This window comes from Bombyx mandarina, chromosome 16, assembly GCF_030267445.1.
Source record: "Bombyx mandarina strain Sakado chromosome 16, ASM3026744v2".
NCBI classification, from domain to species: domain Eukaryota; kingdom Metazoa; phylum Arthropoda; class Insecta; order Lepidoptera; family Bombycidae; genus Bombyx; species Bombyx mandarina.
In genome coordinates, this window is record NC_143222.1 from 7,767,021 (window position 1) to 7,839,109 (window position 72,089).

Consider the following 72,089-nt stretch of genomic DNA (forward strand, 5'->3'; position numbering starts at 1 on the left):
TGGCATCTATTTTCAATGCCGCTATGGCGAACTGTATCTTTCCCGCGGTGTGGAAAGAAGCGGACGTTATCGGCATACATAAACCCGGTAAACCAAAAAATCATCCGACGAGCTACCGCCCGATTAGCCTCCTCATGTCTCTAGGCAAACTGTATGAGCGTCTGCTCTACAAACGCCTCAGAGACTTCGTCTCATCCAAGGGCATTCTCATCGATGAACAATTCGGATTCCGTACAAATCACTCATGCGTTCAACAGGTGCACCGCCTCACGGAGCACATTTTTGTGGGGCTTAATCGACCAAAACCGTTATACACGGGAGCTCTCTTCTTCGACGTCGCAAAAGCGTTCGACAAAGTCTGGCACAACGGTTTGATTTTCAAACTATTCAACATGGGCGTGCCGGATAGTCTCGTGCTCATCATACGGGACTTCTTGTCGAACCGCTCTTTTCGATATCGAGTCGAGGGAACCCGCTCCTCCCCACGACCTCTCACAGCTGGAGTCCCGCAAGGCTCTGTCCTCTCACCCCTCCTATTTAGCTTATTCGTCAACGATATTCCCCGGTCGCCGCCGACCCATTTAGCTTTATTCGCCAACGACACGACTGTTTACTATTCTAGTAGAAATAAGTCCCTAATCGCGAAGAAGCTTCAGAGCGCAGCCCTAGCCCTAGGACAATGGTTCCGAAAATGGCGCATAGACATCAACCCAGCGAAAAGTACTGCGGTGCTATTTCAGAGGGGAAGCTCCACACGGATTTCCTCCCGGATTAGGAGGAGGAATCTCACACCCCCGATTACTCTCTTTAGACAACCCATACCCTGGCCCAGGAAGGTCAAGTACCTGGGCGTTACCCTGGATGCATCGATGACATTCCGCCCGCATATAAAATCAGTCCGTGACCGTGCCGCGTTTATTCTCGGTAGACTCTACCCCATGATCTGTAAGCGGAGTAAAATGTCCCTTCGGAACAAGGTGACACTTTACAAAACTTGCATAAGGCCCGTCATGACTTACGCGAGTGTAGTGTTCGCTCACGCGGCCCGCACACACATAGACACACTCCAATCCCTACAATCCCGCTTTTGCAGGTTAGCAGTCGGGGCTCCGTGGTTCGTGAGGAACGTTGACCTACACGACGACCTGAGCCTCGAATCAATTCGGAAATACATGAAGTCAGCGTCGGAACGATACTTCGATAAGGCTATGCGTCATGATAATCGCCTTATCGTTGCCGCCGCGTTGTTAGCAAATACCACCCCTCTTGGCTGAGCCTTTGCTCGCCCACCTGTCCTGGTGAAACTGGAAAGGCCACCAGTAAACTTTCAATCATAAAAAAAAAAAGGATAAGACGTCCGGTGCATTCGTGTTGAGCGATGCACCGGTGTTCGAATCTCAGGCGGGTACCAATTTTTCTAATGAAATACGTACTCAACAAATGTTCACGATTGATTTCCACGTTCAAGGAATAACATCGTATAATAAAAATGAAACCCGCAAAATTATAATTTACGTAATTACTGGTGGTAGGACCTCTTGTGAGTCCGCGCGGGTGGGTACCATTATCCTGCCTATTTCTGCCGTGAAGTGGTAATGTGTTTCGGTTTGAAGGGTTGGGCAGCCGTTGTAACTACACGGAGACCTTAGAACTTATATCTCAAGGTGGGTGGCGCGTTTACGTTGTAGATGTCTATGGGCTCCAGTAACCACTTAACACCAGGGGGGCTGTGAGCTCGTCCACCCATCTAAACGAAAAAAAAAATGTTATCCTTATATCTGTACTAGCATCATGACAGTCTGTCCGGAACGAAAACAATTTAGATAAACTTATCGCACAGTACAGTACAGAGTGTACAACACTAGAAAAAAACTACAGGGTGTTTAGCTTTTAAATTAAGATGTTGAAATTAAATTCTCAATCATTTAATTGGAATTATAAATAACCCAAAAACATTGCACGTCCCCCAAAATTTCAACTCATCATACATAAAACTCAAAAATAAACTACAAACATAAACATATTAAATATTCTAAAATCCAACATTATAGTATAGTATGTATAATAACATTATACTAGGTATACTCAGTATGATAATATACTATATATGATGAAGTTAGTACACCTTTTAACCAGTATCGACCAATAATCTATTGATTCTGATTTTGTTGTATTACAATCCTTTAAATCTTTTAAAATTTCTTATATCATCAGAAATAATTGCGGTTCGCGGGATGAAAACTTTTGTATAACTATCTGACTTTTTAATATCTAATTATTTTCGTTTTGTAAAATAAAACTAGATAAATAGCCACCTATATTCTCGAGTCTTTATAGTCTCACCAATAAATAAGCTTAGCCAAATTTAATCTACACTTAATGTCCTAAAACTTCCAGCTATACCAAGAGATTGTTCATCGAAACAGGCCACCCCATCCTTTGGCCTCAGAGCTTCATGAACACCAGCCTCCGCCATCTCAGCAAAGAATTTAACATTATCTTCATTCGTAAAGATGTTGATTAATTTATCTGTAAAAGAAAGAAATAATTGAAGTGAAACTTTTAACGCGACTTCCAACAAGGTTGCGTTAAACGTTTAACGCTACCATGGAATAGAAAGAGACAGAGCGAGAATGAATGCGTGGCACTCGAACGTATGCGCGTAGTATACCTGTTACAGGCCAGCGCGAGCGTTAGCAACGAGTAGCGTCCCATATTTAAAGGAAGTATTTAAAAAATATATATATATTTATTTTTCTATCTAGTTATAATTTAAAATATATATAATATAAATGTTGAAGAGGTCGCATCTCTTATACATAGCATTTAAGGATGAAAAATGAAGAAAACCACAATATATACATCGAAAAAAAGTTTCACTTCATCCACGTGTGCCAAGATGCACGCGCACCGGAGTTTTTTTCACTAAACTAGTACTGTAGCTCGTCGCCCCGTACCGGCTTGCCGTTGAGTATCGGGACACTCTGTATACTAAGAACAAAGATCACATTATCAGACAATAATTTTTTGTTAAAAACTCGTGCGAGATACGCGTCATGATCGTACACTTTTGCTCCTTCAACACAATTTAAGGTCATGTAACAACGAAAAAAATATAGATATAGTTCTTTAAACTCCTTTTCTTTCCCTTATACATAATAATATATAGATGGGTGAACAGGGAATATACACATTATATATATTCCCTCTTCACCTATTTACTATAATCTTACCCAATCGACTGAATTAACAAAATAACTCCCGCCATCAATTCACGCAACTTCCAAATATATTGAGGCAGTTGACTTTCTCGACAGCACAAAATTTCTTAAAAAAATATACTAGTTTTTTTTTTCCTACCTAAGCTGATAGCCTTGAGAGGGTATTTCAGCGTAAGCTTAACTAGTAGGTGAGCTCACGGGGCTCAAACCGGAGTGATGCTAACACTGACCCTAGCAAGAGCAGTGCTTCGCAGAATCTACCACCGGATCGGAAAAGCGACCCACTGAGAAGATCCGGCGAGAAAGCTAGTGGGCTGTATACTAGTTTAATTAATCGTTTTGCCTCTTTAATTTTCATTCTCCGATATTGCGCTCCTCGACTTTGTGTAACACTGGGTTTGTGGGTATAATCATATGGTACGGCATCAGATCTGTTGAACGAACGGTGGGTTACGGTAAAAACAAATCTTACCGCTTAAATCGTCCAATGATTCTTCTTTCCCGCCATACTCAGCTGGTAATAGATCATTCGGTGTTATGTACTTGTAAAGGCTATCTAAAGTAAGGTGCGTGTGGATGCGACTCCCTAGTTTGGCACTAACAACCTGTTTCATGATATTGACAATCACATCAATTGCTTTCGATGAAGTCAAGAAATGTATACCGTTGACTCTCACATCGTATCCTTCCTGAAATGTCTTTTTAATTAGCTTATATTGGCACATGACCAACTGGTGGTGGTAAAGCGAATTATGAGCTGATGCAATATACAATCCTGTCCATGTTTTCTGGCACCAAGCAATCATCCATTCTTATTAGTTAATAGGAATGAATGATTATATCATAATATATAGGTATATCCAATAAGACGTTTTTCTGATTCAAATGGAAAGATCGATCATGTTGTAACAATTTTTAAGAAAATAATCTTCATTCTTCGTATTGAGTCCGCACGGGTAGGTACCACCACCCCGCCTATTTCTGCCGTGAAGCAGTAATGCGTTTCGGTTTGAAGGGTGGGGCAGCCGTTGTAACTATACTGAAACCTTAGAACTCATATCTCAAGGTGGGTGGCGCATTTACGTTTTGGATGTCTATGGGCTCCAGTAACCACTTAACACCAGGTGGGCTGTGAGCTCGTCCACCCATCTAAGCAATAAAAAAAATTTTTTTTTTTTTCATTACTATAATAACTTATAACGACTATTAAAATATGTTATTTGGGAAAATAAATAAAAAAGATGCTACGCTGAGAAGACATATTTCTCCAAATTTATTTATGATTTCCAGTTTGTTCTATGGAACAGCATGTGTGCCATACAATTGAGATAGTGACAGCATGCACTTCGATTTGGTTACCACCTATAATTATTCTTCGCCCCAAAATTCAATCATCATCATCATCATCATTTCAGCCTATCGCCGTCCACTGCTGAACATAGGCCTCTCCAATAGATTTCCAGTGCGACCGGTCCATTGCCACCTGCATCCAACGAGACCCAGCGCTTTTTACTAGGTCGTCGGTCCATCTAGTAGGTGGCCGTCTATGGCGAGCTATGGAGAGGGCTATGCTCGGCATTTCTCTACGTGATCGAATCCGAAATGAGGAGATCCGTAGAAGAACGAAGGTTGCTGACATAGCCCGTAGAATTAGTGAACTGAAGTGGCAATGGGCCGGCCACATAGCACGAAGAGAGGAATACGGTCGATGGGGCAGAAAATTCAATCATTGGATAGTATTGAAAGTACTCAACTCTGCTATGAACACAGCTTAATTTGGTTCAGTAAGGTACGTACCATCGCTATTGTCATAATATTGCGTAGATCCGCTAAATTCAAATTGCTAGCGAACTCCATGACGTTTACATTCCTGAAGTCGATAAACACTATTACACCGTCATTGTAATCGTGAGCTCGTAAATACTCGTTTAGCTGTAAATTACATATAAATGTCAAAAATTGTATAAATAGAAAAAACATGTATAGTTTTCAAGAGAATGTGTCGTGAAAAAAAATGCAAATATATAGATATTAAATATCAATACGCAAACTACAAAAATACGTCTGCATTTAAGGAACGAAACTGTCTTTGATCGAGTTATGTTTTACACCGGCCGAATATATAGCCCAAGAGCCCGTGGGCTCTACCTGTATGTATTTGACCAGACCTGAATTTTCGTACATTGAGACCCCTATACCTACCAGGCATGAGGTGGGGACTCACTAAGCTTAAAGTGGTCGACGCGCCGAGCGATCAGGTAGGAGAGGTACCGATTTTGACGGATTTTAAATCCATTTGACCACGTCTGCCGTTTTGAAATTTTGAAAATATATGATTATTAAATTAAATAAAATTATGATTAATAAAAAAATCACTTCTTTATTGTCTAACTAATGAAGTTTAGTATATAGAATATAAAAAAATATTAATTTCGGTAAATACATCGCTAAAGTAAATCGCAAGTAAATTATATTCCTCTAAAACAGTGAACGGAAAACATAATATACATCTGGCCGGTAGTAGCTAAGATTTTATTATATGTTGATGTGTGTACGCAATGTAGAGGTCTGCCGTGATCAATATAAGTTTTTAAGACTATAATAAACAACATATTATATATCAAAGGCAGATCTGGTCAATTACTTTCAAAATTTTATTTTTTTAGCATTTTCAAAGTGGTCTGCCACAAAGTAAAATAAAATGCGCGATAATGGTCTGCCATTCTTATTTTCCGATAATAATAATCATATATTTTCAAAATTTCAAAACGGCAGACGTGGTCATATGGATTTAAAATCCGTCAAAATCGGTACCTGTCCTACCTGAGCGCTCGGCGCGTCGACCACTTTGAGCTTAGTGAGTCCACACCTCATGCATGGTAGGTATAGGGGTCTCAATGTACGAAAATTCAGGTCTGGTCAAATACATACAGGTAGAGCCCACGGGCTCTTGGGCAATAGTATATTTTTTTGCTTTTTTGCGTAAATATATAAAGATGACGGCTTACCGAGTCGCGACGTATAATTAATTGCACATGGGCGAAATAGGGAAACTCGAAATTGATTCCTCAAACTTGCAAAAACTGGTCTTGCGATTTATAATATTTATGGTGATCGCAAAGGCCAGACGCACGGGATATTGTTACGCCGGTAAGAGTAACGCCATCTATCGCCGAATAGTCGAACGAATATCGAAGGACCCAGAATGCTCGAGATTTACAACGCCATCTATTATAAGATAAGCGGGAACTACGACTAGAGATGTGTGGAATATTCTCGATGATTGTAAGGATGAGGTATGGGCTATAAAAGCGTTGTAGGGATGGCGCGCAGTCAGTCAGTAATCGGAACTACTCGAAGCGAAACAGCGAACGGATCACCTGAAGCGAAGCGGAACAAGCGAATTGGGGGTTTTAAAGTGTTTGTTGAGTGTTTTAAAGTGTATGTGAAGTGTTTTAAGTGTTGAATACAGTTTTTACTTGTGATTCGGTAGATTTTTTTTTTATCCCGAACCCCGGCGCGTTACAATATTGTAAACGCTTAAAATCAAATAACAAAACTGTTGGAATCATCGGCTTGCGCGGGATCAAGACATCCTCTTCTTTGCATTTGCCCTTGATGATCTTGAACTTGATGACGTTACCCATTATCTTTTTCACAGCCAGCCTCGTTCCATTGCAAAGTCAAGGTTGATTAATGTTACGCATTATAATCACAACTGATCCTACTTTTAATTGTAATTTCTGAGGCGGTAATCCAGGCAATACAGGAAATTAAAAAAAATCCGTGGGATAGTTGACTACGCCAGCCTGGCTTAAAACTGTGTCAACGGATTTGTAAGAAAACAACTCTCCTGGTTCTTGTGCGGGTCGCATCGAGATCATCGACATCTTTGTTTTTGGCCGCCAATATTACTCGTTCACTCTGCCAATTTAGCTGGAAATAACCTCTTAAGCTATCACCGAATAGGTAGGGGAAAAAACTGACAATTATGGTTTCTGAACTGTTGTTCTTTGTCCGTGAAACACTAAATAAGCTCTTCTTTTGAGTCGGTAAAGTTACAAAAATCTGTGGGTAGTGTAATTAATCCGGTCGAGATATCAACTGCGACCCTACCATTTCCAATATCTAATGACTGCTTCAATTTTCAATGCGGATCGTCGTACCCCCTTACAGGGCACGGAACGGGCCTCACGGCGAACCCCACTACCCTGGCAGAAGCTCCCTGCCACACCGAGCAGGGGTGGGTATGCTGCTGGGGGGAGATTAAGAGGGGGAGCTGTTCGCAGCGTGTACGTCTGCAAATTACATCGTTATGTACATAAATATAATACGATGAGCTTGTGTGGAGTTGCACGGAGTGATGGCCGTGGACGGTACACCCCGGCGCCTGCTGCTGTCCTCAGCTGTTTTTTTTTTATGACTGCTTCGATACCATAATCGCAGTTCGATCTTATTGCAATAACACGCGCATGTTAGTTATTAATTAGAGTGTCTTTACATGCCGCCACTAATGCCTTGAGTTCGTCAGCAGCAGTTGATCGGGGAATGATTGGTAAAGTCTGACAAAAATCAACTGACAATAGAATCATGGCATCACCAAAAACTATCTTTTAACGTTCTGTTTAGTGCCTCCAGTGACCTTTCCATCGTACATTTATTTTGGCAACGTTGCAAACTGGTGCTTGGTTGATTTGAATGTTTAGTGTTCATTTCAAATCATAATGGGCAGTTCGTCCACCTTCTACCAATGTTGCAGCTATTCCTGATGAAGCCAATGCTAGGGCTACTTCATTTTGCGATTTCATCTTCGCCAACAGTAATGAAATTAGTAACGCGTTTAGTGAAACAGTGAGTGTAACATTTGAAATCATTAAATTTGCCTTAAGACACAAATATTTAACAATTCGTGGTTTTATTTATGGTTAATCGAAGGGTATTAAGTATGATTTTTTTTTGTATAATATTTTTATACCTAATACTAGCGGCTTATCGTTTATTTTCGCCCCCCCATTGATGTCATGTGTGAACACAATGAACTCAGCCGAGTTTCGTAAAGATTATACAGCCTTTTTAAATAGAATATTTCTGGTCTTCTGTTATTCAAATACATTACTTATTTCGTTTTAAATTTATTTATTAGTTAATGAATTAATTTGTTTGATTAGAAACTGATTCGATTAGAGAGTATTGACAACAAATAAATTGATTGATTTGTTTGATTTCGGTCGTCTAGAATGTAGAATGCAGTAAAATATAAGATATATGTGGCTGCAGCATTTAAAGAATCCAAATAAAGATGTATCGTATTATCAAATTAGACACACAAAGTATATGTAAGTTTTGAAGTTATACTTCTTTAGGCGCGTTATGAAAAATTGATGAGAGTGAAATTTTACGATGCGCGCGCACCGTGGCACGAATTTAACAGAATGAAGTTGCCCACTAAATCGCTCATTACAATACGACCGACGTAACTTGGCGAGTCTGAATATAGGCGCAGGTGAACTTTCGCGCATATACACTCGTAAAAAAGTGTTATTAGCATTCATTTTTTAGTAATATACTTATAAATGACAAAATTATTATTTAATATAATTCATACTAAATATTATTAAATTATTAACGTTAAATTTTATTATTAATTATTTAATATAAAAAAAAAGAAATAAATTTAATAAAAATAAAGTATAACTTCTTACGCGCGTACATAAGTACACGCACCCTCTTTTTTTTAGATCGTGCCTAAATCTTGTTTCTCGAGAATACCACTTTTTGATTTGTTAATAAATTATTTCTAATACTATTACGTTTATAAATTTTTAATTAATGTTTCTTAACTAACTATTTGTTAGCCGAAATTATTCGTGAAACACGCGGTAAGGTTAGACCGGTTTGAGATTCCCTTTTAAATAATTGCTCAACAAAAATATTTATGAGAATACTTTTTACAATTGTTGTACGTTAATATTACATACCAGAATGCCAAATTTGTAGACGTTTAGAATACACTTCGTCGTTGCGCCATTACTAACTCTAACTACGTAGACCCTGTGATTTTCCTCTGTCATTCTCGGCAACCAGGCTTGTGAACTTCAAATAATTACATTCATATCGTTAAACAAAACGAAAACCAAATTATATGTTTTTTTATTTTGTCGACTTTGTAAGCACACGAGCGTACGGTCCACCTGATGGTGAGTGGTTACCGTAGCTTATGGACATCAGTAATAACATGGGCAGAGCTAAGTCACTGCCTATCATTGAGTAATCTACACAAGCCCCGTTTGAAGATGGACATGTCATAGCGCTTGGGAAATTCCAAATCGAATAGTACTTAGCAAAAAAGATCTCTGGAAGCGCACTGTGGATGAACGCAGTGGTTCTAGCTAGTGGGATCGTGTAGTAAAAATCAAACCAGCAAAATTATAATTCGCGTAATCAGATCTCTATGGGCACCGGTAACCACTTAACACCGGGTGGGCTGTGAGCTCGTCCACCCATCTAAGCAATAAAAATAAAATAAAAAAAGTAATGAACTCTACTCTCTCTCTACTCTGCACTGAACTTTTTTCGCACTAGATGAATACACCTGATCAATATTGGTTATTCCCAAAGTTTGAAAAACGACAGTGCATGCTCACCACTAGGCCGGACTGGTCTAAAGCGATAGAAAAAGGGTACTTTATGAAACGTAAAAAATATACCCAAAGGCTATCGGAGCTCAGATACAAACATAAAGTCAAACTCTCGAATACTGAGGAAAGAACAACTCAATAATGTTTTCTGAGCGCTATAACATGGCCTTCTTAGACGAGGTTCGATGAGAGTTCTATGTGATATCAGCGCTGATGTCCATGAGCATCTATGACTCACCATCAGATGAGACTCTATTTATAAAGTACATTGTTACAATAGAGACACCATGAAAAATCAATAAGGAACAAGTCCCAAAAAACTATTTGAGTAAAAAATTATACCCCTATTTAATAAATTGAATACACCAATATAAGTTTTTCAGTCAATGGTAGTTAAGTTTACAAATTTTCTTGCTTTAATTAGTTTTAAAGAAAAACATATTTTTATGACAATTACTGTTGGCAATTTGTTTAGCTTTGACTTGTCTCATGGACTCCAATCCCACCGAACAAGAATTGAGTCGAAACCTCATTTTGACCATCAAAAAAGGATTTACAATAATTTTTAATACAATACTTACAGGTATTTTTTCGTTTCCACCAAATCGCTTCGGGACTTGTAGCCATCAAAGAAAGTAGGTAACAATGATTTCAATGCGCAAAGCCTACTAATCTGGGCTTTTGCTCTTTCTATAGATCCTTTGTTGACTATAATCGTGTTCTCCAAGTATGCTCTTGCTGTGAATACAAAGAAAAAATACTATGATTCCACATTTACTGGAAGTCAGCACGGGTAGGTATTAATTGGTATTTATACCGCTAATCAACCGATATATTGACAATTGAGACTTCGTTAGCCCCAAGACTGCATTAATATGTCCACGCAATCTTGAACTATCTAACATTTGGCTGACTCGTTGGTGCAGTAGTTAGCGCTCCCGACTGTTGCACCGAGAGTCGTGGGTTGGATTAACACGTCAAGCAAACATTGTGTGATGAACAGATTTGTTTGCTCTTTGTCTGGGGCTTATTATCTATATAATATATTTATATAAGATTGGTAAGAATGGAACATATGAACATATGGAACGGAGGGTTAAGATGTGAGTGAGAGAAAACGGAAAGAAATGGGAAAGAGAACGACAGACAGAATGACAGAAAAAAGGAAGATGGCGAAGATGGTTCAAAAATGAGCAAGGCGTAATAAAAGTGTTAATTAATTTTTAATTATTGTTATAACAGAAGATTTTGGAACAGTGGAAGTTTTATTTTATGCGCTGCGATCTCTATTCTACATGTATATAGTTAAATATACATGAGTATCTTTATCAGTCTCTGGTACCCATATCGCAGGGAATCCTAAATTGGGGACAAATGACCATGCGTGGTTTATTCCTAGTTATTTATTTATTTATATCAGTTCGCTCCGTCCGTTTTCCAGAGTACCAAAAAAAAATAATGTTATTCTGTAAAATCTTTCAACGTCAAGGTTGTCGCAAATTACTTTTATAATAGAACAGTAGCCGAGACTGTATTAAAACAACACAGCCACGTAAACATGTATTTGCGCAAGTGTTTTGTGCTTAAACATACATATTGTTACAAACAAAATATATTATAATGTATATGTAAATTAATACAGGTTTCGCATTTTATCTAAGCATTCTAAGTTTAAATTAAATTTGTTTTGCCTTTAAATCTTCACCGGAACAACTTCTTTATTATTATTATTATTATTTTTTATTGCTTAGTTGGGTGGACGAGCTCACAGCCCAAAGAGGTCCTACCACCAGTCCTACTACCATTAAGTTTAATTATACATAGGTCATGTCGCAGATAGTTTTTTTTTTTTTGCTTAGATGGGTGGATGAGCTCACAGCCCATCTGGTGTTAAGTGGTTACTGGAGCCCATAGACATCTACGACGTAAATGCGCCACCCACCTTGAGATATAAGTTCTAAGGTCACAAGTAGTTACCCGCGCGGACTCACAAGAGGTCCTACCACCTGTAATTACGCAAATTATAATTTTGCGGGTTTGATTTTTACTACACGATGTTATTCCTTCACCGTGGAAGTCAATCGTGAACATTTGTTGAGTACGTATTTCATTAGAAAAAATTGGTATCCGCCTGGGATTCGTAGACCATTCTGCCTATTGTATGCCTAACGTTCACACTGATCCGAAATAGGACCGAGTAGGACCTCCTGTGAGGACGCACTGGTAGGTAGGTACCACCACCCTGCTTATTTCTGCCGTGAAGCAGTAATGCGTTGCGGTTTGAAGGGTGGGGCAGCCTTTGTAACTATACTTGAAACCTTAGAACTTATATCTCAAGATGGGTGGCGCATTTACGTCGCAGATGTCTATGGGCTCCAGTAACCACTTAATACCAGGTCTACAATCTAAGCAATAAAAAAAAATTAAACTACTTTTAATTAAACAAAAAAAAAACTCACTATAGTCAGTCTTCTTAAAATGATTCTGCTGTTTAATCCAATCCTCGAGTATATCGATAACTTTATTCATGTCCTCGCTTTTTTCTAAATTATGCCTTTTCCTGACCATAACTAAAGTGTCGGGATTGTAACGAAATAAAGGATTATTTGGCAACGTATCCATTTTAATTGAGTGCCAAAAGTATGTCTTTCTCGGTCTGTTGTCGCGTGCAAACTATATTTAAGAATGAATATTAACCAATTATGTATGTTTTAAGTTGACTGAATACAGACTGGTTTTAGTTTAATGTCAGTACAATAATTAACATTGCGTATATTTTATGACCTTGACGTTTGTGGTTGATCTTCAACATGACTATTGCGGTATGAATTAGCATCAACTAGGGCACCGTTCGTCGAGATACAAATTTTCTCCAAACACAATATTATTCGATTCTCAAAACTACTTGACTACTACAATATTCCCTTAAAACAAATCAAATTTCTGAAATGCATTGCTTCAATGATTAGTACTTAGTCATTTAAAATCAAGTTTTGGGGTGAATTTGGACAGCATAGCAAAATAATGTTGCCTTTATATCTATACGACCACACAAAACACTGGTTGATTAAACTATGATAAAGGATCTGTAGCGTATTAATTAAAACTAGTACAAATAGTAGTAGGACACTTAGGCAGTAAGTCGTAAAAATGTTTTACGCTTATTCGAGCCTAGAATAGTGACCGATCTGAGGGTGTCATAAGCGGTGACTAAGAGATTAATCGGAGAATGGGCAGCAGCAATCTAAGCTGCGATTGCCAACATGCATTTCGTAGTGACGGGGCGTATTGTGAACCTGCCGGGATAGTTAATACCATCCTGCTTGTTTCTGTCGCGAAGTCACCATGCATTCCAGTTTGAGCCAGTCATCGTTCTCGTCGAACCCGTCGCTTGCGACGAAGGGCTCGGCGAGTAAATTAACCCACAGACACAGCCCAATGAGTTTCTCGCCAGATCTTCTCAGTGGGTCGCGTTTCCGATCCGTTGGTAGATCCTGCGTAGCACGGCTCTTGCTAGGGTTCGTGTTAGCAACATCATCAGGCTTGAGCCCCGTGAACTCACCTACTAGTTAAGGTTACGCTGATATGGTCTCTCTAGACCATCAGCTTAAGTAAAGCAAACACAAAAAAGCTGCGATAATCGAATACAGTTGAGGTTTCAACCCTTTAACTCAGGGTTAGTGTACATTCGTGTTTTGATTTTTATATTATCCGGTAACCACTTAACACCAAATACGCTGTGAACTCGTCTATCCAACAACAACAAAGAATGCATTGTAATGTCCTTTGTTAAGTGACGAACCTTGTGTATACTCGTAATAAAAGATAAGAAAATTAATATTTATTAATTCAATTCAAATAAAAACTCGGAATTTTTGATAATTTAATAATAAACAGAGATAATTACGTCTCATTTATTATTTAAGCGACTGATAATTAATTAGGTTGAATATCAGCCCGAATGGACGTGAGCGCTGAGTCAAATGAATAGAATTAATTTTGGCTGTTGGCCTTGAATTTTTAAGTTTTCCCATTGCGAGGCTCAATTTATATCACTTCTTGTTTTACTAGTGGTAGGACCTCTTATGAGTCCGCACGGGTAGGTACCATACCACCCTGCCTATTTCTGCCGTGAAGCAGTAATGCGTTTCGGTTTGAAGGGTGTGGTAGCCGTTGTAACTATACTGAGACCTTAGAACTTATATCTCAAGGTGGGTGGCGCATTTACGTTGTAGATGTCTATGGGCTCCAGTAACCACTTAACACCAGGTGGGCTGTGAGCTCGTCCACCCATCTAAGAAATAAAAAATAAAAAAATCTACTTCCTGTCCTTGTCCGTGAGCGTCATGAGCACAATAAAACAATGATTGAAATAAAAAAAAAAAAAATGATAATTGAGTACATAGTCCCAGAACAAAACAATTTATAAAATATAAAACTGCGAATTTAATTACTCTGTGTTCTTTGTAAATTTATAGCTGCCAGTCAACCTTGTGACCAATTAATTTTATTGTTTACTACTAACCTAAGGAACGATTTAAGATGAAACAATTGTATATATTATCTACATCTCTTCCTAGTCGTATACTCTTGACAGAGTGTTCGTGGTCATGCATCAGTCGAATCCTACGAAACCGATGATCTCGCGATGCGACGCCATGTGGCACGATTATCTATATATGTATGTCTTTAAAGGTATATAAGTATGTATAGGTATCAATCTCTGGTTCCCATCCTCCTTTTCCTTGCGTCGATAATCCTCAATGCTGATGCCGTGGCCTCCTTTAATTACTTTTTCCTGGATTATCCTGCGACAACCTTGCCTATCCTCGGCTGCACGCTTGGCATCGTGGACTGAAGTGTTAAGAATAAAGCGTATCTGGTCTGATCAGCGTATAAAAGTCCCTGGCTCCCATAGTATAGGATATCCTGGATTTGGATTTGGTGTGAAGTCCCCGCCTATTATTATTATTGTGTACTGTTGGTAGGGTATGCGACAAACCCGTCTTACCATCTTGCTTATTTCTACGCTGCCGTCTCTGTGGGTTCAATTTAAGACAAAGTGTCTACACTTATCTACGCAATAAAACGTCTTCTTTTTACCATCGCGCCACACGTCGCCATTCTTATTACCTCAAACCACTACCTGCATTTAAAGTTTTCCTTTAGTTGTTCTTAAATAAAAACACAAGAGGTAATTACTTTGTTCTTTTAGCCCAACGAAATATAATATCCTAATGAAAACATGGTTTTCAAATAATGTGAACGACTGGCAAGAGTCGCAGTGGCTAAAGAACAAGACTGCAAGAACGATGAGATTGTGCCGGTATTCGAATCCTGTAAGCAGTTACAAATTTTTTTGGAAAGAAATACATAGTATAAACATATGCTTACGAATCACTACCACGATGAAGGAATCATTTTTATTTTTTTATTGTGCTTTTAATAGCCAAAGCTATGCACATTAATATGGTTTTGCTGAGTGCACATACTATTTAGATTGCAATCCAGATTAGATCTAGGTACTACTTGTACGATTTAGCTAATATGTACTGTAATTATTGTAATTTGTTTTGTGCATCAATAAACCTCCAATATAAAGCAACACCTCCCTATTTATGTAGAATAAAATTTAACTTGAGCTTAGAGGCTACGAATTTTAATAAACTACTTAATATTTTATGATTATATAAAGGACAACACATACAATAAAACAATACCTCTCGATCTAAGCATTTCTGCCGTTCACGCTAAGAGACGCTAAGAGACGCTACGAGAAAAAAATTACAACAATCGTGAAATGATTTATTAACAAAACTTATTTAAAACATATAGTACATATATTATAATATATTATTTCTTTTTAAACTAATGAACAATTTTTATTCTGTTACCAACATTTAAATCTATAGGGGAATGTTTTTTGATATAATCTTTTAAAACGTCTTGATCGTAACCGATAACTTTCATGTTTTTCTTCTGCTTTTTGAATATCTGGAAATGGAAACATTTTAAAAACAAAAATTATCTCACAACTCTACAACATTTTAATATTATTTTGAAATCCGTTCTTTCCAATGAATGTATGTATAGATGTTTGTAATCTTTTTTTTTTTTTTTTTTATTGCTTAGATGGTTGGACGAGCTCACAGCCCACCTGATGTTAAGTGGTTACTGGAGCCCATAGACATCTACAACGTAGACGCGCCACCCACCTTGAGATACAAGTTCTAAAGTCTCAGTATAGTTACAACATTCTGACTATTCGGTTTTTTATTGCTAACTAGCTGACCCGGCAGATTTCGTAGTGCTTCAATCGATAAATAAAAGACCTAAGCTTTTGTATAAAATAAACTTAAAACAAACAAAAGGAATCCGTCCGACGGGGGACACATCGAAGGAAAAACAAAATTGTTATTTTTATTTAATTCCGAGCATTTTCATATTTATCTACCTTTTAAGCCTTCTCTGGACTTCCATAAATAATTCAAGACCAAAATTAGCCAAATCGGTACAGCCGTTCTCGAGTTTTAGCGAGACTAACGAACAGCAATTCATTTTTATATATATATATGATTTTTATTCCCTACCTATTCGCTAGTAGCCTAAAAGCCGATTCTAGCTACGCCCTGACGGGTACTGAGTTTCTTTACGAAGTTTATTTGCTACTAATTTCATTCTTATATAACTATTATTAAAGATTATAATTATACAAAGTACACAAACACCTGATCTTATCATTGACGACACTGTACACTTTCATAATAAGATATAAAATTAATTTAATAAGATATTATTAAAACAATAATACATAATTCAATAAAAATATAAGAAGCGAATAAAAACATCATATTTTTTGCTTTAATTCACCTTGAAAATATAGTAACTTTGAATTTCTTCTACAGTTTTTATTTTTTATTTTTTATTGCTTAGATGGGTGGACGAGCTCACAGCCCACCTGGTGTTAAGTGGTCACTGGAGCCCATGGACATCTACAACGTAAATGCGCCACCCACCTTGAGATATAAGTTCTAAGATCTCAGTATAGTTACAACGGCTGCCCCACCCTTCAAACCGAAACGCATTACTGCTTCACGGCAGAAATAGGCGGGGCGGTGGTACCTACCCGTGCGGACTCACAAGAGGTCCTACCACCAGTCCAAAAATTTCTCTTTACACACGTGAACACCAGTAAATATACTGGCAGTAAATAAGTAGTTACACTGGTGGTAGCATCGATCGTAGATCTACGATCGTTGGGTGGTAGGACCTCTTGTGAGCCCGCACGGGTAGGTACCTACCACCATCCTGCCTATTTCTGCCGTGAAACAGTAATACGTTTCGGTTTGAAGGTTGGGCAGCCGTTGTAAATATATCTCTTCTATACCTCTATATCCGCCACCCACTTTGAGATATGAGTTCTAAGGTTTCAGTATAGTTACCTCAGTATAGTTACCTGAGACCTTTGAACTCATATCTCAAGGTGGGTGGCGGAATTAACGTTGAAGACGTCTATGGGCACGGCTAACCACTTAACACCAGGTGGGCTGTGAGCTCGTCCAGTCATCTAAGCAATAAAAAAAGTATTGTTTATTTACTTACCGAGTAGCCATCACCTCCGTCAGCCAAAAATCCTGGGGCAGTGACCTGGTAAAATTTGTTGATGTCCATGCTCTCTTGACCGACCTTCACTGAGTATAATCGTTTTCCTTCCCGCTTAGTCATATTATAAACTATTTCCAAACCTGCAATTCAATTCAAGTTCCTAAACTTTGACTAGGCCAATGAATAATTTTAATTAAATTACCTTAATCCAAGTTGTCTAAAGACAAAACTTAAAAACAATGATTCCTAGTTTCTAGTTCAATGATCAAGTCCGTAAAAAATACAGATTTGCTATTACTAGGAAACGACCGATTAGATTCCGTTTTATTTTTACATTATCATGTCGCAAATTTTTTGTTACTGTATATTGCCTCAAGTGGACAAGCCACATAGTTAAATTTTTAAAAAAAATACCAGAAACTTGCAGCATATTCGGAATTTCTGATGGTAGGACATCCTTTGCGCTTCCTTCGAGCAACTCGATAATATATTTTCCTTTCATTTGGAATGTTTCTATTTGATCGTAGTAAGGCAGCAGCTCGACGATGTGGCCGTGGGTGATAGCTATGAATAAAATAGTAGTTATATAAAAAAAAAAACAATACGGCTTAATCTTCTGTGTTGTGTGATATAAGCAAATATTGATTTTACACAATAGCAACATACTATTCCAACAAAATTCTTTTAAATATTATTACAATGACACCTATTATTAAGCTTGGTAAATAGCGGTACTAGCAAATAGCACAAAACCGGCACCTAAGTCGTCCTACGACCAGACCGATGACATATCAAAGTATGATAAAAACGTGGTAGTAAAATTGGAGGCGAAAGAAATCATATTTGATGAAAAGCGACATAGTGAAACAAAATAACTAGTAGTGGTTACTAAATAGTAGTGAGTACAGAACGATATTTTGTAACCTATAGATTTTAATCTAAAATATAAATAACTATCAATAACAATGTTTTTGTTTAACCTTCATTATTTTATTTGAAACCCAGTTCGTCAATATACTATATCTATATACTGTAATAAATAAAAAGTCAGAACAAGTAGATCGATAATGAATTTCTGGGAAACTTTTAAAACTCCGGATTCAAATCCTCAATACCCCTCGAACGTAAAAAATATCTGAATGAAGTTCAAACTATTGGTGCTTATGGATTTTTGAAGTTGTTAATGAATGGTTCTAATTATTATCGCCGAAATTTAAAGTTTGAAATTCCATAGCTTGTTAAGTAAAATAAATCAACTTACTTCCTTCCGGAATGTCTGAAGTAAGATACGAACATTGCGCGAATGCGATGTAACTCAAATCGGTCTTGATAGTATTCATAGCCTGAAACAAAAATTATAATCAGTACGAGTCAAGAGTATTAAACGGTAGGCAGCGGCTTGGCTCTGCCCCTGGCATTGCTGCCGTCCATGAGCGACGGTAACCACTCACCATCAGGTGCGCCGTATGCTCGCCTATACGGCAAAAAAAAAACTCGAAGCTGAAACGACAATCAATGCAATCGCTCTCACAAGTTCAATATCAATCAATATCAATACAACCAGGGATCCTCTTGTCGTCAATATAAAACTAAGACAAAATTATAGTTAGCTTCTTCGGTTTTTATTTTTTATTTTTATTGCATAGATGGGTGGACGAGCTCACAGCCCACCTGGTGTTAAGTGGTTTTACCGGAGCCCATAGACATCTACAACGTAAATACCGCCACCCACCTCGAGACATGAGTTCTACGGTCTCGGTATATTTAAAATATTCCGTGTAATAAGAAACGTAACGTATGCCTAGGTCGTCTTTAGTCGTCCGTATTCTTAGTATTTTTATATTCTGTTACTTTGTATTTAATACTTGCAATTGTGCGACTTCAATTGCTTTTGTATTAAATGTATGACTGACATCGTTGCGCGCGTGCATTCTTACACTTTACATATTAATGTCCACGGTTCCGATAATACATGGTTCTGAAAATGAATCAGCTACAAATGAGTCCACCTGATGCGATGATCAAATGCGATCATTCTTTCAAAGCCAAAAATTTTATATAAAACAACACGTGTGGCACTCAGAGACTGCCGCGGTAAAGCTATTGCATAGCATATTTTTTTATCAACTTATGCAATTATAAATCGACAATAATAATTTAATATTAAAACAACAATAAAATAAGGCCACGCTATATTTATAAACATTAACAAAAGCAAAACATTAACTGTCCCCTTCACACTCATAACCCAGACCGCGCGAGGGAGAGATGGGCAGACTTTTCATGATGTGCATGTGGCAGTGCGACGTCACGCCGCGCGCTTATTCACAAACACTACACAAGCGCAACGTGTGAATGTGTTGAACGCGAGCTACATAGTAGGCGTAGTGGGGGTGTCAGGTTATTTTCGTTACGGAATTTCTTGATTCAGTCGCCGCGCTCAAGGCCCGCGATAGAAGCTATGCAATAGCTTAAAAATTTTCAGCTTTTTGTATAACATAATCTTTGATGTACTGAATATATTAATTCCCTTGTAGGCAGATGTGTATACAGCCCACCTGAAGGTGAGTGGTTACTGTCGCTCATGGACGCCAGCAATGCAATAGTAACTCTGCAATCCTTTCATAGGAGTATTCAAGTGATGGAACCGTGGAGCACATTATCTTCGATTGTCAAAAATTTTTAACCGACAAACTAGTGTTGGCCAGTGAACTTAGTGATTTTGAAAATAAGTGTGATTTATTGTCCCGCCCGCCGCCATTAAAACAATTGTTACCAGACGAACTTACTTACAAGCACATCTACAAATACAATTAAAACAATTTAATGAAATGTGCTCATAGGCATAATATGACGTCTATGAATGTGCTATGAAAAATAAGATAACCAAAAGGTTGTAAATACCAGGTCTTAAAAAAAATATATATATATAAATCATAGGAGTATCCTCAATATGTAGACAAACGGTTTCCTTAATTGCACTACTACTTAATTACTATTTCTGCAGCAATACAATCAAGTTAACTAAATAGACCAAAATATCGTCGAAGCATACATACTTGCTCATTAAAAGCGTCTGTTGCTAAATTTCCAAGCGCACACTCCTTAGTTTGACAATTCTTGAACGGCATGTCCACTAGGGTCTCACCAATCGGCACCGCTGCGCCTTCGTGAACTTGTTTCATGTATGGTTTTAGTTTTGCCTTCATCATTGGATCTAAGAACGAAAGTCAAATGTCATTTGTCGATTGAATTCCCAAAAAATATTAAGACATTTCTATTGCCCTTGTAGGCAGACGAGGATACGACCGACGTGATGGTCATATTTTTTTTTTATTTTTTTATTGCTTAAATGGGTGGACGAGCTCACAGCCCATCCGGTGCTAAGCGATTACTGGAGCCCATACACAAATACAACGTAAATGCGCCACCCACCTTGATATATAAGTTCTAAGGTCTCAGTACAGTTACAACGGCCGCCCCGCCCTTCAAATCGAAACGCATTACTGCCACAAGGCAAAAATAGGTGGGGTGGTGGTACCTACCCGTGCGGACTCACAAGAGGTCCTACCACCATTCTATCATTTATTCTACAATATCATTCCACAATAATTTTCGCAGTACCGCGGGACAAATAGTTTCGTAACTAAATAAAACTAAATAAAAATATCCCGGAAAATAAATTAAAATCGAATACCTTCAGGAATGGATCGGTCCAAACGGATCATGCCCCCGTTCCAATCAATCATGCTACCATCGCAGTCGAAGTTCACCGTTATGTTGCCAACATATTTAGTAAAGGCAGAGGCTTGGACAACTAACACCTGAAACAATCATTATATTTTAATATTTTAATCGGTTTTACGGATTACGCTATCGCGAAAAGCGTGAAAAGCACCACGCTGTATAAAGGAATCTCCCATAGCTGTTAATACACATATACAGGGTGCTGAGCGACCGATCTCGAGGCGAAGCTTATAAATGAATCACATGAAACAATATTCATTTATTTATATACGCAAATATATTTGACGTTTTATTTAGTTACTACCTACTTTCAAAAGGAGCGAATTTTGAAATTTATATTCTTCTTTTTAACTGCATATGTGATTCCAATTATAACTGGCTCACCAAGAAAAAAGTTCTGAAGTAATAAATAATAAATACGATCGCATTGATAACCTCCTCCTTTTTTGGAGTTAGTTTAAAGGTTTACCTTTTTCTTATTGTCTTTATCACTTTCGACAATCGTAGGATAATCACGTTGAATTGATTCAGGTCTGTGCGAGTGGCCGCCAACGACAATGTTTACGTGTTCACCGAATTCTCTTGCTATGCGTCTGTATAATAAAATCAAAAAGTATTTTATTCAAGTTGCAGTTTTTAAATCGTCATGATTCACTAATACGTCAAGAAATTCAGTGCTTGCTCTCTTCCAAACATACCCGCATGTACATATTATGAACATTGCACGCAAAATTTCAATTATCACTACATAGTATAAAACAAAGTCGCTTTCTCTGTCGTCTGTATGCTTAAATCTTCAAAACTACGCAACGGATTTCGATGCGGTTTTTTTTAATAGATAGAGAGATTGAAGAGGAAGGTTTATATGTATAATAACATCCATTAAATAGTGGAGATATCAATAATAAATTAGAGTTTCCGAAGCGAAGCGTGGGCGGATCGCTAGTCATCCTATATAATTAATACAATCAACACAAATAAATATTATTAATAATATAATAATATATAGTAAATTTAATTAAGATACTTCGAACTGGAAGAAGCAGGAAAATAAGAGAAGTTAATGTTAGTTCGACCACCATTTCAAACGAGATGAAACCCAAGGAATAAGTACTACTTCTAGTAATGATAATTGTGCTGGGTGTGAGTTTTTTAACTTCTCGATCGCGTAAAAGTTAACTCAAAAACAATGCCCAAAAGTGGGCCAACTTCATGACAAAACTATTTGTACTTGAAAAACTATACCTTATTTTTTCATGTTGTTTAGTTTATGTATCAACATTTCTTTCAACCTGGCATTGTTTTACAAAAAAATAAATTACTTATTTGATAACATCATATAAGCAGAAAAAAAAGAGATTTCTCTTAAACCTGGGTGAGAATATAAAAATCGTTTTCTGAATATGAAACGATATTTCTTTGTCTATCAAATTAAGTTAAAATCATTATCACCCGACAACTTTTTTAGGGGCCCAAACACCCATAGAAAATGGGCATTGTCCTTTGTATAGAGTTGGAACAGCGGCAATCGTAGGACACTGAAGTCTCAAATATCAAAGTAGCTGCCGAATCTATACTAATAGCTTCAGTGATCTATATATTAATACGTGAAGGAAAAACTTTGTATCCCTTTTTACGAAAATTGCGCGGACGGAGGAGTATGAAATTTCCCACACTTATAGAGAATATAGGGAGTGCAAAATGTTAATATTTTTTTAAATTATGCCTACAAAATACACTAAATCAATAAAAAAAACATTACACACACTACCATGTATTTGATACACACGCGCATGCATGCTATTTATTTATTGTCAAGCTTTTGTTCTTGACGTCTGTGGTCAAATTGAGAATAGATTAAATATTGTTTGTCTTTCTTAATATTTTTCTATAGTGTAGTCTTGGCGAAATTTGTGATTATAGAAGTATAATAGTCTTTGAAAATAGAATCATAATAGTGTACAAACTTACAGTTTCAATTAATTATAGTCGAATTTCGACTACTGTGGGACCGCTAGTAATAATAGTTTTGCCACTAATTATATTTGCGTCATCTAACGGTTAGCACTTACATACATGCATATGTATCTACAGTTGCAAAATTGCCTGGACACCTTCAATTAAACCGCCCGATTAGCCTCCTCATGTCTCTAGGCAAACTGTATGAGCGTCTGCTCTACAAACGCCTCAGAGACTTCGTCTCATCCAAGGGCATTCTCATCGATGAACAATTCGGATTCCGTACAAATCACTCATGCGTTCAACAGGTGCACCCCCTCACGGAGTACATTCTTGTGGGGCTTAATCGACCAAAACCGTTATACACGGGAGCTCTCTTCTTCGACGTCGCAAAAGCGTTCGACAAAGTCTGGCACAATGGTTTGATTTTCAAACTATTCAACATGGGCGTGCCGGATAGTCTCGTGCTCATCATACGGGACTTCTTGTCGAACCGCTCTTTTCGATATCGAGTCGAGGGAACCCGCTCCTCCCCACGATCTCTCACAGCTGGAGTCCCGCAAGGCTCTGTCCTCTCACCCCTCCTATTTAGCTTATTCGTTAACGATATTCCCCGGTCGCCGCCGACCCATTTAGCTTTATTCGCCGACGACACGACTGTTTACTATTCCAGTAGAAACAAGTCCCTAATCGCGAAGAAGCTTCAGAGCGCAGCCCTAGCCCTAGGACAGTGGTTCCGAAAATGGCGCATAGACATCAAGCCAGCGAAAAGTACTGCGGTGCTATTTCAGAGGGGAAGCTCCACACGGATTTCCTCCCGGATTAGGAGGAGGAATCTCACACCCCCGATTACTCTCTTTAGACAACCCATACCCTGGGCCAGGAAGGTCAAGTACCTGGGCGTTACCCTGGATGCATCGATGACATTCCGCCCGCATATAAAATCAGTCCGTGACCGTGCCGCGTTTATTCTCGGTAGACTCTACCCCATGATCTGTAAGCGGAGTAAAATGTCCCTTCGGAACAAGGTGACACTTTACAAAACTTGCATTAGGCCCGTCATGACTTACGCGAGTGTGGTGTTCGCTCACGCGGCCCGCACACACGTAGACACCCTCCAATCTTTACAATCCCGCTTTTGCAGGTTAGCCGTCGGAGCTCCGTGGTTCGTGAGGAACGTTGACCTACACGACGACCTGGGCCTCGAATCTATCCAGAAATACATGAAGTCAGCGTCGGAACGGTACTTCGATAAGGCTATGCGTCATGATAATCGCCTTATCGTTGCCGCCGCTGACTACTCCCCAAATCCTGATCACGCAGCAGCCAGTCACCGTCGACGCCCTAGACACGTCCTTACGGATCCCTCAGATCCAATAACCTTTGCACTAGACGCCTTCAGCTCTAGGAGCAGGCTTAGGGACCTCGGTAACCGTACTTGTCGAACTCGACAAAGAGTTCGCCGTGCAACCTAACCCATGAATCAGCTCGCTGAGTTTCTCGCCGGATCTTCTCAGCGGGTCGCGATTCCGATCCGGTAGTAGATTCATTCGCGAAGCAGCTACTCTTGAGCTGTTAGGTCTCCTTCGGAGGCGCTCGGGTAGCTGTTAGCAAATCCCACCTCTCCTGGCTGAGCCTTTGCTCGCCCACGTGTCCTGGTGAAACTGGAAAGGCCTCCGGGCCACCAGTAATCTTTCAATCATAAAAAAAAAAACCTTCATTTAAATAAAGCTGTGACATATTTAAGTATAGTTTACAAAAACTAAACTAGATGGCGTTGGTAGTCTTATTCTTTACATAGTAACAACCCAAAATGAATGTATTGTAAGTGTATGTAATAAATGTATGATAAGTGTGTTTTATTTACCAACTATCGTTTCGTTTTAAATAATGAAATCTTAAAGCTAATTCAATCAAACGACTATCAGTGGACGTCTGTGGACTGAGATCATGTTATTACCTAATTCGTTGCCTAAATGACCTTTGATAGGTTCAAATGATTTCGTAAAAGAAGGTTGTGTTATATATTATGTTATTGAGTATATGGATTTTATTTTGTATTGTGTATGTAAAAAGACACTATATTCATCGTACTTTTTAGGTTCGTGTTTTTTTTCCATATTATTATCTTGTCTTCGTGAAATAGCACTCTGTTAACGCGGAGATTCAAATTATCTCATCATGTGTTTGAGGGGCCTGTTTTTTCCTACACTAGATGATTGATTACCGATATCGATTGATATCAATCACAAGAAACAAAGACAAAAGGCCACAGTCTAAGTCGTAGGGTAACATTTGTGTCCTTCAAACGTGTTACTGCATTTATTGTGGTTTGCTGTTGTACCTTGTGCGGTCTTATAATACATCCCACCACCAATAAAAATGTAACAAGTAAACGTTTGGAAACATAATTAAAATAGGTACTTACTTATCCACATCGTATCCGCAATGAGATAAAACAATAATAAAATCAACGCCTTCCTTTTTAAGTTCAGCAATCTCTCTCTCAATCGTCTCGTACGGGTCCAAAAACTTTGCTTTTCCGGTAATAGAAAATAGCTAAAATCAAATTAATAATTCAATTTGATTTTCGATTTTATAATAGTTAATAGTGTGGCCTAAAATAGTAGCGTCCCATTTTCTTCACACAGTTTTTGAAAACGACTAAGGAATCTATCGGAGATTAAGCTACAGCGTTATAAAGGCAAACTTTGTACGCCTTTAAGCTTTTGCGTTCAATTTATTGAATTAGATTTTTTTTTTTTTTTTATTGCGTAGATGGGTGGACGAGCTCACATCCCACCTGATGTTAAGTGGTTACTGGAGCCCATAGACATCTACAACGTAGACGCGCCACCCACCTTGAGATACAAGTTCTAAAATCTCAGTATAGTTACAACGGCTACCCCACCCTTCAAACCGAAACGCATTACTGCTTCACGGCAGAAATAAGCAGGGCGGTGGTACCTATCCGCGCGGACTCACAAGAGGTCCTACCACCAGTAATTACGCAAATTATAATTTTGCGGGTTTGATTTTTATTACACGATGTTATTCCTTCACCGTGGAAGTCAATCGTGAACATTTGTTGAGTACATATTTCATTAGAAAAATTGGTACCCGCCTGCGGGATTCGAACACCGGTGCATCGCTTCAACACGAATGCACCGGACGTCTTATCCTTTAGGCCACGACGACGACGATGGGTAGTTGAACTAACAATACATATGATATCGAATGCTTTCGAGAAATTAAACTCTGTAATTAGTCTTATTACCTCTGACGTTATTCCCTTTGCACTACGAGACATACTTCTTCAAAGCTTTACTAGAGCATTTCACCTTGTCCAACGCATCAATTTTTTTATTTTATTGAAGTATTACTGGTGGCCCAGAGAACTTTCCAGTTTCACCAGGATAGGTGTGCGAGCAAAGGCTTAGCCAGAAGGGGTGGGATTTGCTAACAGCTGTCCGAGCGCCTCCGAAGGAGACCTAACATCTCATAAGCAACCGCTTCGCGAATGAATCTACTACCGGATCGGAATCGCGATCCGCTGAGAAGATCCGGCGAGAAACTCAGCGGGCTGATGCATAGGTTAGGTTGCACGTCGACCTCTTTGTCGAGTTCGACGAGTTTGGTTATTGGCGTCCCTAAACCTGCTCCTAATGTTAGAGCTGAAGGCAAAGTTTATTGGATCTGATGGTTCCGTAAGGACATGGAAACGTTTGTAACACTTGTATTATAAAGTGTTTCTGTCACTTACCTGAGTGTCTGTAGTAATCAGGCCAATAACTCCAATCTTTTTGCCATCCCGTTCGATGATAGCATGAGACTTAAACTTATCTTTCAATATGGGTTCGTTGCTAGCATCCATATTTGCAGCTAGAGCCGGTGCTTTTAAGGCAGCCAAATAAGGAGCCAGACCTTCGGGTCCATCGTCAAAATCGTGGTTTCCTATGGCCTGAAATAAATTATCTCATAAGAAGTCGTCGTGGCCTAAAGGATACGACGTCCGCTGCATTCGTGTTGAGCGATGCACCGGTGTGCGAATCCCAGGCGGGTGCCAATTTTTCTAATGAAATACGTACTCGCTTTATTTATTAATTCACAAATTTAACACAAAAAACCACAACTATAATAATATGTTATAAATTAATCCCATTCTCTAGAAACTAAAATCAACGTAACAGTCAATCTTGACTTTGGTCGTCTAAATTGGACGGGTAGACGAGCTCACAGCCCACCTGGTGTTAAATGGTTACTGGAGCCTATAGACATCTACAACGTAAATGCGCCACCCACCTTGAGACACAAGTTCTAAGGTTTTAGTATAGTTACAACGGCTGCCCCGCCCTACGAATTGAAACGCGCTACTGCTTCACGGCAGAAATAGGTGGGGTGGTGGTACCTACCCGTGCGGACTCACAAGAAGTCCTACCACCAGTAAAGAAGTACATAATAAGGTAACGGGAAGCTTACGTGAGCATCGATCGGCAAGAAGTTCATGAACTCTTCAACGATTCCCCACTTGAGTTCCGTGTACCAGAACGTACCCTGGAAACTATCCCCAGCTTCTAATAGCAAAGCGTTGGGTTTCTCTTCTTTCAACTTATTAATTATATAGTAAAGCCTAGGATATCCTCCTAGACAGTGGCTGTTGTTTGTTCGACAAATAGGAGAGTCTAAAGAAGTCTCTTCAAATCTGAAAAAAGAGAATTTAAACATAATTAAAACATATAGTCTAGAAAAATACAACGCGCCCTTTCTGCAATAAGACTTAAATTAAAACTAGAAGATCTAATATGATAATAATATATAATCTGTCTGACTATAGTATTTCCTTCGGTTTTCGCGAGCTGTAAACATAACAACTACTTTTAAATGTAACTATCTCTCTTTTTTTTTATTGCCCTTGTAGGCAAACGAGCATACGGCCCACCTGATGGTAAGTGGTTACCGTCGCCCATGGACATCAGCAATGCCAGGGGCAGAGCCAAGCCGCTGAGCTCATTCCATAGCCGGATGGTACGTGGCAAAAAAGACCTCTGGAAACACACTGTAATCTATTAGTCGAGCCACATCTACTTCTATATCATTCATCTTCCGTTGTTTTGTTGTCTAAGACAATCTTCTCCCTATATAAAAAATCTCGAGGAACGAGTTTGCTAATTTTGTCAATAACAATTACAATAGACATGCGAGTATTTACTGATTCAATATCTATATTCAACGATAAGTCAATAAAATATTCTCGTACTTAAACACTAGTACCGATTTATTGGTTCTCTTAATATTTATTAGTTCGCTTTTGTTCAACACGTGTTGAGATTACGCGCTATTTATATTCTCCTATAAATTCTATAAACAAATAAACGAAACAATAGCAAAAGCGCTTTCCCGAATATCTGCGGCACTTCAAACATAAAATTAGTTTAAAAAACTTCACTCTTATCTATTTATGTATTTCTTTTCCTTTAAGTCTCATCGGCCTAGATTGCTTTATCAAATAGGAACGGAAATATAATAAACGTTACATTAATAAGATTAACAATCGTTTAAAAAACTTATCCTCAAAGCTTACTTCAATCTCTATAAACCGACGGCCTCAAAAATAGTGAGGTTTTTTAAAGAGCATAATATCGAGAATATTAAAATTATTACAGACTAATTGTTATCTACGGCTTCACCGTGTACACGTCTTTGAGGGAAACTCTCAACGTAGTTTCCCGTGAAAAGGAGATATTCGTGGGGTAAAAGATAACCTATACCACTCTCCTGATCTAAAACTATATATATGTTTTATCATGCCCGATCGTTTTTTTGTGAAAGAAGGACAAACAAAGACACTTCACTTATATATTTAAAAAAATATATATTCACAGGGCCGGATTTAGAGGCCCAAAGGCCTCGGGGCAGCAAAGGAACGGAGGCCCCCTGACCCCAAATAATTTTACAATCAATAAAATGAATATTTTCGTCAGTTGAGTTTTCCAATAAATAATTAATTGTGAAACCATGTAGATTCTCTTAGCATTTAACAAACATATTATACATAAATATAATCAGACACAAGAATTATTTGAAATTAAATTTCGGAGGAAGGAAAAAATGTTTCTTTACTATGAGTAATGTTTACTTGTCGGAATTTTAAAGATTTTTTTCCAAAGTCTCTATTGTGGAGGCCCTCTGTTTGTAGAAGCCGGTTTGCGCTCCCCTAGAAGTGGCCCTGCTTGTTCAAATTTTAATACTATAAAATAAAATATCTGTTTGTATTCTTAACGTCTATTGCAACGAAAAAATTCACAGCCTGAACGTCTCAAAATGGATTAGATGTAGCTAAACAAATGAATAGAATAGTATAGACATAATAATATATTATATGTACACAGGCGAACCTAATAAAAGTGCGATTTATTAATTTTTAAACTTAAAAAGAGAAATAAAATTAGAAATTATTTTATAACTGTTTGCGTAAACTTAGTGGCCATACGGCTTATTAATTTCTAACACATTCAGTTAAAGTTCGACGAACCTACAAATACATCAATAATATTCACACCCAAATTCTTAATTTGTTTTACTCTAAATTTATTATCAGTAAGCCGATAAGCCGAATAAAATGTAGGGCCACTTTCGGTGTTTGATTTTTTTTTAAATGATAAGTTCCCGAACTCTATTAAGCTTTTTATGTTTTATTTATCTCTTTTCTTGTTATTAATTTATAGAGTTGCTGACCCAGATAATCATTTTACAGAGTGAATTGAAAATCTTATTATTAGTTCTATATTAATAATAATTTTTTTTTTGTATGTAAGTTTTGTTTTGTTAAAAGTAATGATTATAAAGTGTCGAAAGCCACTTTGAATCATTTTTATCTAGATTTTTCCACGATACGAGAAATACAAAATCCACGATATCAAACCATAAACAGGTAATTAATTAAATTAAATTAATATCATTTCAACTTTAGAATTAATTTGCTCATCCCCGGGTATCAAATATAATAAACTAGCGACCCGTCCTCGCTTCGCTTCGGAAACTGTAATTTATTATTGATTTCTCCACTATTTAATGGATGTTATTACACATATAAACCTTCCTCTTCAATCACTCTATCTAAAAAAAACCGCATCAAAATCCGTTGCGTAGTTTTAAAGATTTAAGCATACATAGAGAAAGCGACTTTGTTTTATACTATGTAGTGAAAAATAAATAAAAACATCAAAAAAATTATATCTAATGAGTTTAAAGTTCATTGACGCAATCGACAAACTTTAATAGTAACTTTAAGACTTTCGCGTTCCAAAAACAAGAATCAAGGAAAAAGGGTCTTGTTGACTTCTGAGGCTTTTTTATGTTACTCTAACTATGGTAACGTTAACATTTTATATGTTATTGTGGAAACCAACTTGAAAGACAACCAATAGTTAATAATATTTAAAAGAAGCACTGAACAAAAGTCTAAATCCTAGTCCGTATACGAAATAAAGAGTCTTACGTTATTAAAAATAACCTATACTAATATTATAAAGCTGAAGAGTTTATTTGTTTGAACGCGGTAATCTCAGGAACTACTTTTTTTTTTTTTTTTTACCACAGGAGAAAATCCCCACCCGCACGGCAGGTGGGGTATGTGGGAGTCGAACCTCACTAAAAACTCCTGCCGCTCATAGCCGGCGCCCTACCCCGGACCGGGCGGAAACCCAGTCGGAGCTATTGAGACGGCGGGACAGGGTTTACTACTGGACCGATTTGAAAAATTCTTTCAGTGTTAGATATAACATTACGTTAAGACCAATACAAGTGGAGCATAAATAGCTCCTTAACATTCTATAATTCAAAAATATTTTCGCTTTCTACGTAAATAAAGTGGGGGGTAAAACTTAGCATTATGGCAAAGTAATTATTCCACGCGGACGGAGTCACGGGCAAAAGCTAGTTAAAAATAAAAATATTCTATTTCCATCTAAATATTGCGTGATAAATTTAAAAATATTAACGATGTGACGTGGGACGTGGAATGCGGGAATTACTGAGAACTGCATAATATATAAAAATAACAATATTATTCATTCATCGCATTATAATTATAGTGAACAATACGGGAAGATCTTCTAGTATTATTGCGATATCATTTACTAGCGATCCGCCCTCGCTTCGCTTCGGAAACATTAAAACACACATGAAACCAAAAAAAAAAAATTAAAAAAAAAAAAAAAAAAGTAGCCTATGTTCATCAGGGACAATGTCGGCTTCTAATGGAAAAAGAATTTTTCAAATCGGTCCAGTAGTTTCGGAGCCTATTCGAAACAAACAAACAAACAAATCTTTCCTCTTTATAATATTAGTATAGACAATATTCCTGTGATAATAGACGTCCGATGAAAAAAATAATCAGAATTTCTTCCAATTGTTTATTTGGCACACATTTATATCTATGCCAAAAAAATATTCTAACGTAGTTCAGTTTTTTTTTCTGCTAAGTTTTGTTTTATGATAACAGCCGCGAACACCCACGAATACAATATTAACATCATAACAAATTAAGATAAGGACAAATAAGTGACATATTACATAATAATTATATTTCCAAACAAATATTAAGTTAATATCAATTTAACAAGGTATTACAACTTACATAATATCTAATCAGAAATTTCACACTTTAATGACTTTTAAAATAAACTAATCCTATCAAATTTTAATGAGTGCAGATTTATGTAGCATTCGCTTATCTTAATGTCAATATTTTAAAAAACAAAGAGTAATTTGATTTAAATAATGTTGTGAATTAATTTCAACATCATGAGCCCATTCATGAGAGGGAATTCGTGATGTTTCCTTATCTCCTATTCGACTTCTGTATTTTTTTATTTTTTTTATTGCTTAGATAGTTGGACGAGCTCACAGTTCACCTGGTGTTAAGTGGTTACTGGACCCATAGACATCTACGACGTAAATGCGCCACCCGCCTTGAGATATCAGTTCTAAGGTCTCAGTATAGTTACAACGGCTGCCCCACCCTTCAAACCGAAACGCATTACTGCTTCACGGCAGGAATAGGTAAGGTGGTGGTACCTACCCGTGCGGACTCACAAGAGGTCCTACCACCAGTGTATTCTTTTTTATCATTTCTGTTCACTGCCGTCCATATACGTCGGCAATATTAGGGGCACAGGCACTTAAGAACTTAAGCGTTTGTTTGAAAAGAAACACGGCACAGCGTCCGGCAAATACTTACAGAGGGGGTTCGTTTCACATGTCTTAACTGATCCAAGCCAGCAAACATATAATAGAAATTTTATCAACTGTTAGCACTAAGGCGTATCCTAAGCCTGCGAAGCGTTCGCTCACGCTTACGGGGATAGGACAGGAAAGAATATGGGACCTTATGCAATGCAATCGTCGTGGCCTAATAAGACGCTTCTTCAAAGTTGGTTCACAATCTGAAATATATACATATATAGGCTCCATATATATAATATATATAGGCCATCCATATATATATATAGGCCTCCAAATATATACATAGGCATCCATATATATAATATATAGGCCATCCATATATATATATATAGGCCTCCATATATATAGGCATAGAAGGTCTAATAACCATTAACATTTTTGCTGTGAACGCTGATATTATTCTACGGTAGAAAAACATCCGCCCAATAAAGATATTATTTCCAGAAAAGTCGTTTAAATGTCCAGACCATACTGGTAAGTACGAAGTTCATTCACCTCGGACTCGATAAAAAAGCGCGTATCAAAAAAACTGATTACATATTTACGTAACTTATTTTTATAAATTCAGTCATATTTTTGAACAGAGAAAAAAAAACAAGTATTAAAAATAATAAAAGTGGAACTTATTTTGTTACATGCGAGTAGGAGGCGTCGTAAATATATAATTTATAAAACTAAATACTAAGTCAATTTATTACACCATATTTTTTGTTAGCAAAAGTTAGTATGAAAATGATAATAATAATAAAATAAAAAGCCTTTTATTTCGTACAAGCGACATAAAAAAGTGACAAAAACAAAAAATTAATGCAATTCTTAACTAATAAAATTAAATAATGTATCTGTTGTGTAATATTAGGTATTATTTCCCACTTGCAAGAACCCCTCCTCGGGTAAAGGCCTCCTCCAAGCCAATCTTCTCTGGATTGCGCAAATTGCAGTATGAAAATTAGTAGTAGTTAAATTACATAGCAGGAAGATTTAGCATAGTCGTGAGGTTATTTTTCTCATGTTGCCATTATTATTTTACCATTGTCATTACTATTATTTTATGGTAAGAAATATGTATAAAGGTTTTTCTATTTTATTTGTTGATAATAAATACAATGTATTAGTCTCATTTTAGAGTCGCTTTTCCCTATACATTCGGTTTCAAATCACAATAGCAATAAAAAGTATTCGCTTCAATAGAATATGCAATTTCGAAAAGGGCACATCTCTGATAAAGTAAAATTTTCAGGAAATGAAAAATACTGAAATTATTTTCTAAAGCAGTGTAAAATTTAAAATATTTACTTTTGAGATTTATTTTCGTTAATTAGCAATTCAAAATTACTGAAATTATTATAAAATGGGTGTAGGTAAGCCTCAAAACTACATGTACAGTCAAACCTGGATAAGCGAGAGTTCAAGGGAGCACAATCTCTTTCATGCTTATAGAGGTTTCTCACTAACCCGAGTTTCTCGCTAATGCTCCCTTCCGGATTTTCCGGATTCAAACGCATTCACTATTTCAAGTTTATCACTTAATGACAGTACTTTAATTTTCCATTTCGACATGATGCAGAACAGAATTTTCCTTCGCAATTGATTAACGATAAACTGAGTAATTCCTACAAACAGGACAGTAAATCGAAAAGAATGCGATAAATTAACGTTATTTAGTTCCACGAAAGTTAAGAATGAGTCATAAAACAGCAGATGTTAAATTTGTAATTTGTTTTGTCATTTAATTTTGTTCCTCGTAAATAATATAGATAAATAAAGCTCGACTGTCGCTTATAGAGGTATACATAAGTAGCAGTCTCACTTACGGAGGTCCATGAGGGAAAAACCACTCTCTCTTACCAAGGTTTCTGTTTCTCGCTAATAGAGGTTTTGGGAGCTTAAAATGACGGGTCCTGGCTATTACTCTCACTTATAGAGTTGTCTCACTTATCCAGTTCTGCCTTACCCAGGTTTGACTGTATATGAAAATACGTATTTGACAAAATATGCGACATGTGCCCTTTTCGAAATCGCATAAAAGGTTTTTTTAGAAAACTTTCCCGGAGTGCGAATAACTAATGTATCAAGTTTCATCACCATCTTTGGCTTAGTGGACAAACGTAGTAGTACTCATTTTTATTTAAAGAAGATCGATAAAAATTCAACGGCTCCATGTTAAGATTTCTTTACAAATACCAGAAAGCATATACATACGTCACAAAAACAAAATTCCCCGGACATCGTATATTTGTTTTAGTAAATGGATACATACTTTGAAACCAGACCGATTGTGACGCGGTCATTAATCACGAAATGAACTAAGACAAACAGGAAATGTACGTTAGTAATTTTCTTTCACTGTCTATCCGTAACCTAAGGGGATATTGCAGCTACGCGCGGAAGGGTAGGCGAGCTCACGGGCTCAACCTGAGAAAATTTGCTAATACTAGCCCTAGCAAGAGCAGTGGTTTGTAGAATCTACCAGCGGATCGAAATTACGACCCACTGAGAAGGTCCGGCGATAAATTCAGTGGGTTGTTTTTTATTTTTTTTATTGCCTTTGTAGGGAGACGAGCATACGGCACAACTGATGGCGAGTGGTTACCGGCGCCCATGGACTTCAGCAATGCCAGGGGCAGAGCCAAGCCGCTGCCAACCGGCTGTGTCTATAAGTTACTTCGCTCGTCGAACTCTTCGTCGCGATCTACGAAGAACGTTTGTATAATCAACAACAGATAAATGAACTTTTGTGTGTCGTATTCTTTCGTGTATTACCACGTCTTGAGAAACTCAAGAAATCGTTTTATGGAACATTTCAAATTAAGCCAGTATTCGGTTGACAGTATGACGCTGCGAAGCGGAACTTAGTTGCACTTGTATCCACTGGTCATTAACTTAATATTTTTCTTGTTGTCGATATTCGATCATAATCACTGATACCTCAAGATTTATGTTTGTTTAATGTATAAATTGGCTCTTTTTCGTAAACATAGAAAATATGTTTTTTTTTTAATTTCACTAATGCACGTTATTAATTTGAATATTTGTTTTACAGTACCTATTCATAAACTATCTAAACTATATTTATGGTATAGAGACGTGCTCGCTCTTTTGGGAACCGGCTTTAATTGGATGATCAAAGTTTTGACATTCAACATTTTTCCTTTTAAGATCAGAATTGTATTTTTTAAAGATCAAATCGATCAAGAAAATAGTTGATGAATGTCGTATTTAATTGATTCTTTAAATGTCAATTTGTGTGCATAAAATACGTTCCAAATTTCGTAACGAAATGTATGATTGCTCATCGGCAAAAAGAGGAAAAATCTATAGTTAATTAATATTATAAAGCTGAAGAGTTTGTTTGTTTGAACGCGCTAATCTCAGGAACTACCGGTCCGATTTCAAAAAATATTTCAGTGTTAGATAGCCCATTTATCGAGGAAGGCTATAGGCTACATCACGCTAAGACCAATACAAGTGGAGCACCAATAAAGAATGTTTCAACATCGGGGTATTTTTCCCTTTTGAGAGCTTCCGCTGCGTGCGCTGCAGAAACGGTTAAAATTTCGCTAAAATAATGTATGACAGAATTGTTCCCCTTTAAAAGATATAAAAAAAAGTCCGCGACAGCATATGGCTATATGTTAAGGTTGGCTCACTATAACGTTTTTTATGCTAACCAAATTTGTTCTAAAATAAATCATTCTTTGTGAACTATTCCACGCGCACGAAGTCGCGGGCAAAAGCTAGTATGATAGTAACGTCGCGTTTGGTTTATATACAATACATCCTACCGTCAGTCATTACCCTAAAAGGAATGGATTTTAATTTTATAACAATATTATTCCTCAATAGTATCGGAGGAGTCGTTCGTGGACACTGGACACGACTTAAGTACGTATTTCCTTAGAAATTCATTCGCCTGCCTGCCTCCGGAGAGTTGAACACCTGTATATTCGAATATTTTTATAATATACGTGTATAGCTATACACTGGTCGTAGGCCACTGCGATGTAGCAAATATGCTTGATGTATCATTTTGAAAACTATTAATACTATATTAGTATCATATTGATCGATGAAATATCGGTTATAATTTAAATGATTCATTAGGATTATCATGGGAAAACGCCTACAACGCAGAAATGCAAACCCTAAAATGACAAAATAATACTAGAGAGATTATAGAATTATAGGAATTATAGGATTATTGATTATAGAAGAGATTATAGTTAACTTAATGACTAACACTTTATTTGATGTTTTGTGATATGTCGTTCGTCAGAAAGCTTAGCTGTTCCTCATACAATGCTATACAATATAGATAAGCGACTATGACTATACACCACCAGCTTAGTATTGTTGTCGACATTTAAGGGCGACGTAACAAAAAGGTTCTATCATTAAAAAAAATAACTCTTACCTCGCATGAAAGTCGTTGAAATGGATCAAATCCAACGAAAACGGTCCCTTGCATTTTATACTCGAATTCTCTACGGACCCGAAATAAAAAATCAATGATATCGTAAAATATCTTAACATTTTGAGAGGTTTTGTTTTTTCTTTCTTTTTTTTTTCTTTTCTCTATCGACGAGTACCGCGAATAAGGACCAAATCTCAAATGATGCTAAAGCTAATAATCTACATCATACGAGCTTGTAATATGTCGCGGATACTAAAAAAAAAAACTTCAGACGTTAGGGTCAAGTCATACTGTTATCGGAAAGTTATCTTCGTAGAAAATAAGTTTGTGGTCCAGCGCTTTCATGGGTGTTTTTCGGACCTATAGTCACAGGTTCGATATTGGATGTAGATACTGTTGATTTTTTTCAAATAAACAATCTGTATTGAGTTATTATTTTTTTAAATAAAATTATTCTGTGTAATGTTGATATATATTATTTAGGGGTGATAAGGCGACCTGTGAGTCAGTACATGTAAGTACCACCACCACCCCGCCTATTTTCGGTTTGGCGACTGGGACAGGCGTTGTATTATAAAATTAAGACTTACAGCTCATGTCTCAAGGTGAGTGATGGCATTTACATTATTGATGTCTATGGGCTTCGGTAACCCCTCAAAAACAGGAGGCTCGTGAGCTCGTTCAATTAAAAAACTAATTAAAAGTTCATATTTATTTATTCTCATTTTTATTCCATTCGAATCAACTTAAAATATGCTATAGGAATTATTCGGAACGCAACAAAAATAAGACTAAAATAAAGAATAGTTTAAAAAAACTAACAAAATACGCTTTTATAGAAAATCCAACTAAAGAATAGAAAATAAATTTTAATAAATTTGAATTAAAAATAGTGTAAGAAAAAATTATTTATTGTAAAAAAGCGTGGGGTGCTTTTCTGGATATTATCAAAAGCACCCTTCTACTCATATCTGTTCATAAAATATTTATAACTCTGATACCACGCACGCTTTTTTTTACAATAAAATCATTTTTTCTTACACTATTTTTAATTCAAATTTATTAAAATTTATTTTCTGTTTTTTAGTTGGATTTTCTATAAAAGCGTATTTTGTTAGTTTTTTTAAGTTATTATTTATTTTTCATTTTTTAGTTGAATTTCAATTTTTTCAATTTTTTTTTGCATTTTTTTTTATATTGAATTGTCATCGGTCCTTAAAAGTATACCAAATTTCGAGTTAGTGCGACGTTTTAAAGGGAGTTAAAATCATGTTAAAAATCTCGTTACAAACATACATACGTCTGATGCTAATAAAAGTATATTAATATACATAAATTAGAAATCGCGATTCATCATCATCATCATCATCATCAGCCTATAGCAGTCCACTGCTAGACATAGGTCTCTCCAACTGCTCGTCATAGAGCACGATCCTTGACTTCTCTCATCCAGCTTGTGCCAGCCAACCTGCACAGAGCATCACTCCACCGAGCCTGAGGGCGTCCTGAACTGCGTTTTCCAACTCGCGGTCTTCACTCAAGAACGCGTTTACCCCAACGGTTAACGGTTGTCCGGCTAATATGGCCAGCCCATTGCGCCTTAGAAATCGCGGTTACCTAACTTAATATTTATCAATATGCAAGTTTTTTTGTTTGTATGATTAATAGTAAAATACTAAATAAATAGCATTTATTTGATAGAACGACTCACGAGCCACAATTCGCGAAGTTATTGCACTTGCGTTGTTAGGTCTCCTTTGGAGACACTCGGGCAGCTGTTAGTAAATCTTATCCTTCTATTCCCATCACATTCTCATTCCCATTCCGATCCCACACGTCCTTCCGGATCCATCAGATCCAATAACCCTTGCATCTTCAGCTCTAACACTAGGACTTAGTGACCCCGGTAACCGTACTCGGCGAACTCGGCAAAGAGTTCGGCATGCAACCTAACCCCCGCTGAGTTTCTCGCCGAATCTTTTCAGCGAGTCGCCATTCCGATCCCGTGGTAAATTCATTCGCGAAGCAGCTGCTCTTGATTGGTTAGGTCCCCTTTCGAGGCGGTCTTTTTTAAATTTTTTTATTGTATAGATGGGTAGAGAGCCCACAGCTGGTGTTAAGTGGTTACCGGGGCCTATAGACAACTACAACGTAAATGCTGCCACCCACCTTGAGATATGAGTTCTAAGGTCTCAGTATAGCTACAACGGCTCCCCTACCCTTTAAACCGAAACCTATTACTGCTTCACGGCGAAAACAGGCAAGGTAGTGGTACCTACCGATGCGGACTCACAAGAGGTCCTACCGCCACTAGTTACGCAAATTATAATTTTTCGGGCCTAATTTTTATTACACGATGTTATTCCTTCACCGTGGAAGTCAATCGTAGGCATTTGTTAAGTACGTATTTCATTTCAAAAATTGGTACCCAGTACTGGGTTTTAAACACCGGTGCATCGCCTAGATACGAATGCACCGGACGTGTTATCCTTTAGGCCATGACGACTTTTCAGAGCTCCGGGAGCTCTTAGAAAATCTCTCCCCCTCCTGGCTGAGCCTTTGCTTGTCCACAGGTCCTTCTAAAACTGGACGGGCCTTCGAACCACCAGCAATCCTTTCTCAATAAAAAAAATCGTATATCGATAGTACTCTATTAAAAAATGGTCAAAAGTGCCAAAAATAGATCAATCGTATCATATCGTAACAACGACCGTGTGCACATAACACAAACAAACAAAGCGACAAACATTCCAATCAAACGTATACCTGTGAACAACACATTTCAGCACAACGCATTGTATAACAACACCCTAAGTAGCCGTTGAATAAAATTTGCTAAGCATTCAGATTTTTTTGTGCTTAAACCCGTACTTAGATTAAGACTGGTTACAGTGATTAAGGCAATTTTTTTCAAAAAGTGCCTTTGAAAAAAGGAGACCGTAATTGAACTGAACTTCGCTGTGGTTGTAATGCAAACGATACAGTAAAGGATGATTCTGTTTTAATCAATTTATAACAATACACCAATTTTACTCGCGCGCTATGAATGCACATCTGAGTCGACTATTATCAAAGCCGGCTATCTGACTTTTGGACAATGATTGGTAAATCAGAAAAACGAATTATTGACTTTGTATTCCATTGGCAGTCACAAAACTCTTCGGAACGACATCTTAGATAAATAACAGGTTAACTATTAACCTTTATTTAATGCAGGTTTTGAACCGTATTCTTTGAAGGAGACGATTATATTCAAATCAATCTGTATTGACATATCGATAAATTTTTTTTGTCCAAATGCACAGATTGCCACCTTTGATAATAGACGACTCATCTATACTATAATATAAAGGTAATATATAAAGGTAATACCTTTTGAACTTACCGTTACGTATCGCGCCTTATGTCGCCGTTATATTTTATTAATGTAATAAATACTTTAATTGATATTTAAGTTAATACAACAATGATTTGGACTGATATAAAAAAGGATATTATAACTATCTTCATTCGTAAAAAAGTGTCTTATGACTTTATTAGTAAACTTACTAGTGGTAGGCGTCTTGTAAATCCGCACGGGTAGGTGACACCACCCTGCCTATTTCTGCCGTGAAGCAGTAATGCGTTTCGGTTCGAAGGGTGAGGCAGGCGTGTTAAAAATTGAGACATTAGAACTCATATCTCAAGGTGTGTGGTGGCGGCATTTACATTGTAGATTCTATGGGCTCCGGTATCCACTTAATACCAGGTGGGCCGTCAGCTCGTCTACCCATCTAAGCAATAAAAAAAAAATATAATGGATTTGATCAACTTACTCTACGTCATATTTATAGCCAAGTTGCACTATTTTAGGGGTGGGAATTATAGGAAATATTTGAAAAAAAAGGTATGAATCTGTTTTGAAAGGTATGAATCTGTTTTTTTAAAGAGACCTTAATACAATTTCAAAAACATCCCACTGAGTTTCTAGCCGGATCTTCTTAGTGGGTCGCGTTTCCGATCCGGTAGTAGATTCTGCGAAGCACTGCTCTTGCTAGAGTCAGTGTTAGCATCACTCCGGTTTGAGCCCCGCGAGCTCACCTACTAGTTAAGGTTGCGCTGAAATATCCTCTCAAGGCTATCAGCTTAGGTAGGAAAAAAAAATGATTTCACATCATTTCTCTCTTTGGAATGAATCCGAAGAAGAAAAAAAGCGATCTATCTTACACCGTTATTCTTGTTTACGTAATGATTGAATGTGTACGTAACTATTCTAATAAAAAAACCTCACTAAGGCTCTTCAAATCCCGCAGATTATAATTTTGGGCTTGAAGTTTCAAATAGCCTTTATATTATACAATTGAGACTCAGACCACATTGTCTCAAGGTAAGCAGCAGTACTCATGTTGGAACATCTATAGGCTCCGGTCTCGTCAAATTGAGCCCCGTGAGCACATCTACTGGTTCGGTGAATCTAGAATAAACTCTTGAGGTTACTAGAATAGGTAGGAAAAAAAACTCCGGGACCCCCTAATCGCCAGATGAATTGTGAACTCATTTCCCCGTCCAAACAATAAAACATAATACAGATTTAACAAAAACCTAATCTGTTCTATAAGATTAAAGATTCCGTTTTGAAATTAAAGTAAAATAATAATGAGATTTTCGTTATCAGCTCAACTAGCAACAAGAATACGCGAACGAAAACAGATAACACGATTATTTAATTATATAAATTAGATTTTTAATGTTGTGGATAAATTTTCCACTTCGATCATTCTATTTCTGCGGTGAAGCAATCATACGTTCCGGCTTCAGGGCAGGACTTAAGTAAGGTAGGCTTAGGTACTTTTAAACAACTGATCAAGCCGACCTTATGACTCATTATCCACGAACAGCCTTTAAGTGCCCTTATGTACATTATAATAGAGTTAAACAGTTCTAAATTATTTCTTTACAACAATAACTGATGTCTCACCACGTTCTCCGTTATCTTGATTTTATCACATCCATAATATGAGTATATTTTTTACTGGTGGTAAGACCTCTTGTGAGTCCGCGCGGATGGGTACCACCACCTTGCCTATTTCTGCCGTGAAGCAGTAATGCGTTTCGGTTTCAAGGGTGGGGCAGCTGTTGTAACTATACTTGATACCTTAGAACTTATATCTCAAGGTGGATGGCGCATTTACGTTGTAGCTGTCTATGGGCTCCAGTAACCACTTAACACCAGGTGGGCTGCGAGCTCGTCCACCCATCTAAGCAATAAAAAAAAATGAAAAAAAAAAATAAAAAATAAAAAAACTTTCCAACATTTTTTTCCTCGTACAATTTGACTTTATAATGAGTTCGGCATGTCTGTAACCTTGGCAGCGCTGGTGTCCATGTACGATGACTACCATGAGGAGGTCCTTATGCTCATCTGTCTACAATGGCAATAAAAAAATCGGTTGTCTGTAAAGTCGGCTTACTGACGATAGTTGAACGTGACAAAGTCATAAGAAAATACGCCTCAGAGCGAGGTAACGCCGCATGAGTCATGTTTTTTCGTGCGTGCAGCCGGCTCCACCGAATTATAAGACGTTGTCACGTCAAAAATAGTCCTCGAACAATGTTTGGTAAAAAGTCCCATGCGGCAGGCCACGCTGATATAATGTAAAGTGATTATTTGGTTGGCAATACTCGTCTGTCTTCAGAACAATTAACAGCTTAAAATATTAGAGTAAGTCTCCAAGATATTACGAACGATACGTCCCTGCCTCCACCAACTTAATCCTTCATTGTTCCACACATAGACTGACAGTTCTTTTGTTCCCGTAGAACATTTTTTCTCTCGAATACGTTCTTTCTTTACATAACGACAATCACTGATCGTTGTGTTCTTTTGCCTACCTCTCTACCAGTATCACTAGGTCGACTATGGACAGGCTGAGAAAACCGTGAAGAAATAAAAACATCAACAAGACCAAGATCAGGCTCGTTAGTACATTGAAATTCTCCACATTTCTACAAACTACAGAGACGTGGACTGTGCTAGAAGTGAAAAGGATGAAAATAGACGCTCTGGCATGTGGTGCTGGAGAAGAATGCTTGGGGTTTCTTGGATTGAGTTTATCGTACAAACATCTCGTTACTTTAAGAATTGGGGATCAAGCAATGTCTGCTTTTTATAATACAATCTCGAATGGTGGATTTCTTCAGACACGTTTTGCGATGATACACAGAAATTAATACGTGAAGCAAAAACTTTGTACCCCTTTTTACGAAAATTGCGCGGATGGAGGAGTATGAAATTTCCCACACTTATAGAGAATATAGAGAAGGACTGCAGAATGATAATTTTTTTTTTTAAATTATGCATTGAAAATACATTAAATCAATAAATAAAACATTACACACACTACCATAGTGTATTTGACACAACACATAAATAAAAATATACTCTTTGTGTATTGTCAATTGTGAAACTTTTGTTATTGTTTAAAGTCTGTGGTCAAATTGAGAATGGGTTAATACTGTTTGTCTTTAATATTATTTGTCTGTGGTCTTGGCGAAATCTGTGATTAAAGAAGTATAATTGTCTATGAAAATAGAACCTTAATAATGTTCTAATCTATAATTTCAATTAATTATAGTCGAATTTCGACTACTGCGGGCCCACTAGTATATAGAAATTCTCGTCGAACAGAGAAGGGTGAACAGGTACGAGCACGGGAGCTCGCCAATACGACGGACCGACCAAATTAAAACTACAGTAGTAGGTCCCATAAATTACTTTAATAAATTGACCAGATATGAAACAAAATGCATCAGGATCGTATTTACACTTTCGTGGCATTTTAAGTTTTTCTGGGCTCGTACAAAACACCTGATCGTTGTTTATGACTCGAGTGCCATCTAGTGGCAATGTGTAAACGTAAACACCCCATTCTCATAGCCCGATTTTTTTGAAAGTATTAAAATTAATTAAAATTTATAAAAAAATTTAAATGAGTATTATTACTATAACTATCACAAAAGCTAACTTCATACCAAAAAAAGGTATTTTATTTTCGTTTTTGTGAATAATTAACCGGAAAAACCTAGTATAAGCGATAGGACAAAGAACGTTTTTTTTTTTTGTAGAATTGTGTAATAGTTTAAAGAAACTAGCCACGTTTTTTTTACAATAAAATCATTTTGCCTTACACTATTTTTAATTCAAATTTATTTTGTATTTTTTAGTTGGATTTTCTATAAAAGCGTATTTTGTTAGTTTTTTTTTTTAAACTATTATTTATTTTTCATTTTTTAGTTGAATTTCAATTTTTTCAATATTTTTTTTAAAGATTAAAGTATCTTCGGTCCTTAATAAGTATACCAAATTTAGAATTAATCCGACGTTTTGAAGGGGGTCAAAATCATGTTCAAAGATTCCGTTACATACTAACGTTACATACGTCTGAAGCTAATAAAAGCGTATTAAAAACAACAGTTAGGTACACAGTATTCATTTATTTGAAAACAATTACATTAACTTTATTTAGTGTTTTTTTTTTTGGTTATTCATTGATCACTATCCGACCGTCAGTTTCAACGCTGAGTGGTGAGTGCTTCTCGACGTAGGCTCGGAAAACCTGCTGGTCACGGCCCACCACGACTTCATTCTTCTTATGGTCTTTGATCATCTAAAAATAATTTCCAGCCCTATAAAGGCTTCGTCAAACAGAACGCGTTCTTAGCGCTGCGTAATAGCGTTGTAGCGTCGCTTTTTAACGTCGCGCTCTTTACATGTCACACAAATTGACTAGATGAGCCCAACGCTCCTTGACGCAGCGTAACGCCAAATCATAGTGCCTTTCGATAGCAGTGTGAAAATTTACAAGTATCAAGATGTCGAGTGATTCAGATGTGGCATTGTATAAACATGGGTATTTCCTAACTAATTCTATCAATTTTTCGGGCATTATCCAGTATTTTAATACACATTCACTCGGACGCTAAAATAAAATTTGTAAAAAATTACAACGACTGACGTCAAAGCGTCCTTACGCCGCGACAGAGCGTTGCATACTTATAGCGCTGGGGCTCTGTTTGACGGTATGTTACCATAGTAGTACAACACATCTCGGCGTCATAGCGCGCCGTTAGTTTAGCGCTCTGACGCGCGCTAATTACGCGTTCTGTTTGACGAAGCCTTAATATCTCGAGAACGCCTCATTGGTGATCTCTTAATCAATCGATTCATAAGCGGGTGAATGACTTCTCACGGCCTACCCCGCACTAAGTGGTTATTGGGAGCAAAGACAAAACAACATGAAAATAGATGTGTATTTTTACTGGTTGGAGGACGTATTGTGAGTCCACAGAGTTAAGTACCAGAATCCTGCCTATTTCTGCTAGGAAGCAACTAATTGTACGGATTTCAATAGATACTTCAAACTCTTCTTTCATAGTGGCGACATTCACTTCGTGATATTTATGTGCTCTGATGGGCCATGGTGAGCCCGGTCTATGAATGCAATAAAATAATGTATTTATGTTTGTTTGTATTTCCGGAACTCGGGAATACACGCGAAAGTTTTAACGTACAAAAATACTCTGCGTTTTTCATTATTAATTTACAAGTCATAATTAAACTAAAAAGTGAAGTCTAGGCGTTAAGTCTTGAAGAGAAACACCAGGAAACTCATAGACCACGTGATTCTGATGTTAAGATAAAAAAATTTACCGTGAATCCATCGCCGCCATCACACAGGAATGACGTAGTAATCACATTATACATCTTCTCAACGTCCAACGGTGTCTGGTTTTTTCCGACGACAACTGAGGTCACCCTGTTACCTTCTGGTAGCGTAATATTGTATGTGACACGGAGACCTGACAATATTAAAAAACAATAATTACATATAACTTGATGAATATCTATATCTATAGCAGATTGGCCGTACTCGCCCGCTTCGCTGGGCATTATTATTTATTGTCATTATTATTAGAAAGTCCAACACTCATATAAATATTAGCCTATCCATTAAGTACATGTATTGTCTACATGGATACTAAGTTTCAAGTCAATCAGATGCATGGTTTAGTAGTTATAACGGAACATCCGTAAAAACCACTGTATTTTTATATATTATAGCAGATATAACGTATGTGTGTTCACATAAAACTCGAGACCCATTAGGAAATGAAACTTTGCACACTTATAAAAGTTGATATGACCACTCCGAAGAACATAATATAGTACGTTAGCACCGGATAGGGGGGCGCTGGTGGCTATTACTTTTGATCTTTTGAATCATAAGTCGAATTGATATAAAAATTTTGTTTATATGTCGCAGCTTTTTTCCCTACCTATTCTAGTCGACTAGTAGACCTCGAGGGGTTATACTAGATTCACCTAGCGAGTAGGTGAGCTCACGGGGCTCTAACCTGGGAACGTTGCTAACACTAACCCTAGCAAGAGCAGTGCTTCGCAGAATCTACCACCGGATCGGAAACGTGCCCCACTAAGAAGATCCTTTTTCCACTAAGAAGAGCTTTTTTTTTCTTGATAGTCTTTTTTTATGTTTATAGGTATATAAGCATTTCTTTAGCTACATTGAATATAGCAAAATATATAGGATTTCGCGACACTATTTTTTTAACGAAACTACTTTTGCATACTCAGTTGAGCGCCTTGTGGTGCAGGGCATGATAGAGGGTACAAGACCGCGCGGCAGATCACCGTTACGATGGACCGACCAAATAAAGGCAGCTCTAAACGGTCCCGTTAACGAGTGCACAAGAAGGGCCGCGGTACGCGAGGAATGGCGACGTCTGGTGAAGCGCACCACCAACCCAAGTGATGACCGCGACCACTCTGCCAAGAGTGCATACGACTGAGAAGAAGAACTTTTGCATATATCGAAACTACTTTCGTGAAACTGAGCTCAACGTGCATGACACTAATTTCGTAATGTAAATCCCGCATAAAATACCAACGAATATGGTTATTAAGACGAGCCAAGCGCAACGGGCATTAACAAGTAACTGTGTCTACGCGAGACACTGTGACTTTATTGCGTTTATAATAAAACCAATTGAATTCTTGCTACTTGCTTTAATTACAATTAACAATGCTTTGGTTCTGATTGCACGTCGATGAATATATTGAATGTAACCTTTCTCGAAGAGGAAGGATCTTGTCCAATCATGATTATGGTGAGGTATCTTAAGAATATTGTTGAATGCTGTCAGCGCGCGGTGCCGGCAGTAGTAAATGTTCTGGTATGACTTTTTGGCTAGCTTACTGTGCTAAACGAGTCAGGCGCCGCGACAAATGGTATAAATTTGTATGAATTTGCGTGCCTGAATGTTTGTTTGCTCGATCACGGAACAATGACCCAGGAGATTTGGATGAAACTTCGAATAAAGATTATTTATAGCCTGCATTAACACCAGACCCAGATAACCCCGACATATCTACTAAATTAAATACGACAGTGAGTTCATTTCGAGGTGTTTTTTTATATAGCTTAGATAAGTGGACAAGCTCACCGCCCACCTGGTGTTAAGTGGTTACTGGAGCCCATAGACATCTACAACGTAAATACGCCACCCACCTTGAGATATAATTTCTAAAGTCTAGTATAGTCACAACGACTGCCCCACCCTTCAAACTGAAACGCATTACTGCTTCACGGCAGAAATAGGCGGTATTTTAAGAAGGGCATTAACAAACGACCACTCCCGGTGAACGGTCGTCTTCGTTCAATTCTTTTTTCCAGCCTTGAAACAAAACACCGGATACGTTTATTTACTATCTTTCAATATTTTTAATATTTAAATAGCAATCAGTAAAATACAATTTTATTTAGGGGGGTGTGGGGCCGATGAGCTGCGACAGCACAAAAAACGTATTTAACAAAAAAGAATCCTCTTAAAACTAGAAGTGGGCCGGCCACATATACCGTCGCACTGACAAAATTGGTGGGGTACAAAAATACTGGAGTGGAGACCTGGTACTGGACGTCGTAACGAGGGCAAACAGCCAACGAGGTAGACCGATGACCTGGTCAATGTGGCTGGTAGGGACTGGATGCGAAAGAGACCGAAAAGAATGGGGTGCATTCGAAGAGACCTACACTCAGCATTTTTTTATTGCTTAGATGGTTGGACGAGCTCAAAGCCCACCTGGTGTTTAGTGGTTACTGGAGCCCATAGACATCAAAACGTAAATGCGCCACCCACCTTGAGTTATAGGTTCTTAGGTCTCAAGTATAGTTACAACGGCTGCCCCACCCTTCAAAGCGAAACGCATTACTGCTTCACGGCAATAAATAGGCAGGGTGGTGGTACCTACCCGCACGGACGCACAAGAGGTCCCACCGTCAGTAAATCGGGTAAAGCATTGGGTGGAGACGGGTCGAAGAAGATAAATTATTACCTGAGACTTGCAAGAGCCATGGACCTTTGAAGGGCTTGTATCCCCAAGCCTCGCTGACGCCTCTCTCCAGAGCCTCTAATATGTACTTCCCTTGTAACTCAAAAGTCTTCATTTTGTCATTGAAAGGTAACAACTCGAAGACAGCCCCTTGGGTTATATCTGGAAATTCGACACTCCATCATAAGTTTTAGGAGCACAATGTGCTATCAATAAATCCCTAAACACAAAACCAACGGAACTATTATTTTATCTCGGTGATGCTTGTTGGGATATTAGGTCAAAAGAACAAGACTAGAAGTTGTCCAAAATTACTTATATTTTGTTACATAAATATATAGAGATATATATGCAGATCAGGTTAATTAAGTTTGTTACAATGTTTTTAATGCTCATATAGGTGGATGAGCTCACGGCCTAACTTGTGTTAAGTAATTATCGGAGTTCAATAGACACCAATAACACAAACCCTACCACCCACCTCGAAACATGAGTTCTAAGTCTCAGTTTTTACAATACAATGGCTGAAATAGGCAGGATTATGGTACCTACCTACCAATGCGGGCTTAAATTACGCCCTACCACCAGAATGGTTTCATTGTGGAGATCCAAACACATAGAAAAACCATCAGAAAGTATCAACTACAACAGACCTTAACAAGCCTTTTGATTAAACATCAACGATCTCTTGGCATCTCCAAGCCTTCCCCCAACAAAAACCTAGTATACGACTGACAAGTCCATTTTAACTACTCAATTTTGCTAATAAACGATCGTCGCAACACTTACCGCCTTTCATTATCGAAGCCCTTATATTGCCACGCTGCATAAGCGACAAGAACTCCTTGTCGGTACCCGATTTAGTTTTGCCCTGAAAAAACAGTGGTTTTCAAAGACCCCGAAGGATAAATCGGTGATGCTTTTTCTCTTCCTAAACAGTGAAAAATCTTTTTTTTTTAAGATTGACTACTGGATTACTACTGGTGGCCCGGAGGCATTTTCAGTTTCACCAGGACAGGTGGGCGAGCAAAGGCTCAGCCAGAAGTGAAAAACCGTCGAACGGAGTTAAATGGTGCGTGACGAAAGAAAATCATGAGACATGCTTCGTATTTTCGTATTTAAAATGTAATGTTTCGTATTTAAAAGGTCACTCGATAGTTTTATCTTCTGCATCATACAGCGGGCCTCAAATGCCAAATATTTTGCTGGGATATCTTTGGCGATCAAAAGCATCATTCCTGTGGCTAGTGTCACATTAACAAGTCAGTAGAACTTTATTAGCTCCTTACATAAGAGGATTGCCAATTTCCCAATGTGAATTCGGTTTGAATGTATGGTGGCCGTTGTACTGAAATAACTGAGACCTTAAAAATCATGTCTCAAGGTGTGTGGCGACATTTACGTTGCGCTTACGTCTACGGACTCCGGTAACCACTTAACACTAGGTAGGCCGTGAATTCGTCCACCCATTTAAACAATAGTCTTCGTACAACACCCCTTAAGACCCCCCACCCCACCCCAATAAGACCATAAATTTCTATGTTTGAGTAATTACGTCTACCGCTAAAAACATTTTCAATTTGAAATCCCTTCTATCCTATATAACTTAGACTTTAACCCTATAATTGATACCTATTAAATTACTTCCTTCCCAGTAAAGAGGTTGGCGTTCTAGAAATATTACGGCTTCAGGGGTTTATTGAAGGATTTATTATTGAAGGATTACTGGTGGCCTGGAGGCCTTTCCAGTTTCACCAGGACAGGTGGGCGAGCAAAGGCTCAGCCAAGAGGGGTGGGATTTGCTAACAGCTACCCGAGCGCCTCCGAAGGAGACCTAGCAGCTCAAGAATAGCTGCTTCGCGAATGAATCTACTACCGGATCGGAATCGCGACCCGCTGAGAAGATCCGGCGAGAAACTCAGCGAACTGATTCATGGGTTAGGTTGCACGGCGAACTCTTTGACGAGTTCGACGAGTACGGTTACCGAGGTCCCTGAACCTGCTCCTAGTGTTAGAGCTGAAGGTGTCTAATGCAAAGGTTATTGGATCTGATGGATCCGTAAGGACTTCAGGGGTTCTATTGGGTTCAGGGGTTATCCATTTGAAACCAGTGTACATATTTGGTTTTATGATACTATATATGTATTTTTACATGTAAAATCATTTTTGTTTATTTTACTGTTATATGTCTACTATGCATGCATAAAAATATGCAAATAACTATTTTAATACCACAAGAAATTTTTTTATACTCCAAGAAAAAATATTAAATTACAAAACAATAACGAGAATGTTATGCAAACGAATCTCAGTTTAGACCACTACAGTTTTTTGCGAATGATAATTGTTGAGCGCCTTACCCATTCCACAAATCCATCGACTAGCAAATCTCCAACAGCGCATTCACCGTACACGCATTCTTCGAAGTGATATGTTTTGTAGCTGCTCCCTATCGGCACGTTTTCAGCATCGTGCACGATTTTAGCGTATGGTTCAAGTTTGGCCTTTATATTTTCATCTGTAAACAAACATTCGACACTAAAATTCACTTATGTGTCTGTTTAGTTCCTGCGCCTCAGGGGGCTTGCGTTATATATGGAACTCGATGGCCGATGGTAGAAGCCCATTCACTAAACGACTCTCCTGCACTCTCTCTGGTCACCTGATCCTCGTCCAAGATGGAATAAAGCGGGGGGTAGGGGTGTTGCTAGAGGGAGCTACCGCGGTCAACACAACAATTTTTTCCCCCCTAACTATGCTGATTGCCTTGAGAGGCTGGTTCAGCTTCGCTCTAACGTGTAGGTGAACTCACAGGGCTCAAACTGCGAGTGTTAGTAACACTGACCCTGGCAAAAGCAGTGCTCCGCAGAGCCTACTATCGGATCGGAATCGCGACCCACTGAGAAAGCCCGGCGAGAAACTCAGTGGGCAGTGTCTATAGGTCAGTTTGCTGGTCAAATTCTTCGTCGTAACCGACGAGTTCGACGAGGACGATAACCGGCGCTTAAGAGGCCTCGGCCACGAGAATCCGGGGTATCCGACAAGACATTTAATTATGTAGTCGTCGTGGCCTAAAGGATAAGACCTCGACATCGACCTGAGATTCGAACCGGTGTTCGAATCTCAGGCGGGTACTAATTTTTCTAATGAAATACGTACTCCACAAATGTTCAATTTGTTTCAAATTATAATTTGCGTAATTACCGGTGGTAGGACCTCTTGTGAGCCCGCGCAGGTAAGTACCACCACCCTGTCTATTTCTGCTGTGAAGCAGTAATGCGTTTCGGTTTGAAGGGTGGGGCAGCCGTTGTAACTATACTTGAGACCTTAGAACTTATATCTCAAGATGGGTGACGCATTTACGTCGTAGGTGTCTATGGGCTCGAGTAACCACTTTTTTTTTTTTTTTATCTCCACAGGAGAAAATCGCCGGATCCCCACCCGCGCGGCAGGTGGGGTATGTGGGAGTTGAACCTCACTAAAAACTCCTGCCGCTCACAGCCGGCGCCCTACCTCGGACCGGGCCGGAGCCCAGTCGGGGCTATTGAAACGGCGGGACAGGGTTGACGCAGAGCACATTACATCTATCCCACCGTCCCACGGACGCCGGACCGGTGGCCGCCAGCGACACGACCACCGGTTCCCTCGTTCAGCGGGCCGAGAGCCCGCTTTGAAGGCGCCGCGTTACACCTTCCCCCAGAGCGGTCGGGGGAACGCGGTCTACCATCACCCGGCTTCCTATTGCGGGTGGGCGTGCAAAGCACGCCACCCCACGTCTGGGTCTCTCCCCGCACAAAATGGGTGGGACCCCTAGCTCTTAGGGGGCCAGGTCACGGATACGACCCCGGTCCCGACCCCCTGCTCGGCGGCGGCGGGTTTCTGCGTAATGAGGAGAGCTTTCCCTCACTCGCCCCGCCGCCTCCTTCTGCGAGATGGTGCACTCGCAGAAGTCGAGCATAGCCTTCCATGACTCATCGCTGCCAAGCATCGACGCCACGACGCCAGGCAGCGACAAGTCAGGTCCTATCTTTGCGACCAGGACACGGCGCTGCACCTCCCAAGCGGGGCAGACAGCGAGCGTATGCTCCGCCGTGTCCAGGTCGTGTCCACAATGGTGACACCTCGTCGTCGGCTCAGCCCCTATCCGGCGCAGGTACTTCCCGAAGCATCCGTGCCCGGTCAGCACCTGCACCAGGCGAAAGGTGAGACGTCCCTCGCCACGATTCACCCAGTCATCAAAGACCGGGTAAACCGCCTCGACGGTCCGTAGCTCCCACGTGGGGTTGGCCAATCGCCTCGACCACGACTCGAGCACGGACCGCCGAGAATGGGCCTTCCGCGCCCGCAGCTCACTTTCGGGGACACGCGCCACGCCCCGAGCACGAAGCTCGCTGCGCCACCGATAGTCGGCAGCGAGCGACTCCGCCTCCAGCTCCCATGGCGGCGTCCCCGCCAAAACACACGCCGCCTCGAAGGAGACGGTGCGATATCCGCGGATGACCCTGATGGCAACGGTGCGCTGCGGCCGGCGCAGGAACCGAGCCATAGTGGCCCGGTTGCGCGGCTCAGCCCACACAGGTGCACCGTACAGGGCCATCGATCGCACCACCCCCGCGTAGAGACGGCGCACAACCTGATCCGGTCCCCCAATATTCGGGAGCAGCCGGCTCAAAGAACCGGCCGTCCCCATCAATCGGGGGACCAGCTCCGCAAAGTGAGCACGAAAAGCCCCCCGGCTGTCCAACACGAGGTCGAGGTACTTCAACTGCACCCCGACCCCTATCCGGACGCCTCCAACCACGATGTGGGTGTCAACGGGTGGCGCCCTCCGCGGCCCGTGAAACCACAGAGCCTCGGATTTATTGAGCGCCACGTCGAGACCCAGCCTCCTTATCCTTCCGACGACGAGGGCCACTCCCGCTGTGGCGAGACGGGCAGACTCCCTATAATCATCCCCCCGGGCCACGACCAACGTGTCGTCCGCGTAACAAATAACGCGGAGGCCCGGGAGGAGGGCGCCCCTCAGCACCCAGTCGTACCCGATATTCCACAAGAAGGGGCCGAGAACCGACCCCTGCGGAACACCACGCACGACCGGAAAACGATGAAGGGTCCCACCGTACCCGGTACATACGACCGACCTGGCCCCCAAATAGGACCCAACCAGCCGGCGGAGGTAGAGGGGCACTCCATGCCTCTCCAGTGCCCCCCCTATCACGGTTCGAGTAACCACTTAACACCAGGTGGGCTGTGAGCTCGTCCACCGATATAAGCAGCAAAAAAAAAACATATTTCGGGCGACGGCGGCTTGGCGTTGCCCTGTCACAGTCGGGTAAGTATAAGGTGAAGGCAAATTTGTAGCCACTTGACATTACAGAGACGGAATACAGATACATGATGATATTTCCGTAGGTACCTAAACCAATAGATAGATCAAAATACGTTTTGATTGCATTAATTCAGAGTCTTAAAAAGTTTATGGGTGGATCGTGTCAGATACTAATTTCAATTTGAAGCTCCATTGAACAGCTGATGTACCGTGAATTATTCTACAACTCTAAAGTAATAAAAATACAACGTAATAAAACGCTACATTGAAAACGCGTTTATCAGATTTATTTGAACAGGTGAACGCTAAACGAATTTACAATTCAAATAAAAGTACAGTGAATTATTGAAATAAGAAATAAGAAGTCTATTTATTAAATAAAAAAAACAGTCGCTTCATTTAATCAAGCTATACTCAGTCTAATTCAAGTTGGAACCTATGATCCAGCCTTCAGAGATAAGTTATGAACTGCCTCTATTGTTAAATAATATTATGACCACACGTGGGATTTTAAGTCGACTGTCTGTCGAATAAAATACGACAGTAAATAAAATTTAGTAAATTTGAATTAAAAATAGTGTAAGAAAAAAATATTTTATTGTAAAAAAGCATGGGTCGCCTTTCAGGATATTATCAAAATAGCCCTTCTACTCATATCTGTTTATAAAATATTTATAACTACCGATACCATGCACCCCACGCTTTTTTTACAATTAAATCATTTTTTCTTACACTATTTTCAATTCGAATTTATTAAAATTTATTTTTTAGTTGGATTTTCTATAAAAGCGTATTTTGTTAGTTTTTTTAAACTATTATTTATTTTTCATTTTTTAGTTGAACTTAAATATTTCAAATTTTTTTTCTCTTTTTTTTTATTGTCATCTGTCCTTAATAAGAATACCAAATTTCGAGTTAATCCGACTTTTTGAAGAGGGTCAAAATCATGTTCAAAGATTCCGTTACAAACATGCATACTAACATACATACGTCTGAAGCTAAAAAAAGCGTATTAAAAATGATACATAACGAACCTTCCGGAATAGATCTGTTCAAAAACACCGGGCCCCCTTCCCATTGAACGTAGTCACCTTTGTAATCAAAATAAACTGATAAATTGCCCATGTATTTTGTAAAAGCCGAGGCCTGCACGATCAATACCTGAAAATGAATTTTATTGTCTCAGTAATAAGTATTAATTGCTCCTGATACAAAGATGTCACTTCTGGCCAGCAAATATTAGGAAAAAGATTTTTTTCCATTCTTATCAACAAACGGACATAAATTAGCCCACCTGTTTTTTAAAGACCCAAAAGCCAAATACAACTGCCCATCTATGGTACTAAACAAAACTGAGACTTAGAACTAATGTCTAAAGATCGGTGGGGGCATGTATGTTGTCGATGTCTATGGGCTCCGGTAACTACTTGACACCAAGTGGGCCGTGAGCTCGTCCACCTAACTAAGCTATAACAAAAAAAGACAGCTGTAGTTTGTGTTTATATGTTAAAGTGGTTGTGCTACTCTAGAAACTGTAACATATAATTACTTCGCGGCAGAAACAAGCAAGACGACTAATTTTTTTCCTACCTATGCTGATAGCCTTAAGAGGCTATTTCAGCTTCTCCTTGACGTAGAGGTGAGCTCACGGAGCTCTAACCGGGAGTGTTGCTAACACTGGCCGTAGCAAGAGCAGTGATTCGCAGAATCTACTACTGGATCGGAAATGCGACCCACTGAGAAGATTCGGCGAAAAACTCAGAGGGCTGTGTCTATGGGTTAGTTCACTCGTCGAGCCCTTCGTCGAGCGACGGGTTCGACGAGAACGATGACTGGTGCTTGTGGTGCCTAAAAGCACCGTTAATGGATCGGGAGGATCCGTAATGACGTGTTTAGGGCGACGTCGACTGTTTACCATTCGGTCTACAGGATCGGGTATAAGACGACTCATAGCACGCTCAATAACAACCACAAAATGTATAGAAAGTTTTAAATTCATTTCCGGATCGTTTAAATTTAGATACAAATCCGTTTCGATTAGTTGATTGTGTAACTTTTTTGTGTTACGTAAAAAACCAACCACAAATAGTAAGAAGCATTGAACGAAAATAAAATATCTGTACTGAAAGGTGAATGCTGTGAGCGTTTCACTATCCAAGGTCAACAACAGACAATCAATTATTTTGTGAGAAAAGGGACCGCAACCTTTCAAACATAGTCACAGTCCATACAACGGTCAAACAAATATATAGCTGATTATCTATATATTAATACGTGAAGCAAAAAATTTGGTCCCGCTTTTTACAAAAATTGCGCTGACGGAGGAGTATGAAATTTTCCACACTTATAGAGAATATAGAGAAGAAGTGCAGAATGCTAATATTTTTTAAAAATTATGGATTAAAAATACATTAAATCAATAAAGAAAACATTACACACACTACCATGTATTTGACACACACACATAATAATATACTCTTTGTTTATTGTCAAACTTTTGTTATTGCTTAAAGTCTGTAGTCAAATTGAAAGTAGGTTAATATTGTTTATCTTTAATATTACGAGTATTTGTCTATAGCATTGGGGAAATCTGTAACAATAGAACCATAATAATGTTCAAACTTATCATTTCAATTAATTATAGTCGAATCTCGACTATTGCGGGGCCACTAGTTCATATAGATTTTCATATTATACATGATATTGACACTGGTATTAACGTGTCATCGAACTATCAAGGCGAATGAAGCCGTAGAGAAAATTTCATTAATTTCAATGATAATTTAGGGCGTAAAATCTGAATGAAACAAAACGAAAATTATTTATATACCTTGTGTTTTTCATCAGCAGAATTTTCGACGAGTACTGGATAGGGCCCCGCGACTTCCTCCCCACTGGGCGCTGGTCCATTCCACAGAAGAGAATGCGAATGACCTCCAACTATTATATCGATGTATTTTCCGTGTTCGCGGGCTAATTGTCTGTAATAAGCCGAATTCAAAATTTACTAAATCGCTCTTATTGTTTATTCCTCTTCCCCTATATCAGGGGTGGGCAACCGGTAGATCGTGATCGACCGGTCGATCGTGGCTATTAGTTCAGTCGATCGTGGCAAGACAAAAAATATAAATACATAGAACAGAGTGCGCAACGTAATCACCAATCATAATCATACACGCATCATCTTCATCTTGTATCATTTGTTAATGACCATTACGTCACATTATTTATGCTCTCTTCTACACAATATTTCTCTTTTCTATACTAATATTATTGAGAATTTAAGATTTGTTCGTTTGTTTGTATTGAATAGGCTCCGAAACTACTGAACCGATTTGAAAAATTCTTTCACTGTTTGGAAGCTACACTATTCCCGGGTGACATAGGTTATAATATTTTTTGAAAAAAATTAGGGATCCTTACTAAAACTCTAATAATGTAACCCAAGGTGTAAAAAAATTACCTAAAATATTCTTTTCATCGCGTGCCCTGCGAAAACTATTGATGATAGAATAAAAGAATGTACTACGACTTTGTAGAACAGATTATTATTTACAAAAAGTATCGCGACAGCATATGTGTAACTATTATAGGTATGCCGCAATAAGTGTTCTTTTATTTAAAAAAATAAAACAACGGCAAATATCGTTGAAATTTTTGTTAACGACCCGAGCGGAGCCGGAGGGGGCCGCTAGTATTATATAATTTCAGGTTTATTTTAATATATTTAATAAAATAAAATATACTACCTGCTTATTTGTATACTGAACTACATTGTTTCATTAAATTTCGAGGAATGTCATTGGTAGATCGCAGAGCGTTTCGTCAGTAGACAGTAGATCTTAGTTCTAATCTAGTTGGACACCCCTGCCCCATATATATTTCTGGCGTGAAATCTTTTCTAGTGCAGTTAAGTACCTACTCACACAATGTATTTTTAGATGTCTCTCGGGAACATCTATATTATATTTGATACACAAAAAGGCGTCTTTGTGATATACAGTTTGGAAGTAAATTCACAGTTACGTAAAAAATGTATAGAAGATTTAAAATAAATCTACCGCGAAGCTTTCCTTCCACATGCAAAAGGAGAATGCTCAAATCGCTTGCAATCCCACAATCCTCTGGCTTAATTAATTTATATTTTAAATGTTTTTTTTTTATTGCCCTTGTAAGCAGACGAGCGTACGGCCCACCTGATGGTGAGTGATTACCGTCGCCCATGGACTTCAGCAATGCCAGGGGCAGAGCCAAGCCGCTGCCTACCGCTTAATACTCTCCACAAGGCTCGTTTGAAGAAGGACATGTCATAGCGCTCCGCGGAAACACTGTGGGGGGAGCTCATTCCATAGCCGGATGGTACGTGGCAAGACATACTTAAGACAATAAAATCCTAATTCATAATCACTCCGCTGTTTGAAAATATATTTTATTTTAGTTTGTTCGAGTTACATTCCTGTACAGTTCAACTAAACAAGTATAAAGGTAGACATTTAAAACTAAATACTATATATGTGTATATATTTAGACGTATATAAGTATGTATGTCAGTCTCTGGTACCCATTACATAGGGAATCCTAAATTGGGGGCGGATGTCCGCGCGTGATTTGTTTCCAATTATTATTATTATAATATTAATACTAGCTGTACCCGACCGCTTCGCTGGGCATTTAAAATTATTTCTCAGCCCCACAAACATTCTCATCATTAACGCCCTCGCAACTGGTGTAGGGAGTCCAACACTCATATAAATATTAGCCTAACCATTCAGTACATGTATTTTCTACATGGATACCAAGTTTCAAGTCAATCGGATGCATGGTTCAGTAGTTATAACGGAACATCCGTAAAAACCACTGTAGATTTATATATTAGTATAGAAGTATAGATTATAAATGAATCCTACATAGCCTTAGTCATGCAGCGGTGGTATAGCGAATTGTAAGCCCGCACGGCAACTCTGCCCACAAAGCAGTCACTCATCCGTGATACACAATTCAAATGGTACTTCGACATAGTTTCTCAAAGTGGATGGCACCATTTACGTTCTTAAGTCTATGATGATCTCCAAACGCAAATCAAATCCAGTCCCTGCGACATTATATAGTCGGAATCGTTTAGACATCTCGCGAGCGCGACAACAGAATAATTCCTTCCTGTCGTTTATTTAACCAATTGTAAAAAGATTACACTTAAACGTGCGATTAAACACGAAGCCCAGTGGAAATAAACGCCCCTCTTTCTACACGGTTCGAGAACGATTTAATGACAATTTGAATCGAATTTATTTATTTATTTAAATAAATACTGCCACATCACAAACATTTAACATTGGAAATAACTTAAACTTTTTAATTTCTGGCCTGATGCATGTGACAATAATGGCGTACATAACATTGGCAATTCATCGGCTCGAAGATGAAATACAATAATAATAATAATAATAAAAAAGAGAATACCTAATGAAAATATACTTTGAGATTTTTTTCTTTTTGTTGCCCTTGTAGGCAGACGAGCATACGGCCCACCTGATGGTGAGTGGTTACCGTCGCCCATGCAATGCCAGAGGCAGAGCCAAGCCGCTGCCTACCGCTTAATACTCTCCACAAGGCTCGTTTGAAGAAGAACATGTCATAGCGCTCGGGAAACACCGTGGAGGGGAACTCATTCCATAGCCGGATGATACGTGGCAAAAAAGACCTCTGGAAACGCACTGTGGATGACCGCAGTGGCTCCAGGTAGTATGGATGAACTCTACTCCAGTGGCGGGCGGTGCGATGGTAAAAACGAGATGCCGGTATCATCTCTAACAATTCCTCAGAGCACTCCCCATGGAACATACGGCACAAAACACAGAGGAAACCGAAGTCCCTCCGCAGACCCAGAGGTTCCAGAAGATTCAAATTTAACAAATAAAACAGTAATAATTGTTGAAATATTAATATGAATGTCTAATAAATGTCAGTCATATAAAAAAAGAAGAAATTACGAATGTCTTATTGTGTTTCAGATAAGAATTATGTAACAAAAGATATTTTTTTTTTTATTGCCTTTGTAGGCAGACGAGTATACGGTCCACCTGGTGGTACGTGGTTACTGTCACTCATTGACGTAAACAATGTCTGGGGCACAGCCAAGTCACTGCCGCCATATATTTTAATCGAATAAGTAAAAATAATTGAAAAACTGAGAAAAACACGCTTATAGAGCAAGTCGCAACGAACACTAAAACGATCCATTTTTTTTATACTAGTGTCCTTCATGGGGATATTAGACTAAAGTAATAAAACTCTTTTATAGTAATCGGTCGTTGATACGCGTGCAAATTAAGCCGACGTCTTGGAATTGGTGCAGATTATACCGAAATACAAAAACAGATACAAGTCAATTAATGAAAAGTGTATAAATAGACTAGAATGTAGGTATCATACGCGGAAGGTTCAATAAATAATGACAACGCCATACTTTCTCATTAACAATTACATAGTAGTTGACAATTTTAATTTTAATAATTTTGATTTGGTTTAATTTTTGTTTGTTTTTGTTTTTATAGTACGAGATCCGACTGCAGGAATGGATGGCGGAATATTGCATCGCTCAACACGAATGCACCGGACGTCTTATCCTTTAGGCCACGGCGACTTTGGAATGAGTTCCCTTCCACGGTGTTTCCCGAACGCTATGAGATGTCCTTCTTCAAACGAGGCTTGTGGAGAGTATTAAGCGGTAGGTAGCGGCTTGGCTCTGCCTCTGGAATTGCTGACGTCCATGAGCGACGGTAACCACTAACCAGCAGGTGAGCCGAATGGTCGACTCCCTGCTAGGGCAATAAAAAAAACCGTTACGTAACGTAAACGTGGGTCAACGTGCTTTTTTTTTTGACAATCTCATGACCCTTCCTTTATTAAAGGGTTACCGGAGCCAATAGACATCAAAAACGTAAATGTACCTTGAGACATGACTTCTAAATTTTACAGGGCAACCGCTACTCCACCCTTCAAATCGAAACGCACGCGCTACTTGAGCGCAGAAATAGGTAGGGTGATGGTATCTACCCGTTTAGGTTCACAAGACGTCGTGCCACCAGTAAAAAGTGCTAACTCGATTGCTGTTAGAATTGACCAGCATATCAAAAGTGGAAAGGCGAAGAGCACACCTCTTTTTCTGGGTCACCTTAAACTCGGACAATACAAAACTGTACCGAAGCAGGCTGGTGCCAAGGTGACTTATTAGACGGAGTGCATCTCTTCACGCCGCCCTACCCTGCGAGACGTCAAACCGTCACCGCTACGACCGCCTACGAAGCTTCCCGATAGGCGGATTATCCAAAGCCCGCCTAGACAGTGCTCAGAACAATAAGATGCCTCATATTTTTGTACGTAACCTGGTATCTGTGACTGTGATGTATTTGGTTAATCTGCGCATTTCTGTACAGAGGTTATCATTTAAAATTGCTATCAATGTTTCGTCTTAGTCATTATCTTCAGCTATAAAGGTCAAATAAAACATCAAACTTTTAGCACGGAACCGAAATATGAAAAGCAAAAGTAATATTATAGAATAAAATGTGATTTCTACATTAAATATCAAATTAGGCCTTCAAATCTTGATGCAGTGTTTATGTTACTGTTTAAAACGAACTGAACGAAGTTAGTTGTTGTCTAATCTCACTGAGCTTCTCAACCGACCTTCTCAGGGAGTCGCGATTCCGATCCAGTGTTAGCTAAGCAACTAAGCACTGCTCTTGCTAGAACTAGTGTTAGCAAAGTCTCCCAGACTGAGAAACCGTGAGTTCGCCTATACGCTAAGCTCTTGAGGGTACTAGCATTAGGTCTACCTATCCACTCATTCTAATTCTATCTGAATAATGGCATCGGAGTAAATATGTATTTATACCTCATGATCTGAATCTACCGCTGCCATATCCCATTTTAAATGCGCTATAGAACTTATGAAAACATTTTTTCAGTTTCCAAACATAGACAAAAAACCTAAAGTATTTCTGAAGAAAATATTCTTTAAAAAAAAAACTAATCATCTATTTTCAATACACCGTTTCTTCATAAAACGGTACGTTCCAAACTATCAGTCATTTATCAAAACTGGACATTGAGGTTTCTCAAACATTTCAACATTGCGACAATTCTGGTCCACTTCTGGAGAGTATTAAGCGGTAGGCAGCGGCTTGGCTCTGCCCCTGGCATTGCTGAATTCCATGGGCAACGGTAACCACTCACCATCAGGAAGGCCGTATGCTCGTCTGCCTACAAGGGCAATAAAAAAATAAAAACTTCTTGTCGATCAATTTTCGCATCGCCATCGTATTCTTCATTGCCAACCTCATAAAACTCTGGTGACTGAGTGGAACTTTGTATGCCTTTTCCTCTTTAAAACCCTGAATACCTACCTGAGTTTTATAGGCAACGTAAAGCCCCAACATTAAGACATGGTTTAGAAACCTAAATTGTATTAAAAACTTTACTGCCAAGCTATAAGTAAAATACCAACTGACTTGTCAACTTCAAGACCGCAATGTGAGAGAAGTATGATGATATCAACGCCTTTTTCATTCAAGGCTTCCGTTTCCCGCCTCGTGGCTTCGAATGGATCCGTAAAAATCACATTGCCCGGCAAGGACAGTATCTGGAATTGTAAAACATTAAAAAGAGGTGCTGTAAAAACTTTCCCTATCATCATTATCCTGCCTTTCCCCAGTCCCTGGGGTCGGCGCAACATGTTTTCTCCTTCCATATTCCTCTATCATGTACCATTTCTTCGGTCACTCCCCTTTTACACATATCGTCTTTCACGCAATCCATCCATTTCTTCTTAGATCTACCTCTTTCTCTATATCCTTCAACACACATTCATAGTTAACACTCTCTTACCAATCTCATTTTCATTTCGTCTCATCACATGTCCATATCATCTCAAACGCGCACTTCTCAACTTCTCTGTCACAGGTGCCACTTTCAGACTTCCTCTAACATATTCATTTCGTATTCTATCCATTCTTGTTACTCCACACAATCGCCCTTCATCTGCCATTTTAGTGGTCCAACAAGCTGATCCATACAAGCACGGCAGGCCTTATTAAGGTCTTATATATCTTCCCTTTTAGTGTGAGTCACACGTGGTGCCTGTGACCTGCCGCCATATCATCATTCTGCGTCAATTCTGTTTTATTACCTACAATTATTTCATCATATCTTTCCATAGTCGTTATATATATTCACTGAGCTCTAAACACATAACTATAATTTAATACGAAATTTTCATTCTATGTTCAGTAATGCTACGTGATTTTATTTTCACCGAGTCTACAAGAGTCTTTGAATATATCGCATATGCAAAAATTTCAACAACGATCCAATTTCTGACAGGGAAAACTATGTAACTTCAAAATAAACCAAAGCCATTAAATTAAGTAGCAAAATATAATATGGTTCGAGTGACAATATTACATAATCTCGTGAACTACCTACTTTAATCGTTTGATCACGACTTGTAAAAACAGATTCTAGTGTATCTTTATCTCGATTGGCGTCACGTTACACGGATATAATATGTAAGTATGTTGTTATCGTATTCAATTCTGCATTTATCTGGTATATTCTGTTTATTGCGTATGAAAAATCTTGAATTGTTCGATCTCTATTAAATTAATCGGTCGTAATTTTCATAAACAACAAAAAATCCGTCCTCAAAGATAGAGTTTAACTATGTCACGATAATCACAAAATGTTTGACATATTGTACTACCTGGGTATCAGTCGTTATCAAGCCAATGATTCCAATCTTCCTGCCTTGTCGTTCGATCACGATATGAGGCTTGGTTAGATTTTGTAGCGAAGGTTCTTTGGAAAGGTCCAAATTGGCTGCCACGACAGGAGCATTAAGAGCAGATAAGTATGGCGCAAGACCTTCTGGCCCGTCGTCGAATTCATGGTTACCTATGGCCTGAAAATACATAGACACTGTATTCAAGAGCGTACAGCCTTTGGCCGCTTAGTTCAAAAATATTCATGGCCTTCTAATGAATTCTAATTGCCATAAGTTCATTGCGAAAATTCACAAACAACAAAAACTGCTACATTTTTAGGCAATATAATAATATGGTAGCACTGAACTGAACTATGGATAGACATGAAGACAATAATGAAAAACTTGAATGACGAATGATAAATTCATCTAGTACGGACTCATCAAATATATTTTAACAACTCCCAATACCTGACCTCGAAATATTCCCAAACTATAATTAGAGATTTCAAACGAACATTTTCATGAGTTAAATTAATTAAAGGAAATATATTGTATACACTACATGTGCGTCATGAGGTAGCATATTCATGAATTCTTGAGTTATGTTCCATTTGAGCAGCGTATACCAGAAAGTTCCCTGGAAACTGTCACCCGCGTTCAGGAGTATTGAATGTGGTTTTTCTACTAGCAGTGTCTGGATGTGGTGGTAGAGCCTAGGGAACCCCCCCAGGCAGGCACTATCATTAGACTTGCATATCGGCCTGTTTACCGAAGTCTCCTCGAATCTGAAATTATTGCTACGTTAAGCTGAGAAGAAAATTTCGATAGGCGAAAATTTTTTTTTTTTTATTGATTAGTTGGGTGGACGAGCTCACAGCCCACCTGGTGTTAAGTGGTTACTGGAGCCCATTGACATCTACGACGTAAATGCGCCACCCACCTTGAGATTTAAGTTCTAAGGTCTCAGTATAGTTACGACGGCTGCCCCACCCTTCAAACCGAAACACATTACTGCTTCACGGCAGAAATAGGCAGGGCGTGGTACCTACCCGCGCGGACTCACAAGAGGTCCTACCACCAGTAGTATTAGCTATGAAGAAAAGATTATACAGTTAATGTACAAGTGACAATGTGCTAGGGTTGCCGCTACAGCTTTTTCGATGGGTATATTGAATAATAATAAATGAATATAATTCAAACTGTTGAAACATTCGTAGCTATCTACATTATAAGCACTATTACACTATTAAATAAACATTATTTAACGCGTTCTTACCACATTTTTTACTGCGTTCAAGAAAGAGGGTAGACCGATTTATTTGCTCCTAGCATCCTACCTACAGTTTTCAATTTACCCATGATCGTGACGCATGATGAAAAAATATGTTTTCGTATTGCAGGATTTGAACGGTGGCAATGTCATCACTCTATACGAATACACCACAAAAAATTTAAGGTAAAGTAAAATGTAAATTCGTTTCATTACTTATTTGAATTAGTTTCAGCAAATTAGAACCGGTTACGCGTTACACCTCACGGCTGCTGATAGCGATATAACCTTTCACAGTCCTTAATACTAAAACGTTTAGCCATTTTATTCATCTAAAAAAAATTCCAGTATTGGGGCGGGTTTTTTTCTGGTGCCCAGGAGCGTTTAGCGTTCATTAAGTTTAAGTCCGGCCCAGGTCCTATGCAGCCCCGACAACCTATCTATATCTTCTTCTTCTTGCTCTTATCCCACATTAAGTGTGGTCAGTGCAGCATGTCCTCTTATCATGCTTCATAGGAATTGGTATGAGTTTTACGACCAGCCGCCTGTCTGATACCAACCCCACTTGTGTTATATCTCCATACATCCATTGCAACGCGCCATAGGGAGGGAGTTTTCTATGTCACCTTTGGATGTCTCTTTAACTTCATCGGTTTTTGGTTCTCTGATTATTATTTTGTCATTGAAAACATTTGCACTAAAATTTCAATTTTCAATACCAAAAGCAAAAAAATATCGGATTTAAAAAGTTATTTCTGTATTTTCATATTATGATGCACTAAGAATCTATTTATATATTTATGTGAAAGTACATTCCCTATAGACTCTGAAAACTCGATTTCGATGAAATTTTCAGGAAACCTTCATGTGATCTCTCTAGCTAGCAGATTTCCCTGTGAAGTTTGGTAGCGTCTGGATCAAACTCAAATAAAAACACGTGTGGCACTTGGGGACTGTCACGGTAAAGCTATTGCATAGCATTTTTTATCAACTTATGCAATTATAACTAGACAATAATAATTTAATATTAAAACAATAATAAAATAAGACCACGCTATATTTATAAACATTAACTAAAGCAAAACATTAACTGTCCTCTTCACACTCATAAGCTAGACCGCGCGAGTGAGAGATGGGCAGTCTTTTCATGATGCGCATGCAGTGCGACGTCACGCCGGGCGCTTATTCACAAACACTACACAAGCGCAACGTGTGAATGTGTGAACGAGCTACATGGTAGGCGGAGGTGTTAGGTTGTTTTCGTTACGGAATTTCTTGATTCGGTCGCCGCGCTCAAAGCCCGCGATTAAATCTATGCAATAGCTTAAAAATTCGGCCAGTCAAGCGAGCCGCGTTTGACTAGTACTTTATAAAGATTACTCGATGTGTTAACATCGACTGTAATTAGCCCGCTGTTGCGATCTTGTTTATATTAAAACATTTATTTATTTATTTATTATTATTATTATTTATGGAACATAGAGAGCGACTTTGTTGAATAAGTATAGTAATGTATTTACGACACTGCTTGTCGGTGTACGCGTTGCTGTTGATCAAGATTCTGAAACTAAAACATTTGAAGGGCGGAACAGCTGTAATTTAAATGATAATTCGATGTAGGCTCATTCACTACTGTTACTGCGTAATACCAATTGGGCCGTGAGTCTGGCCAGCCTTGTTAATAAAAGAGATCGATTACTAAATTAATAATGAAATATCGATATCAATTAGTAATCGATTTATTTCGATACAAATAATACGATCGAGCCAAATAATACGAATGATCGATATAGTCAAATATCGATTCATATTTGAAGAGTGCGCCTATTTAATGCAATAAAAACAAAACTTACCTCGCGTGAAAGTCGTTGTAATGTATTACATCCAATCTGTACAATCCTTCGAAGGGCAAAACGAAACTGTACACATTACCCAAAAACAAACTAACCTTAACGATTATAAGATACATTTTCCTTTGATTTGAAAACGATAATAATTAAACGTATTCTTCTGTACAATATTTAGCGGATCGATTTATCAAAATAAATGCTCCTCTACAGTCTTCATCATTGTTCGAGAATTAATGGTGGTTTATTTTTAATATTAATTCGATTTTACAAAAAAATATCTTAAGTTTCCACAGGTCGGTCATGAAAACGTGGTCTATCTATTGAATTGTATCTCTTAGCACGACTTTATAAATGAGTGAATATTCATTTTAACAGTTGTTATTAGTTACATTATCCAACAAACATAACATCGTTGTATGACTGACTTTGCGACCTTAACCTAATTGCGCGTAACTGTTTCTAATTTAAAATAATAATAATAATAAAGATCATTTATTGCCTTTCACATCATAAAATGAAATACAAAAAAAAAGAAAAGCAAAAAAAAAGAGAAAAAGGCAAAAGGAGGTGGCTCAGCTATTGCTGTTCAAGGTTGATAAATCGAACAGCGCTGATTTTCAGTCACCCCCGTTTCCCTTTGGTTCTTTGCGGGAATGAAGACTCCGTACGTGTGTACATACTCAGAATATGGTATAAATTAGTAAAATTAGTAAATTATAAAAATTTAAGAAAAAAACAATATAAAAATCAAATCATATTACTTTTATTTAAAAATAATGAACGGTTTATTTTCAATAAATGCACTGGGGCCCTATCTCAAAGTCTTATCGCAGGTCAACTTTGGCCGGAATTTGACCTGTCCTGCTATTTCGTACCGTGAACGCGTTAAAAAAATTGGCAGCGAGCGACCACGTGACCCAAGCCGGTCAGAGCGTGACTACATTTCAGTATGCTAACGGTATTTAAGCTAACTGTCTTTAATAAAAAAAAACTCGAACTATTAGCAATTGATCAAAAGAACTTCTTCAAATTACAGACGTCGTTACTTTTTCCATTAAAACATAGTTTAGTAAGACAGCCTGGTCACCGTCCTCGTCGAACCCGTCGCTTACGACGAAGGGCTCGATGAGCGAATTTACCCATAGACACAGCCCACTGAGTTTCTCGCCGGGTGATCTACTCAGTGGGTCGCGTTTCCGATCCGGTGGTAGATTCTGCGAAGCACTGCTCTTGCTAGGATCAGTGCATCACCCCGGATTGAGCCCCGTGAGCTCACCGACTAATTAAGGTTACGTTTAAATAGCCTCTCAAGGGTATCAGCTTAGGTAGAGAAAAAAAATGGACTGCCAAAAAGCGAATGGTTGTTCAAATTTAAAGTGGTTAAATGATTTTTTATTCTTATTTTTCGCGAAACATATTTCCACATAAAATTTAAATCCCCTCGTACATAAATCAATGTAAGTAGACTAAGACAAATTTCAAAGTGATTTGCACCTTCAGAAAAAAGTGTTAACCACAAGTTTTTTTGGTTACGTATTATGGTACGTTATGAGGCTGTAATATCAGGAAATCATGTATTTGTTCTTTAAAATTGTATCAATTAACATTAGGATAACATTAGAGTATTACGAATGATTTTATTGTTACTTTGAAATGAATCGAAAACAATAAAAATACCTACTCAATTTCGGAACGGAATTTTATTGACAAATTCAGCAAACGAGACAGAGACAACGAAGCAGGGTCAGCTAAATGTCAGGCAAAATGACTTTGGCACGAATTGAGAAAAAAAAAAACTGGTTACTGGTTTACTGGTGGTAGGGCCTCCTGTGAGTCCGCGCGGGTGGGTACCACCACCCTGCCTATTTCTGCCGTGAAGCAGTAATGCGTTTCGGTTTGAAGGGTGGGACAGCCGTTGTAACTATACTTGAGATCTTAGAACTTATATCTCAAGGTGGGTGGCGCATTCACGTTGTGAATGTCTATGGGCTCCAGTAACCACTTAACACCAGGTGGGCTGTGAGCTCGTCCACCCATCTAAGCAATAAAAAAAAAACCCTGTCAGATTCGACAAAAAGTTGAACTTGCCCGAAACTTGGCAGGTTTCTATAAAGTTCATGGTCAGGCCCTTGTTTACTAACCCAATTATTCGCTTGAATGAGAAATCGTCGTTTGAAAATTATTGCGCGTGCTTGCCTTGTACCCGTTATACGCTGCACATAATAATCCAAATCATCGACAAACAAATAAAAGATTAAAAAAAAAAAGATTTTATTCACGTATCATTGGCTTAATCAATGAGTACTGCTTTTTAGTCAGTTTACAAGAATAAACCACCAAAATTGTTAAAAGAAAACGCCTTACCAAAATAAAACAATAAAACAAACCAAGTATAACCCGACACTTTTTAAATTATCACTTAAAAATCAAACGAATATGTAACATATTTTAAGAAAATAGGGTTTAATATCAGAGAATATTTAAATCCCGGTTACAAGAAAATTGTCGAGGAGCAGTTATTTCTCAATAAGGTTTACGACATAATTAGAAATTTTACGTTCACCACGCTCGAGTACGGATTGTTCGCATTAGGCGAACGTCAAACTAGGACTAAGGCATGAATGATAACATTATGTTGAACGTTAAGGCGGCGTCACGACTTTTAAGTTAATTTTTTAACACGCTCACGAAACACAACCCCATTGAGGCTTTGTTGGCAATAAAAAATATTCACTGATCTAAAACGTGAAATTTTGTTATCACGAGACAGTTTTCAGTGCGGTTCTTGTAATCTTCAACTTTTAACAAAGAAGTGATTAACAAAATGACGTTAGGTTCGCCAATTTAGTTCTTTCGGTAAGTAATTGTTTGATTTGGTGACACTAAATAATGCATTTAACAACGAAATAAAGTGCATTATTGAAAAAATATTACATAGTACGATTTGTTAATTTCGTGAGGGAAGAGCCTTAAGACTTTGTCACATTAAATTGTCACGTATAGTGTCATAATATCTACGAAATGACAGTTCACCGTGACAAATCTTGTTGTAATTTTTTGTTTAAACCTTTTTGTTTTTAAAACGACTTTTACGGTTTTATCTCGCGTCTGTTAATTTTATTTCATTGTTTCGGGCATTTCGAATGCTTTAAGGCATTAGGCATAAGGCATTTCGAATGCGAGTTTTCTTGGTCACGGATGATTAAATTGTTGTATACTAGCGACCCGCCCTCGCTTCGCTTCGGAAACTGTCATTTATTATTGATTTCTCCACTATTTAATGGATGTTATTATACATATAAACCTTCCTCTTCATCACTCTATCTATTAAAAAAAACGGCATCAAAATCCGTTGCGTAGTTTTAAAGATTTAAGCATACATAGGGACACAGAAATCGACTTTGTTTTATACTATGTAGTGATTCACATTTGAATATCGCTGAATAATAAAATGACAGTAATAAATGTGAGATTAAATTGTGAAAGCAGTTCTAATCGTGTCTGCGACTCGTGTGATGTATGCCGCCCACCTGCTGTACAAATTTCCCGAAATTCCTGATCCATTCTGAATGGATTCCTCGATTCACGAATAGCCAAATCTCTCTACGAAACTACATAAGCTATCTAGCAAGAGGCCAAGGTAGATCTTCATATTTTCTCTTGACAATCGATTAGATCAACCATTGATAACAGTTTTTCAGACGAAAACTTAACTCGCTTGCTATTATCAGTAACGTGTTTAGATAAAATTTAGTCGAACGTGATTATGATAACCATTATGTCGTGACAGACGTTCGTTAAGACATCCGCATCCTCACAATCTATGCGAGATAAAATATATTATCAATTGATAATATTATAATATTATAAAGCTGAAGAGTTTGTTTGTTTGAACGCACTAATCTCAGGAACTACTGGTCCAATTTGAAAAATTCTTTCAGTGTTAAATAGCCCGTTTATCGAGGAAGGCTATAGGCTATATATAACATCACGCTAAGACCAATAAAAGCGGAGCACCAATAAATAATGTTTCAAAATCGGTTTTTTTCCTTTTTGAGAGCTTCTTCTGCGTGCGCTGCAGAAACGGTTAGTTTCGTTAAAATAATGTATGACAGAATTGTCCCCCTTTAAAATATCTAAAAAAAAAGTCCGCGACAGCATATGTCTATATATAACAGGCTGGCCACGGGACATTCGCCGATACGAATATTCGCGCGGTGCGAACGGCGAAGCGTCTAGCGACTAAAATAAGAGCATAGAAATGTACCTAACAAGCCACGCGCACGGGCGACCGGCGAAGCGACCGGCGAAATGTACCGAGCGAATCGCGCGATGCGGCGGGCGAGCAAAACAAATGCATGAATACGGACGGCGCGAGCCACGGAGTCGAGCGGTAGTCGCGGCGAATAGTACAGTGATTAAATGAGTTTAGTTGTTTTCGCCGCGAAAAATTAAAACCGAAATTTTTATATTTTTTATTTATTTTTTATTTTATATTTTTAAAGTCGTCGTGGCCTAACGGACGTCCGGTGCAATCGTGTTGAGCGATGCACCGGTGTTCGAATATCAGGCGGGTACCAATTTTTGTAATGAAATACGTACTCAACAAATGTTCACGATTGATTTCCACGGTAAAGGAATAACATCGTGTAATAAAAATGAAATCCTCAAAATTATAATTTGCGTAATTACTGGTGGTAGGACCTCTTGTGAGTCCACACGGGTGGGTACTACCACCCTGCCTATTTCTGCCGTGAAGTAGTAATGCGTTTCGGTTTGAAGGGTGAGGCAGCCATTATAACTATACTTGAGACCTTAGAACTTATATCTCAAGGTGGGTGGCGCATTTACGTTGTGGATGTCTATGGGCCAGTAACCACTTAACACAAGGTGGGCTGTGAGCTCGTCCACCCATCTAAGCAATAAAAAAAAATATAGCTGAAATACTAGCTAGACCAGCTATTTGGAAGTCTAGCCACCCAAAGTATTTCTCGTACTTCTTGTGGAATTCTCCATCTATAGGTACACTCCGATTCTTATTCAAATCATGTACTTCACAATCTTTTCCAAATAATAGGTCCTGAACCAAAAAACTATTAATTTGTAAGCAATATCGAGATAATTTCGATATAGACATTTCGCTGTCGGACTTCCTTACTAGTCGCGGCGGCGAACGTGAGTACCCGTGGCCTGCAAACGGTGCTGCGCGAATGGTCGCCTCGTCCACCGCTTCGCTGTTCGCACCGCCGATCCCCGTGGCCAGGCCGCCGCGCGATTCGCTCGGTACATTTCGCCGGTCGCTTCGCCGGTCGCCGGTGCGCGTGGCTTGTTAGGTACATTTCTATGCTCTTATTTTAGTCGCTAGACGCTTCGCCGTTCGCACCGCGCGAATATTCGTATCGGCGAATGTCCCGTGGCCAGGCTGTTACGGCCTGGCCACGGGGATCGGCGGTGCGAACAGCGAAGCGGTGGACGAGGCGACCATTCGCGCAGCACCGTTTGCAGGCCACGGGTACTCACATTCGCCGCCGCGACTAGTAAGGAAGTCCGACAGCGAAATGTCTATATCGAAATTATCTCGATATTGCTTACAAATTAATAGTTTTTTGGTTCAGGACCTATTATTTGGAAAAGATTGTGAAGGACATGATTTGAATA

The 72,089-nt window shown here is 38.6% G+C and overlaps 3 protein-coding genes across 16 annotated transcripts; all 3 read right to left on the bottom strand.

The window, feature by feature from the left end:
• Nucleotides 1–1,909: 1,909 nt before the first annotated feature.
• Nucleotides 1,910–12,935, bottom strand: LOC149501306 (alpha-tocopherol transfer protein-like). Its single transcript, XM_089733577.1, has 6 exons — nt 12,319–12,935; nt 10,441–10,597; nt 9,200–9,314; nt 5,019–5,153; nt 3,694–3,910; nt 1,910–2,529 (listed from the first exon to the last, which is right to left on the bottom strand). The coding sequence occupies exons 1-6, from the start codon at nt 12,479–12,481 to the stop codon at nt 2,366–2,368; spliced, it is 951 nt and encodes a 316-aa protein (XP_089589703.1). The 5' UTR covers nt 12,482–12,935; the 3' UTR covers nt 1,910–2,365.
• Nucleotides 12,936–15,649: 2,714 nt separating this feature from the next.
• Nucleotides 15,650–37,045, bottom strand: LOC149501307 (apyrase). 2 transcript variants are annotated; one of them, XM_089733575.1, is made up of 11 exons: nt 36,831–37,045; nt 27,650–27,872; nt 26,934–27,131; nt 25,599–25,729; nt 21,681–21,804; nt 21,162–21,288; nt 20,524–20,681; nt 18,726–18,807; nt 17,879–18,028; nt 17,462–17,604; nt 15,650–15,853 (listed from the first exon to the last, which is right to left on the bottom strand). In XM_089733575.1, the coding sequence occupies exons 1-11, from the start codon at nt 36,947–36,949 to the stop codon at nt 15,728–15,730; spliced, it is 1,581 nt and encodes a 526-aa protein (XP_089589701.1). In that variant the 5' UTR covers nt 36,950–37,045; the 3' UTR covers nt 15,650–15,727. The 2 variants fall into 2 exon arrangements, with proteins under 2 accessions (XP_089589701.1, XP_089589702.1); XM_089733576.1 differs by lacking the exon at nt 36,831–37,045 and adding an exon at nt 33,872–34,386.
• Nucleotides 37,046–44,283: 7,238 nt separating this feature from the next.
• Nucleotides 44,284–69,070, bottom strand: LOC149501308 (apyrase). Of its 13 annotated transcripts, none has more exons than XM_089733686.1 (12): nt 68,989–69,070; nt 66,435–66,554; nt 63,874–64,096; nt 63,309–63,506; nt 62,029–62,189; nt 56,376–56,526; nt 54,580–54,706; nt 50,577–50,734; nt 49,006–49,087; nt 48,220–48,378; nt 45,520–45,668; nt 44,284–44,476 (listed from the first exon to the last, which is right to left on the bottom strand). In XM_089733686.1, the coding sequence occupies exons 2-12, from the start codon at nt 66,548–66,550 to the stop codon at nt 44,351–44,353; spliced, it is 1,650 nt and encodes a 549-aa protein (XP_089589812.1). In that variant the 5' UTR covers nt 66,551–66,554; nt 68,989–69,070; the 3' UTR covers nt 44,284–44,350. The 13 variants fall into 13 exon arrangements, with proteins under 13 accessions (XP_089589812.1, XP_089589819.1, XP_089589814.1 ...); XM_089733693.1 differs by having other exon boundaries at nt 62,059–62,189; nt 68,989–69,066; XM_089733688.1 differs by having other exon boundaries at nt 62,059–62,189; nt 66,435–66,591; nt 68,796–69,045.
• Between the last annotated feature and the right edge of the window lie 3,019 nt (nt 69,071–72,089).

What these genes read in the sequence shown, in the direction of transcription:
- LOC149501306 (XM_089733577.1), bottom strand. Translation starts at nt 12,481, where the DNA reads ATGGATACGTTGCCAAATAATCCTTTATTTCGTTACAATCCCGACACT. An exon ending in TTTTAAGAAGACTGACTATA is followed by an intron (nt 10,598 to 12,318) that starts GTGAGTTTTTTT and finishes TTGTATTCACAG; the next exon opens with CAAGAGCATACTTGGAGAAC. An exon ending in TCTACAAATTTGGCATTCTG is followed by an intron (nt 5,154 to 9,199) that starts GTATGTAATATT and finishes TGTAATTTACAG; the next exon opens with CTAAACGAGTATTTACGAGC.
- LOC149501307 (XM_089733575.1), bottom strand. Translation starts at nt 36,949, where the DNA reads ATGTTAAGATATTTTACGATATCATTGATTTTTTATTTCGGGTCCGTA. An exon ending in CAGACGCTTTTAATGAGCAA is followed by an intron (nt 18,808 to 20,523) that starts GTATGTATGCTT and finishes TTTTTGTTTCAG; the next exon opens with GCTATGAATACTATCAAGAC. An exon ending in GAATATGCTGCAAGTTTCTG is followed by an intron (nt 17,605 to 17,878) that starts GTATTTTTTTTA and finishes ATTGAATTGCAG; the next exon opens with GTTTGGAAATAGTTTATAAT.
- LOC149501308 (XM_089733686.1), bottom strand. Translation starts at nt 66,550, where the DNA reads ATGTATCTTATAATCGTTAAGGTTAGTTTGTTTTTGGGTAATGTGTAC. An exon ending in TACAACGACTTTCACGCGAG is followed by an intron (nt 64,097 to 66,434) that starts GTAAGTTTTGTT and finishes CAATAATTTCAG; the next exon opens with ATTCGAGGAGACTTCGGTAA. An exon ending in GGCTTCGATAATGAAAGGCG is followed by an intron (nt 48,379 to 49,005) that starts GTAAGTGTTGCG and finishes TCGAATTTCCAG; the next exon opens with ATATAACCCAAGGGGCTGTC.